This window comes from Saccostrea cucullata, unplaced genomic scaffold, assembly GCF_032062105.1.
Source record: "Saccostrea cucullata isolate Sc308-1 unplaced genomic scaffold, CSIRO_AGI_Scuc_v1 ctg1782, whole genome shotgun sequence".
Classification (NCBI taxonomy): Eukaryota; Metazoa; Mollusca; class Bivalvia; order Ostreida; family Ostreidae; genus Saccostrea; species Saccostrea cuccullata.
In genome coordinates this window covers 2,951-75,039 of record NW_026937894.1, presented here as the reverse complement: position 1 = coordinate 75,039, position 72,089 = coordinate 2,951, and the positions used below count along the sequence as shown (strand labels likewise).

The window sequence follows — 72,089 nt, the reverse complement described above, 5'->3', positions numbered from 1 at the left end:
CAGTGGTTTCAGAGAAGAAGCTGAAAATGTTTAAATGTTAACGCAGGACGCACAACGCACGACGGACGACGACGGACAAAAACGGATAGCAATAGGTGACCTGAGTTTACTCAGGTGACCTAAAAATGTGTTTTAAAATGTACGATTTTGTACCAAATGTCTGATATGGCCAATTTTCAAGTTATTTTTTAGCAAACCAAAGCTCAATTTCGGGAAAATACGAGGGCTGTTCGGAAATTATTGAGACATTGTGTATGTATTTTGCTTTCTAATGAACTAGTATTTTTTGAGATTACAAAGAGTATTGACACCAATTTGTGAAAAATGTGTCTATTTAAAAAAGAGTCAATGACAATGTTGTGAAAATAAGGTAAAATAATTGCAAAAATTATGTGATCTACCGTACATGTATATTTCACAACAACTTTTATATTAAAACAGTCTTTTTTTCAAATTATTAATCAAGAAAATCATCATTCTGAACATTATCTAAAATGTGTATCTATATGTCAAAATATGTATTAAAAATAATAATAATAATAATAAAAAAATCTGTCATATAACAGTTTTGTTGAAACAGCTGGACTTATAATTTACCCTTTTTTTTTACTTCAGACGTTTACTGTTACAGGACTTACTTACTAGTATTCTTCGAACATTTTTTAATCATTCCGTAAGCTGCACCCTTTTAATTCTACCCTATGGCGGGGCCCTTGCTGACTGGTCAGTTTTCTAGTTTAAACAATATTTCATTTCCAGATGTAATCGTGAATAGCTTCGGGCAGCGGACGCAGCCTATTTTAGCCCTCTCCCTACATTTAGGTTAAGGTACAAAATAAATAGTGATAATAAAGGAATATACAAAAGAAGAGAAAAGAAACGCAAAAGAAACATATAGATGTAATTTTTATTTGTTATAAGCACTTCCAAACCGGTACTTAATTGTATTTTGTCTCCCCTCTGTAATTTGCTCGTTTTGTTTTTTGTTCATTCTATTTTTCTCTTTTGTACAATTTTCTTTATATTACCTTTCCTGTTTTTTTTTCTATGTTAGTTTGTTCACTGATTGGTTTTTTTTCTATGTTAGTTTGTTCACTGATTGTCTTTATACATATACATGTAAAATGAATCATAATATTTATAATGGATGTCTCAATGTCGTGAATATACATGTATTCTGAGGTCTTCCAGAGACTTCGGAATCTGTGGTATCACGATCACTCTTAATTTCTGAAGGAGACCCTCTTTAGCGAACTAAGTGATGCTGTCTTCGTCTATGAAACTGTCAGCAGCCAATTTCCGTACTCGGATAAAGTATTTTTCCAAGGTTTCCTCTGCATTAAGCCTTGGCTAATGGGGACTGTCGGGCGGAACCAAAAAAAGAAGGCATCCCTGATGCGGGTTAGTGATGTTTTGGACATTGTGTCTAAGTGTGTAAAAAAATTAAGGCCGATTCCCTTCAAATTAAATGGTAAAAGTTTGATGGCTTTGGCCTCTGTGATGGACTTTAGGGCTATGTAAACCATAAAGGTCGTCCACCATTTCGACATCGGTGTGCTGCCGTCAAAATCATCCATTTGCGGGACAGGAATTCTAGGCGTTGATTCTCAAACTTGTTTGGGTTGCGCCACGGGTTGAGGCTGTTGGTCTATTTGCGCCTCCAATTCCCTTATCCTTCGATACTCGTTGTCCCTAGATGCTTTTAAGGCCTCTTGTTGTTTCTATGTCATTTATCTCTTCATCTGATTGGTTCTGTCTGTCTTTGTTGGGATGAACTTCTCAGCTACATGTTTGATAGACCATGCATGGTAGGTCATATCAGTTCTCGGAAGAACTGCGAACGATAGTATTGTTCTCCCGCCTACCTCAAAGTCAATTTCTAAAAGTTAACATATTTGATGAATTTTTAATATTTTATTATAGATAATTATTTGAATTTTCATAAAACATTACTTTTTTGGGAAATCAAAGAGAAATAACTCTTAAATTTTGGCAAAAATTGTGTTTTCCACTAAAGAAATCAACGGAAAACGGAAAATATTTTTAAAACATCTTTCCACCCCGTGTCACAAAAAATCATTTTAACAGGTACTATGGAATGTTGTTGCACAAATTCATACCAAAGCTTTTTGTGTGACACGGGGTGGAACATATGTTTATTGACAAAAAACGATAAAAATGCTTATTTTCCACCAATTTCAAAACGATATACAACTGAAACATTACATTTAATTGATATATTTATGTTTTATTAATTTGCCCAAAACATAAGAAAAGATATAAGGAACATTTAATCATATCCAAGACTATTTCAAAACACGGTGATGCTTGAAACTCCGGAAAAAATCATCTACCCCCCTTATTTCAAGAGCTGGAATAATGGATAATTTACTAGTTAGCGCTTGTATTAAGACGATTTGTCAATTACCATTGAACTGTTCTTTGCATTAAACAAAGAATTTATGGACAAATTGCCATATACATGTACATTGAATTAAATGGTTCCAAAATGTAGGCGGGAACCGAGAGTTTATAACATGAAAATTAAAACAACCTCTCCATATACATATTTTGCTCCCGATAGCCCCTCTATATTCGGCTGCACTTTGGCAACCTGTGACAACCTCCGAGTCTCTTGCCTGCATGTGAAAGAAAATATCATTATTTTATAGATTCATAATCCCGAGTTGGAAACTTTGGGCATATTTGAATATGATAAAGTTACAAAAGAAAGAACGAAGTTGCAGAATTAGGTATAAATTAATTCCCCCTTCATCCTTTAATAAACAAAAAATCTTGGAAAAAATTCGTTTCCAGCCTTAATTCTCACACTCCTATCAATAAGGTCTGGAATGCAATTAGAAAAATTAAAGGTAAAGGTCCTGAAAAATATCAACATCTCAATGTTCGAAATCAAATTATAACGGATAAAAAAGAGATATCAAATGAAATAGGTAAAACAATTTCTAAAAATTCCTCCACCGAAAATATCTGTTTGGGTGGCTAGGTTCGCTAATTGTCATAGTAATCACGAATTCAAATCAGTATTTCTAGCTTTTTTAGCTTTACTGGTCAGAGATCAAAAGAGCTTATGCGATAGTAAGGTGTCCGTCGTCTGTCTGTCTGTCTGTCTGTAAACATTTTTTTCAAAACGCTACTCTTGCAGTTTTGGTTTGAATTTATTATAATTTCGCACACTAAGATTCATAAAATAGTGCATCGGTTTTTGATTTGGATGAACGGTGTTGCCCTAGTAACTAAAAATAGAAATTTCTGTGGAAAAACATTCAATATGTTACTCCTCCTACAGTTTTGGTCCGATTTCAATATAACTTGGCATACAAGTAGACTTTCTACAAATTCCTTGTTGGTCCCATGGACTCTAAGAAGATGCATCTTCATATCGTATCGTCTACGGCAGGAGATATTGCACTTGGCGACTGGATAGGCATAAGAAACAATCTCCGGCAGATGCTTTTCCGTCCAGTGCCGTTGGAACTTGGCCTGAGTACTGAACGTAAGCGCCGGAGGACATCCGTCAACTGGGCGAGACATGCCAGAAGAGAAGAACTCTTCATTCTTTCCAGAATCTACAGATTGTTAAGAAGATGAAGGACCACATGTAGCATAAGACCTGAAGACGGATGTCTTCTTAAATTTCCATTTCATGCTATATCTATATCATGGTCATCGACGAGTAAACCTAGAGTCAAGTCGTCAAAGTCCATCCCTTTAAAAAAAATTTAAAAAAAAACACTGTAAACATCTATAACACAAATGTACCACCCCCCCCCCCCTTCTTATTTGGATCGCAGTTGGCGCAATGCCCCTGAGATAAATGTCTTTGCCCATAATTAAAATTGTGTTGCTTTTTTCGTCTTTTTTAAAAACAATATTATTATTGTGTCTCCGAGAATTAAGGACTTCTCTTCTAATTCAGTTGTGTATTTTCCTGATTGGAATAGATGTTAGTTCTAATTTCGTTTTATTAATGTATTTTTCTACAGTATTACAAGCCAGTGGGGGTTTGTGACCCGAAGGTTTTCTGAAAGGATGTATAGGGGAGTTTTCTCCCTTATCATAGTGATACTTGCATCTGAGTTTTGCAAAGTCATTCAAAATAACTTTTTTGATACTTCTTTTTTGTGGGGTTGGTATGAATTTTAAGCCTTTGTAAAGTGCAGAGTATTCGTGACTATTGATGTTGTACAAGGATAAATTAAGTATTATTTCTGCGAGCGACTCTCATGTTTTGTACGCATTTTTCATCTGAAGTCAAGAAATTTGAGATCTGTTAGGATTTTTCTAAATTTTCCCGTTTATTAAAACAACCTACCATTTTAAAAGGGAAGTTAATGTTAAACTTCGTGGAGAGTCTAAAAATTCCATATATTAAAGGACTGTTCGTTGTATTCGAGGAAACATGCTGCGACGGGTTGTCCTTGGACAATTTAACTGAAGCCAGGAATACCATGTGGTTTTAGATACGCCTTATTCTTATGAAGAGACCTATGAATATTTATGCCAAATTTTTGAAAGGCATACGAATAAGGTATACAAGTATAAAATTATACTCTAGTCTTAAATTGACGACACAAGTAATATTGGTTATTACTTTAACTTAAGTGTCAATAGTGAAAAAAAGGTTTTAGCACTTACATGTAGTACCTTTAGAGTGAACTAAAGTTCCAATCACTTTAAATTGTAAGCGTAATTGCAACAATTAAATCACTACAGGGTAGACTGATTCAGAGGATTAATACATTGTATTTACACTCCTAGTGTTCATAAGGTCTCCTCCTGAATTGTTTGTGTCCTGTAGTTCTGCTACAAAACAGTCTCCCGCGTCCCAGCCGGGACTGGTCCCGCACATTATGGCTTGTTTGAGTCGTTTGCATGGTGTGCTCCTGAAGGTCTTTTTTTAACTATCGATAAAGATAGTTTAACACAGTTACATACCATGCTCGTAGGGTTTACTTGTTGAATGATTAAGAAAAGGCTACTTATAATCAATGAGATAATTTTGAAACATTCTCAAATAAATGCTTCTTCTGTTACGTAATTTATGGAGTAATTACATTATTTTCTTTATTTGGTATTTTATTTGACATATTTTCATATACATAACGTATTAATTAATATGTTATACATGGGGTACTTCTAATTTAATAGTCATAATTACATAATTGAGCAGTATCAAATGCATGAAGCCAGGTGTTTGACACCCTTTCCCTAATCCTCTGTTTTGTTATAATTTTGTCTGTATCTGACTGCAAGGTATCAATAACTGTAAATTGCTAATCAGCATGATACTTATGGCTAGTGCTGACCATGATTAAGCTGTTTATTAATTTATATTCAGAGATACTACCATAGTACAAAACATTATTTGTACAATTTAAAATGATATTTATTAACAAGGGTAGTATGTTTTGAATACTGGGTACATGTACAGTACCCGCATCGTTATTCTTTACAATTCTATCGTGTTCTATCGTGCGTGTATCCTATCGTATCGTGCGTGTATCCTATCGTATCGTGCGTGTATCCTATCGTATCCTATCGTATCGTGTTTTCCGTTTATCAGGTTTTGCGTTTTCTATCGTGTTTTCCGTTTATCGTGTTTTGCGTTTATCGTGTAGATCGTTTATCAGGTTCTATCGTGTATCGTGTTTTGCGTTTATCGTGTAAATTCGGAAACCCTCGCATTTTATCTTTACTATGTAAAGAAACTACCGAGCTATTCCGAGTTTCTTTTTCGTTTTGTTAATAAAAATAAGATTAATTCAACCGAAAAAGAGAAAATAAAGATTTATCCAGTTTTTTTTTTTTCATCAATATAAGAAATATTAAAGCGTAGAAGGAAAAAATAATTAATAGCGTATTTCATGAATGAATAAATTAATTTATAAATAAATAATTAATTAAATAAATAAAATAATTATATCATGGTAAAGCAGAGAGTAATTGTCAAAATTTAAACAGTAACTCTATTTGTCGGAAATGATATTGGATTGATCAACTTGTTTATTTCTTTAAAAAATAATTTATCGAATTGTATGATTTATTTTGTCAAAATTAAAAACTATTAATATGATTTTCTCAAATGAATCGGAGTTACCGGAGAAAGATTTTTGGTAAGCTACGATGTTCGCGTAGACAAAAAGCAAATAAATAAATAATAAGCAGGATATTTAAATGTATCTTTTTTCATGCAATATTCTGTTTTCCTTGTTTATCGTCTGATAACGTTAGAAATATGTTTACGCGTCTGACCTGCATGTATGCACAATTAATATTTAAAGTCTTGATGTTACAAATATAATATAACATAAGAAAATTTATCCATCGATTTTGGACGTATACGTTCAAATTTAATTTTTTTTAAGCTAATTATAAATTCCTTGACATATGTCTTAATTAATAAAAGAAATCAAAATTATTAAATATAATCAATGAAAATATTCTACCCAATTTATCACACCATGGCTGTAACTATAAAATAGAATATTTTCATTAATTTTATCTAGCATTAGATATTAACATAAAAATAATATATACATGTACAGGGGAAAACATTAAGTTTATTAACAGCTTACCTTTTCGGCGTGGAAATAAACTCAAAATATAATCCATCGGAATGCCAGAAATCAAAATAAATCGAAAGCCTTTCCTTACAAGAAAACTGACAAGTATGTGTAGCTCTCTAATTAGCACACTGTCTTCCCGTGCGGTCAACCGCCCCTTCCCCCTTCTCCCCTAACTGACACATTGGCCCGTGTATGTGTGATCACCGTCAACATACATGTACTGATTTCTCACCCGGGGTCAATTACTAACCTCGAATGCAACCTGGTTCTAATGAAATGCATCTACTTATTTTCGGGATTTTGTTCCTAACTTGTTTGATCAATTTTATCAACGATTTAATTCAAAATACATTAAATAATTGTACGATTTATGGATCAAAAAATCATCTTGAATGTTGAATAAAAATTCAAATAAATCAATTTAATGAAATGAAGTCCCTAAACTCACTCCGTTAATTTTTTTTTTATTTCGTACAATGTTTCCATTATGTTTATGTAAATAAGTCTTTTAATAAACATAAAAAATATATACTGCACTTATAGTAAGTGCACTTTCGGGTCATCGGGTTTTCTACGTAAAACGGACAAAATTAAATCTAAGAAACAATTTCATTGATCGTAGAAACGGATGAAATAGTTCTAACATTCTAAACTATGAAAATTAGCTCGCAATATAACCATATTTTTTAACTGTATCTTACCGTAAAAATAAAACAAAAGGAGTCGTCTGATCGGCCGTGACCATGCAAGAAGAGTAAATGTATTGCACCCAATCAAGTTAAAGTATTAATCGATTTTATTCCATACGTATATTATTTAAGAATTCAATATTTTATTTGGCTATTTGGTTAGATCTTTTTTATCTAATTTTAAATTGGTTGCGGACTTTCAAAATACTGCCCTTCGAATATGCCTAATATGAGATTACCGGGTCAGTGTAAAATTATTTATAAGGGTTGATAATTCATATGCCGAATTAAACCCATTTTTAGTTATTATAACAAACAGTACACACAGAGTTTAATAGCAATGATTTATAATTATTTAGTTGGAAAAGTCGCATTTCACTCTTTTAATATTTGTTAATTAATTTTTCTGTTTTGTATTTTAAAGAAGAAAGTATTTAACCATTCAATGTTCGTTAATAAATACGAGGTTTTAAATATCTGTAAATTAAAATGTTTACATGTACATAAGTCAGAGCTTAGCGTAAATTTACATATGCAGTTGTAGCAGATTCATATTCTCATGTTTATCTCATTATTAATGCAGATCGCCATTATTTTAATAATTATTTAGATTTCTATTCATAAAATTTAATTTTCTTATACTGTTTTGTTCTTGATAGATCTATCATGTTAAATTTATTAATTTTGTTAAAGCCGTTTTCTTTAAACCTTTCTTTCGACCAGTCTTCTACTTGTATTATTTTCTAAGATATTAATATTTAATTGCGATTTTTGGATGCATCGCAGATTGTAAGCTGTAAGCTTTAGACATTAAATACAAATATTTAATTTATTGCGTAAATTTCTTCCGTGAAATAGCTTGGTACTTGTAGATAAATTTATTAGATAAAAAATTAAAATGTATATTTAAAAAAAAAAATAATAATAAATCTGTTCATAGAGTTTCAAAAGTCACACACTCGAGAAGAAATTAAAAAAAATACAGTCTCCATTTAATAAAAATCCATTTAATCACTGTCATTTTTTAATATAACATTTGTAAAATTAATACAGATATCTCAGGTTCTTTTTATGATAATTAAATGTACTTTATAGTTTAGATTTGAAGCTCTGCATGTATTTAAATTAAAATATAATTTAATTAAAATAATCTTTAATCTTTAAATTTAATTCAAAATAATCTTTTCGTCTTGTCAAAAAACGTTCTGCATTTTGAAACAATCCTATCAGGTTTTGCGTTTATCCTATCGTGTAGATCGTTTATCAGGTCTATCGTGTTTTGCGTTTATCGTGTTTTTCGTGTATCGTGTTTTGCGTTTATCGTGTTTTGCGTTTATCCTATCGTGCGTGTATCCTGTCCTATCGTGCGTGTATCCTATCGTATCGTGCGTGTATCCTATCGTATCGTGCGTGTATCCTATCGTATCGTGTATCCTGTAAAGAATAACGATGCGGGTACTGTATACCATCAAACCAAATGAAAAAAAATAAATATTATTTAGTTCATAGAGGCATTGTTATAGTGTTTCTCAAGCAGAGATGTTTTTTTAATGTTTGACAAAAACAAATACAAACTAAATAAGTTTAAACAATTCTTTAATATTGAACGAATGCAAAACGTTATGCATAACCGGCTGTTTAACTAACTAAAAAAATTAAAAAAATATATACACTGAGCCAATCTCCCGACCAGCATGTATATTTAATTACAGTTTGTTCCTCCTGGAGCGGTTGGAATCGTCCCAAGCCACTTTTCAGCCCAATTCCATAAATTTTAATCCTCAATATTGAAAGAGACCATCCCTGTCCTGTCTGTTGTAGCCGAAGAATTAATAAGAATTCCTTAAATATGTAAATGAAATAGAGCATGATATACCAAATTTGAAAGTTTTGAGAACGTCGAGGTTACATAATTAGACAATGAAAGACACTCAAGCTTTTTCATATGTTTACTAATTGCATATACACATTTACTATGTACGAGTGTTGTTTAAGGACAAGTTATATTGTGAGTGAGTCATTTTTATGAAGTCGATTAAGCTAGTCAGTTAAACTTAACCTATTTTCTGATAAATATATAAGAGTTTGTGCTTTCTGCTGATCCTTAAAAATATACAGGTATATTATTTTGATAAAACATATCTCATAAATCATGATACTGTTTTGCAAATGGACAACATTTTCTACGTGCAGATAGTAATCAACAAAAGATAGGTTATAATTAGACATTGAACATTCTTCACACACTGCACAATAGATTTTCCATAAATCAAGAAGATTTCAGTAAATCACTGTTCGCAAACTTTTCTTATAACCCTCAAATAGCGATGCAGGTGTTGCATACTATAACATATAGGGTTTAAAGGTTAATATGATATTCATATTAGCAATTTTAGGATATATATGATTGTGATACATGAAATGATACCTTGCACCTATAGACCAATTGTACTTCCTAACGCTCATCCATAGGTACAGAAGTAAAGCGGCTAATACAATCCAGGTAGCAAGCAGGAGATATAAAAGTTCCTTTATAAGTGCTACAATACATATAAATCACATTCAAAATTAGTCATCTGTGTGAAAGAACAAGGTTCACTTATGGCCTTTATTTGCCCTGTGAATTTCTGAAAAAATGAAACTGCTTAATTTTCTCATTTCAATTAGCATTGCATTAAGTATCATTTAAACCTACCCTGATTGCATATCTATCAGAATTGACACAATTTGCCGGAGTGATTTTATCTCCTCCTGTTTCTTTTTGGTGTCGTTCTGGAAGTCATCGATCACCTTTTTCGATTCCTCGAGGTCTTTTTGTAAAGCAGATATTTTTTTTATGGAGTTCTTTGATATTCTGGTCTTTATCTAAGAGCCGCGCTAGAGACGCTTGCCGCTCATGCAACCATTTGTTTTGGTAATACTGGGCGTCGGATTTGTTAGATGCTGCCTGGTCCCTGAATTTTTTAACTTGGGTCTCCAAAGTTTCCTTATGAATTTCAATAACGCTGACAAATGAAAATGGCATTTCATTCACTGTAGAATTTTCTTTACGATTTTGCGGCATGTCCAAAATTTTATTATTCTTTCGCGGTCTGTGGTTTGCTTCCTCTTTGATTTCCTTGAAGTTCGCACTGTATGTGTTTTGTCAGTCTGCGTTGCAACTGAGCGCGTCGGTACTGAAGAGACAGCACAGATGGTACGGGAATTCCTGGTTTTACACATCCTTGCATAGTGTCCTCTTCTCCCACATGATAAAGTCAGTGCGTTCAGACGGTCCATCCGTGTCTTAGTCCACAGTGTTGCAAGGTGAAGCGCGGTTGGACTGGTTGCATCCATGCATGAACAAATGGAAACATGTCAATGATTAGGGGAATTCTGGTACGAAGGGTAGCGAACTCGCTCAGCTGTATGAGATTACTGGGATCTATATTAACTACTACAAAGTATATGCAGTAGCCTTGGGTAAATTACCCTTAGAATTCTCCACCAAATATAACCGGTAGAAATACACAAGTCGTTGCTTCGTTTAATTATTTATTAACAGTCCAAACTTGGTGTTTACTACACGATCGGTATGTCGGCGTGGACAGTGCAAGGTCCAGTTTCCAACTGAAGATCGTGTACAGAACAACCAACTTATAACAATAATGAAAGAACAATTATAATGAAGAGTTAGTGAAGGCATTAATGCATAATTGACATAATTGGAAAATAATTTACAATCTAACTCAAGAAGGATATGGAAATAACGAACAGTATTCAATCTCAACGTCCATTAAACAAATATACAAAATAAGAGCAGAGCAAACACGGACCTCCGAAACATCAGAGGTGGGATCAGGTGCCATGGAGGAGTGAGCATTCTCTGCCGACCGGTCACACCCGCCGTGTGCTCGTTGTCATAATCAGGAAATAACGGAAAAAATCCGTGGTCAATTCAGTGTATAAATAATGAACTAACAATTGGTATGAAAAACGTCAGTCAGCATTTCATTCAATGATAAACTGTATTTGCTGACAAGGTCATTGTATCGACCATAGAATTTACAAAATGATGACTTTAAACGAGACTGTTGATATTCTTGTTTCATCAACTTGCTTGTCAATAATTTACCTCGTTTAAGAAATTGTTCATACGTAAAGCATGCTCTTGCGTATCGAATCAACTGAGATATAAATACCCCGTATGCAGGTGATGAAGGTATATTGCTGCATAAGTAAGGGAAGTTGACGATAGAAAAGTTAGAGTCATCACGTTTATCATATAGCTTGGTTGTTAGATTACCATTAGTGTCTTTTTCAAGTAAAATATCCAAGTATGAAGCAGAAGTGTCGGACTCTGTGGTATCTTTTATCTCAAGCTCACCAGGATATATCGTGTCGACGTAGGAATGGAAATTATCATTATTAATTGACAATACGTCGTCGATATATCTAAATGTCGAGTTGAAGGCCACAGCAAGTGTTTTCTTCTTTTCACGTAAAAATTTTGCATAAATTCTGCTTCATATGAATATAAAAATAAGTCTGCTAATAACGGAGCGCAATTTGTACCCATAGGAAGATAAAGGTTATGATTCAGAGGAACTGTGTTTGCCAAAGTTGAAATCCTCAAAAGCTCTAAAGGCCAAAAAAAGACTTTATTCAGATGATGAGGATAGCTTGCCAGTTATAACCCTTGCTGAAGCAGCCTCGACTGGACTGCATTCGAGGTTATCGATTGGGCCAGTGGAGATACTTCATGTACGCAATGATTTTTTCAATTGAAATATCACACTGGAATAATTTGAAAATTAATAAATTATTTTTTAAAAAGAAATTCGCAATATGTTAAATCAAAATTTTCTCAACATCCTTGTCATCCTGCACTCTTATCCATTAGTTACAGTACTGTAGCGCAATGGTTTTATATATTAGTCTTTGACCAAGAGGCTACAAATCCCGAAATGCAAAAAGGCACAAGATTTTTAGCGGACATTTGGGGAAAATTTCTTTACTTTCCAGCATTAGTCAATCACTCCCTAACTCAAATCACATTCTGTAATCAGTTTGTATATTTTATCCACCTTGCAACCCTTAAATGTCGTCTCTACAGGCGAAAAACTCGCTCGATTAAAATTATTTGTTGATTTACTGAAATTCACTTCAAGCCATTTTATATTCTGTACAGAAGAATATAAAGAGTTGCAAGGTGAATAAAATATACAAAATGATCACAGAATCATGTGTTTAGTATTAGCGAGTGAAAGGTAGTAGGTTGACTTATGCTGGAAAGTGAAAAAATTCTCCTAAAACTTGCGCCGTAAATTGCACATTTTAGGCATTACGGGATTTGTTCTGTAGCTTTATGGTCAAAGACTGATATAAAAAAGCATAACACTACAGTTCTGCAGCTATCTTTTCCATATGTGATTATAAACTATTATGATGCAATCTCAAAACTAGTTAATTATTTTAAATTATAATTCATATATACGATATTTTAACATTTTTTTTTATAGATCGGGGACATGTCCACCAACCTTACACAGAGGGGGGTTAAGGTCAGTATGGATGGCAGATCTGCCTTGCTGACCCTTTGGGGCAGATCTGCCTTGCTGACACTTTGGGGCAGAAAGGCAGAAGAGCCATCCACATCAACTGGACATCTGTATCAAATACTTGCCATCAAAGCAATCAACGAGTTCAAAGGCCAACAAGCCTATAACTCTTCCCAAAACACCATTTTCAAGGTAGTTAATCAATATATATCATAATGAGAAAATGTTGAATTGCTTAAATTACTTTTCATCTGTACAACTACATTATTTGATAAAATTTGCTTGAAATATAATAATCAAAGTACTGAGACAGTACTGAAAGACGGGGTCAAAATAATCTTCATGCTAGATTTCACAAAATTAATGTGTTTTTTTTACGAGTTTTAATAACAACTTTATTTTTCCATTAACATACTAAAAACAGAACTATGAATAATATACATTCACATTTTTCATTTAATTTGATTTGAAGTAGAAATTTTAATAATTCCTCAGTCTAGAAACCTTTTTGAACTGCTCCGAATTTCATCAGGTACGATCTAATAATTTTTCCGGAAGTAAACACGGGATGATGCGTACACAGTCATAATAATACGCAGGATATACTTTGTTTACTATTGTTATTTACAGTTAATATTTTCAGTTTTAAATTATTAAAATACTTTATTATTGAGTTAGACAAAGGTTCATATCAATCAAAAGTAAAGAGAGTTTCGTCTATAGTATTATTTTAGAAAGGTATGTAGTAAGGCTTCTTTCATAATGATTCCCACTTATGCACAGTCTTCAATTAATCTCTTTATTCTCTTTGGGATTACATGTAGTTTGATGGAATTTTGATTTGAAGACCAGATTATTTAAGTTGTTAGGCTTGTTTACTGCATAAACATGATAAACATTTAATCCAAAACTTGTGAATAATAGTAAGCCTTACTTGATCACCCTGCCATTTTTACATGTAATTGAAATAAAACATATTGTTAATTTTAGTCCTTAAAATGGATGACATTTTTTTTATCATTGTACAATTACTGCTGTTTTAAAAATCATGATCTTTGAGAAATGTGCCTATGCTGTGTTGGAAAATGCCAATAGCTAGTTACATTATATTTTGAGTGTCTGAAAAATTGTAAATTAGCATGTCCAAGAAATTGACACTTGTATGTGATATTTTTATAAGTCAGTCCTTAATGCTTATGATGAGTTCCATGTGCCAACCAGCAACACAAATTGAATGATATAAAAGCTGCAGTCTCTTTCGCTCTTTTTTTTTCCCTCCTCCTACCCAAATATTTTGAAAAAAAATCCGTAAAACTAAAAATCAAATTTCTCTCGCCTTAATTTGTTTATTTAATACCCAGGAGCAGAGAAGAAGATTTTTAAAGACTTACTGCATGTTCACTATATAACCAATAGAGCCCCGCCCTAACACCAGAACCCCTGACCCTGGGGCCATGAATTTCACAATTTTGGTAGAGGACTCAATGCTGATTACGATCATACCAACAGTTTGACTGCTTGATGTTGGGGAGTAAAGAAGAAGATTTTTAAAGATTACACTATTTTTAGTGCTTCTTGCCCAACCCTCCACGCCCCAGGGGGGCGGGGACCACGAAATTCACAATTGTTGTTCCCCTTCACCCATAGATGCTATATGCCAAATTTGGTTAAAAATGGTTCAGTGGTTTCAGAGAAGAAGCTGAAAATGTTTAAATGTTAACGCAGGACGCACAACGCACGACGGACGACGACGGACAAAAACGGATAGCAATAGGTGACCTGAGTTTACTCAGGTGACCTAAAAATGTGTTTTAAAATGTACGATTTTGTACCAAATGTCTGATATGGCCAATTTTCAAGTTATTTTTTAGCAAACCAAAGCTCAATTTCGGGAAAATACGAGGGCTGTTCGGAAATTATTGAGACATTGTGTATGTATTTTGCTTTCTAATGAACTAGTATTTTTTGAGATTACAAGGAGTATTGACACCAATTTGTGAAAAATGTGTCTATTTAAAAAAGAGTCAATGACAATGTTGTGAAAATAAGGTAAAATAATTGCAAAAATTATGTGATCTACCGTACATGTATATTTCACAACAACTTTTATATTAAAACAGTCTTTTTTTCAAATTATTAATCAAGAAAATCATCATTCTGAACATTATCTAAAATGTGTATCTATATGTCAAAATATGTATTAAAAATAATAATAATAATAATAAAAAAATCTGTCATATAACAGTTTTGTTGAAACAGCTGGACTTATAATTTACCCTTTTTTTTTACTTCAGACGTTTACTGTTACAGGACTTACTTACTAGTATTCTTCGAACATTTTTTAATCATTCCGTAAGCTGCACCCTTTTAATTCTACCCTATGGCGGGGCCCTTGCTGACTGGTCAGTTTTCTAGTTTAAACAATATTTCATTTCCAGATGTAATCGTGAATAGCTTCGGGCAGCGGACGCAGCCTATTTTAGCCCTCTCCCTACATTTAGGTTAAGGTACAAAATAAATAGTGATAATAAAGGAATATACAAAAGAAGAGAAAAGAAACGCAAAAGAAACATATAGATGTAATTTTTATTTGTTATAAGCACTTCCAAACCGGTACTTAATTGTATTTTGTCTCCCCTCTGTAATTTGCTCGTTTTGTTTTTTGTTCATTCTATTTTTCTCTTTTGTACAATTTTCTTTATATTACCTTTCCTGTTTTTTTTTCTATGTTAGTTTGTTCACTGATTGGTTTTTTTTCTATGTTAGTTTGTTCACTGATTGTCTTTATACATATACATGTAAAATGAATCATAATATTTATAATGGATGTCTCAATGTCGTGAATATACATGTATTCTGAGGTCTTCCAGAGACTTCGGAATCTGTGGTATCACGATCACTCTTAATTTCTGAAGGAGACCCTCTTTAGCGAACTAAGTGATGCTGTCTTCGTCTATGAAACTGTCAGCAGCCAATTTCCGTACTCGGATAAAGTATTTTTCCAAGGTTTCCTCTGCATTAAGCCTTGGCTAATGGGGACTGTCGGGCGGAACCAAAAAAAGAAGGCATCCCTGATGCGGGTTAGTGATGTTTTGGACATTGTGTCTAAGTGTGTAAAAAAATTAAGGCCGATTCCCTTCAAATTAAATGGTAAAAGTTTGATGGCTTTGGCCTCTGTGATGGACTTTAGGGCTATGTAAACCATAAAGGTCGTCCACCATTTCGACATCGGTGTGCTGCCGTCAAAATCATCCATTTGCGGGACAGGAATTCTAGGCGTTGATTCTCAAACTTGTTTGGGTTGCGCCACGGGTTGAGGCTGTTGGTCTATTTGCGCCTCCAATTCCCTTATCCTTCGATACTCGTTGTCCCTAGATGCTTTTAAGGCCTCTTGTTGTTTCTATGTCATTTATCTCTTCATCTGATTGGTTCTGTCTGTCTTTGTTGGGATGAACTTCTCAGCTACATGTTTGATAGACCATGCATGGTAGGTCATATCAGTTCTCGGAAGAACTGCGAACGATAGTATTGTTCTCCCGCCTACCTCAAAGTCAATTTCTAAAAGTTAACATATTTGATGAATTTTTAATATTTTATTATAGATAATTATTTGAATTTTCATAAAACATTACTTTTTTGGGAAATCAAAGAGAAATAACTCTTAAATTTTGGCAAAAATTGTGTTTTCCACTAAAGAAATCAACGGAAAACGGAAAATATTTTTAAAACATCTTTCCACCCCGTGTCACAAAAAATCATTTTAACAGGTACTATGGAATGTTGTTGCACAAATTCATACCAAAGCTTTTTGTGTGACACGGGGTGGAACATATGTTTATTGACAAAAAACGATAAAAATGCTTATTTTCCACCAATTTCAAAACGATATACAACTGAAACATTACATTTAATTGATATATTTATGTTTTATTAATTTGCCCAAAACATAAGAAAAGATATAAGGAACATTTAATGATATCCAAGACTATTTCAAAACACGGTGATGCTTGAAACTCCGGAAAAAATCATCTACCCCCCTTATTTCAAGAGCTGGAATAATGGATAATTTACTAGTTAGCGCTTGTATTAAGACGATTTGTCAATTACCATTGAACTGTTCTTTGCATTAAACAAAGATTTTATGGCCAAATTGCTATTTATATTGAATTAAATGGTTCCAAAATGTAGGCGGGAATCGAGAGTTTATAACATGAAAATTAAAACAACCTCTCCATATACATATTTTGCTCCCGATAGCCCCTCTATATTCGGCTGCACTTTGGCAACCTGTGACAACCTCCGAGTCTCTTGCCTGCATGTGAAAGAAAATATCATTATTTTATAGATTCATAATCCCGAGTTGGAAACTTTGGGCATATTTGAATATGATAAAGTTACAAAAGAAAGAACGAAGTTGCAGAATTAGGTATAAATTAATTCCCCCTTCATCCTTTAATAAACAAAAAATCTTGGAAAAAATTCGTTTCCAGCCTTAATTCTCACACTCCTATCAATAAGGTCTGGAATGCAATTAGAAAAATTAAAGGTAAAGGTCCTGAAAAATATCAACATCTCAATGTTCGAAATCAAATTATAACGGATAAAAAAGAGATATCAAATGAAATAGGTAAAACAATTTCTAAAAATTCCTCCACCGAAAATATCTGTTTGGGTGGCTAGGTTCGCTAATTGTCATAGTAATCACGAATTCAAATCAGTATTTCTAGCTTTTTTAGCTTTACTGGTCAGAGATCAAAAGAGCTTATGCGATAGTAAGGTGTCCGTCGTCTGTCTGTCTGTCTGTCTGTAAACATTTTTTTCAAAACGCTACTCTTGCAGTTTTGGTTTGAATTTATTATAATTTCGCACACTAAGATTCATAAAATAGTGCATCGGTTTTTGATTTGGATGAACGGTGTTGCCCTAGTAACTAAAAATAGAAATTTCTGTGGAAAAACATTCAATATGTTACTCCTCCTACAGTTTTGGTCCGATTTCAATATAACTTGGCATACAAGTAGACTTTCTACAAATTCCTTGTTGGTCCCATGGACTCTAAGAAGATGCATCTTCATATCGTATCGTCTACGGCAGGAGATATTGCACTTGGCGACTGGATAGGCATAAGAAACAATCTCCGGCAGATGCTTTTCCGTCCAGTGCCGTTGGAACTTGGCCTGAGTACTGAACGTAAGCGCCGGAGGACATCCGTCAACTGGGCGAGACATGCCAGAAGAGAAGAACTCTTCATTCTTTCCAGAATCTACAGATTGTTAAGAAGATGAAGGACCACATGTAGCATAAGACCTGAAGACGGATGTCTTCTTAAATTTCCATTTCATGCTATATCTATATCATGGTCATCGACGAGTAAACCTAGAGTCAAGTCGTCAAAGTCCATCCCTTTAAAAAAATTTAAAAAAAAACACTGTAAACATCTATAACACAAATGTACCACCCCCCCCCCTTCTTATTTGGATCGCAGTTGGCGCAATGCCCCTGAGATAAATGTCTTTGCCCATAATTAAAATTGTGTTGCTTTTTTCGTCTTTTTTAAAAACAATATTATTATTGTGTCTCCGAGAATTAAGGACTTCTCTTCTAATTCAGTTGTGTATTTTCCTGATTGGAATAGATGTTAGTTCTAATTTCGTTTTATTAATGTATTTTTCTACAGTATTACAAGCCAGTGGGGGTTTGTGACCCGAAGGTTTTCTGAAAGGATGTATAGGGGAGTTTTCTCCCTTATCATAGTGATACTTGCATCTGAGTTTGCAAAGTCATTCAAAATAACTTTTTTGATACTTCTTTTTTGTGGGGTTGGTATGAATTTTAAGCCTTTGTAAAGTGCAGAGTATTCGTGACTATTGATGTTGTACAAGGATAAATTAAGTATTATTTCTGCGAGCGACTCTCATGTTTTGTACGCATTTTTCATCTGAAGTCAAGAAATTTGAGATCTGTTAGGATTTTTCTAAATTTTCCCGTTTATTAAAACAACCTACCATTTTAAAAGGGAAGTTAATGTTAAAAACTTCGTGGAGAGTCTAAAAATTCCATATATTAAAGGACTGTTCGTTGTATTCGAGGAAACATGCTGCGACGGGTTGTCCTTGGACAATTTAACTGAAGCCAGGAATACCATGTGGTTTTAGATACGCCTTATTCTTATGAAGAGACCTATGAATATTTATGCCAAATTTTTGAAAGGCATACGAATAAGGTATACAAGTATAAAATTATACTCTAGTCTTAAATTGACGACACAAGTAATATTGGTTATTACTTTAACTTAAGTGTCAATAGTGAAAAAAAGGTTTTAGCACTTACATGTAGTACCTTTAGAGTGAACTAAAGTTCCAATCACTTTAAATTGTAAGCGTAATTGCAACAATTAAATCACTACAGGGTAGACTGATTCAGAGGATTAATACATTGTATTTACACTCCTAGTGTTCATAAGGTCTCCTCCTGAATTGTTTGTGTCCTGTAGTTCTGCTACAAAACAGTCTCCCGCGTCCCAGCCGGGACTGGTCCCGCACATTATGGCTTGTTTGAGTCGTTTGCATGGTGTGCTCCTGAAGGTCTTTTTTTAACTATCGATAAAGATAGTTTAACACAGTTACATACCATGCTCGTAGGGTTTACTTGTTGAATGATTAAGAAAAGGCTACTTATAATCAATGAGATAATTTTGAAACATTCTCAAATAAATGCTTCTTCTGTTACGTAATTTATGGAGTAATTACATTATTTTCTTTATTTGGTATTTTATTTGACATATTTTCATATACATAACGTATTAATTAATATGTTATACATGGGGTACTTCTAATTTAATAGTCATAATTACATAATTGAGCAGTATCAAATGCATGAAGCCAGGTGTTTGACACCCTTTCCCTAATCCTCTGTTTTGTTATAATTTTGTCTGTATCTGACTGCAAGGTATCAATAACTGTAAATTGCTAATCAGCATGATACTTATGGCTAGTGCTGACCATGATTAAGCTGTTTATTAATTTATATTCAGAGATACTACCATAGTACAAAACATTATTTGTACAATTTAAAATGATATTTATTAACAAGGGTAGTATGTTTTGAATACTGGGTACATGTATACCATCAAACCAAATGAAAAAAAATAAATATTATTTAGTTCATAGAGGCATTGTTATAGTGTTTCTCAAGCAGAGATGTTTTTTTAATGTTTGACAAAAACAAATACAAACTAAATAAGTTTAAACAATTCTTTCATATTGAACGAATGCAAAACGTTATGCATAACCGGCTGTTTAACTAACTAAAAAAATTAAAAAAATATATACACTGAGCCAATCTCCCGACCAGCATGTATATTTAATTACAGTTTGTTCCTCCTGGAGCGGTTGGAATCGTCCCAAGCCACTTTTCAGCCCAATTCCATAAATTTTAATCCTCAATATTGAAAGAGACCATCCCTGTCCTGTCTGTTGTAGCTGAAGAATTAATAAGAATTCCTTAAATATGTAAATGAAATAGAGCATGATATACCAAATTTGAAAGTTTTGAGAACGTCGAGGTTACATAATTAGACAATGAAAGACACTCAAGCTTTTTCATATGTTTACTAATTGCATATACACATTTACTATGTACGAGTGTTGTTTAAGGACAAGTTATATTGTGAGTGAGTCATTTTTATGAAGTCGATTAAGCTAGTCAGTTAAACTTAACCTATTTTCTGATAAATATATAAGAGTTTGTGCTTTCTGCTGATCCTTAAAAATATACAGGTATATTATTTTGATAAAACATATCTCATAAATCATGATACTGTTTTGCAAATGGACAACATTTTCTACGTGCAGATAGTAATCAACAAAAGATAGGTTATAATTAGACATTGAACATTCTTCACACACTGCACAATAGATTTTCCATAAATCAAGAAGATTTCAGTAAATCACTGTTCGCAAACTTTTCTTATAACCCTCAAATAGCGATGCAGGTGTTGCATACTATAACATATAGGGTTTAAAGGTTAATATGATATTCATATTAGCAATTTTAGGATATATATGATTGTGATACATGAAATGATACCTTGCACCTATAGACCAATTGTACTTCCTAACGCTCATCCATAGGTACAGAAGTAAAGCGGTTAATACAATCCAGGTAGCAAGCAGGAGATATAAAAGTTCCTTTATAAGTGCTACAATACATATAAATCACATTCAAAATTAGTCATCTGTGTGAAAGAACAAGGTTCACTTATGGCCTTTATTTGCCCTGTGAATTTCTGAAAAAATGAAACTGCTTAATTTTCTCATTTCAATTAGCATTGCATTAAGTATCATTTAAACCTACCCTGATTGCATATCTATCAGAATTGACACAATTTGCCGGAGTGATTTTATCTCCTCCTGTTTCTTTTTGGTGTCGTTCTGGAAGTCATCGATCACCTTTTTCGATTCCTCGAGGTCTTTTTGTAAAGCAGATATTTTTTTTATGGAGTTCTTTGATATTCTGGTCTTTATCTAAGAGCCGCGCTAGAGACGTTTGCCGCTCATGCAACCATTTGTTTTGGTAATACTGGGCGTCGGATTTGTTAGATGCTGCCTGGTCCCTGAATTTTTTAACTTGGGTCTCCAAAGTTTCCTTATGAATTTCAATAACGCTGACAAATGAAAATGGCATTTCATTCACTGTAGAATTTTCTTTACGATTTTGCGGCATGTCCAAAATTTTATTATTCTTTCGCGGTCTGTGGTTTGCTTCCTCTTTGATTTCCTTGAAGTTCGCACTGTATGTGTTTTGTCAGTCTGCGTTGCAACTGAGCGCGTCGGTACTGAAGAGACAGCACAGATGGTACGGGAATTCCTGGTTTTACACATCCTTGCATAGTGTCCTCTTCTCCCACATGATAAAGTCAGTGCGTTCAGACGGTCCATCCGTGTCTTAGTCCACAGTGTTGCAAGGTGAAGCGCGGTTGGACTGGTTGCATCCATGCATGAACAAATGGAAACATGTCAATGATTAGGGGAATTCTGGTACGAAGGGTAGCGAACTCGCTCAGCTGTATGAGATTACTGGGATCTATATTAACTACTACAAAGTATATGCAGTAGCCTTGGGTAAATTACCCTTAGAATTCTCCACCAAATATAACCGGTAGAAATACACAAGTCGTTGCTTCGTTTAATTATTTATTAACAGTCCAAACTTGGTGTTTACTACACGATCGGTATGTCGGCGTGGACAGTGCAAGGTCCAGTTTCCAACTGAAGATCGTGTACAGAACAACCAACTTATAACAATAATGAAAGAACAATTATAATGAAGAGTTAGTGAAGGCATTAATGCATAATTGACATAATTGGAAAATAATTTACAATCTAACTCAAGAAGGATATGGAAATAACGAACAGTATTCAATCTCAACGTCCATTAAACAAATATACAAAATAAGAGCAGAGCAAACACGGACCTCCGAAACATCAGAGGTGGGATCAGGTGCCATGGAGGAGTGAGCATTCTCTGCCGACCGGTCACACCCGCCGTGTGCTCGTTGTCATAATCAGGAAATAACGGAAAAAATCCGTGGTCAATTCAGTGTATAAATAATGAACTAACAATTGGTATGAAAAACGTCAGTCAGCATTTCATTCAATGATAAACTGTATTTGCTGACAAGGTCATTGTATCGACCATAGAATTTACAAAATGATGACTTTAAACGAGACTGTTGATATTCTTGTTTAATCAACTTGCTTGTCAATAATATACCTCGTTTAAGAAATTGTTCATACGTAAAGCATGCTCTTGCGTATCGAATCAACTGAGATATAAATACCCCGTATGCAGGTGATGAAGGTATATTGCTGCATAAGTAAGGGAAGTTGACGATAGAAAAGTTAGAGTCATCACGTTTATCATATAGCTTGGTTGTTAGATTACCATTAGTGTCTTTTTCAAGTAAAATATCCAAGTATGAAGCAGAAGTGTCGGACTCTGTGGTATCTTTTATCTCAAGCTCACCAGGATATATCGTGTCGACGTAGGAATGGAAATTATCATTATTAATTGACAATACGTCGTCGATATATCTAAATGTCGAGTTGAAGGCCACAGCAAGTGTTTTCTTCTTTTCACGTAAAAATTTTGCATAAATTCTGCTTCATATGAATATAAAAATAAGTCTGCTAATAACGGAGCGCAATTTGTACCCATAGGAAGATAAAGGTTATGATTCAGAGGAACTGTGTTTGCCAAAGTTGAAATCCTCAAAAGCTCTAAAGGCCAAAAACAGAGTGTATTCAGATGATGAGGATAGCTTGCCAGTTATAACCCTTGCTGAAGCAGCCTCGACTGGACTGCATTCGAGGTTATCGATTGGGCCAGTGGAGATACTTCATGTACGCAATGATTTTTTCAATTGAAATATCACACTGGAATAATTTGAAAATTAATAAATTATTTTTTAAAAAGAAATTCGCAATATGTTAAATCAAAATTTTCTCAACATCCTTGTCATCCTGCACTCTTATCCATTAGTTACAGTACTGTAGCGCAATGGTTTTATATATTAGTCTTTGACCAAGAGGCTACAAATCCCGAAATGCAAAAAGGCACAAGATTTTTAGCGGACATTTGGGGAAAATTTCTTTACTTTCCAGCATTAGTCAATCACTCCCTAACTCAAATCACATTCTGTAATCAATTTGTATATTTTATCCACCTTGCAACCCTTAAATGTCGTCTCTACAGGCGAAAAACTCGCTCGATTAAAATTATTTGTTGATTTACTGAAATTCACTTCAAGCCATTTTATATTCTGTACAGAAGAATATAAAGAGTTGCAAGGTGAATAAAATATACAAAATGATCACAGAATCATGTGTTTAGTATTAGCGAGTGAAAGGTAGTAGGTTGACTTATGCTGGAAAGTGAAAAAATTCTCCTAAAACTTGCGCCGTAAATTGCACATTTTAGGCATTACGGGATTTGTTCTGTAGCTTTATGGTCAAAGACTGATATAAAAAAGCATAACACTACAGTTCTGCAGCTATCTTTTCCATATGTGATTATAAACTATTATGATGCAATCTCAAAACTAGTTAATTATTTTAAATTATAATTCATATATACGATATTTTAACATTTTTTTTTATAGATCGGGGACATGTCCACCAACCTTACACAGAGGGGGGTTAAGGTCAGTATGGATGGCAGATCTGCCTTGCTGACCCTTTGGGGCAGATCTGCCTTGCTGACACTTTGGGGCAGAAAGGCAGAAGAGCCATCCACATCAACTGGACATCTGTATCAAATACTTGCCATCAAAGCAATCAACGAGTTCAAAGGCCAACAAGCCTATAACTCTTCCCAAAACACCATTTTCAAGGTAGTTAATCAATATATATCATAATGAGAAAATGTTGAATTGCTTAAATTACTTTTCATCTGTACAACTACATTATTTGATAAAATTTGCTTGAAATATAATAATCAAAGTACTGAGACAGTACTGAAAGACGGGGTCAAAATAATCTTCATGCTAGATTTCACAAAATTAATGTGTTTTTTTTACGAGTTTTAATAACAACTTTATTTTTCCATTAACATACTAAAAACAGAACTATGAATAATATACATTCACATTTTTCATTTAATTTGATTTGAAGTAGAAATTTTAATAATTCCTCAGTCTAGAAACCTTTTTGAACTGCTCCGAATTTCATCAGGTACGATCTAATAATTTTTCCGGAAGTAAACACGGGATGATGCGTACACAGTCATAATAATACGCAGGATAGTACTTTGTTTACTATTGTTATTTACAGTTAATATTTTCAGTTTTAAATTATTAAAATACTTTATTATTGAGTTAGACAAAGGTTCATATCAATCAAAAGTAAAGAGAGTTTCGTCTATAGTATTATTTTAGAAAGGTATGTATTAAGGCTTCTTTCATAATGATTCCCACTTATGCACAGTCTTCAATTAATCTCTTTATTCTCTTTGGGATTACATGTAGTTTGATGGAATTTTGATTTGAAGACCAGATTATTTAAGTTGTTAGGCTTGTTTACTGCATAAACATGATAAACATTTAATCCAAAACTTGTGAATAATAGTAAGCCTTACTTGATCACCCTGCCATTTTTACATGTAATTGAAATAAAACATATTGTTAATTTTAGTCCTTAAAATGGATGACATTTTTTTTATCATTGTACAATTACTGCTGTTTTAAAAATCATGATCTTTGAGAAATGTGCCTATGCTGTGTTGGAAAATGCCAATAGCTAGTTACATTATATTTTGAGTGTCTGAAAAATTGTAAATTAGCATGTCCAAGAAATTGACACTTGTATGTGATATTTTTATAAGTCAGTCCTTAATGCTTATGATGAGTTCCATGTGCCAACCAGCAACACAAATTGAATGATATAAAACTTGCAGTCTCTTTCGCTCTTTTTTTTTCCCTCCTCCTACCCAAATATTTTGAAAAAAAATCCGTAAAACTAAAAATCAAATTTCTCTCGCCTTAATTTGTTTATTTAATACCCAGGAGCAGAGAAGAAGATTTTTAAAGACTTACTGCATGTTCACTATATAACAAATAGAGCCCCGCCCTAACACCAGAACCCCTGACCCTGGGGCCATGAATTTCACAATTTTGGTAGAGGACTCAATGCTGATTACGATCATACCAACAGTTTGACTGCTTGATGTTGGGGAGTAAAGAAGAAGATTTTTAAAGATTACACTATTTTTAGTGCTTCTTGCCCAACCCTCCACGCCCCAGGGGGGCGGGGACCACGAAATTCACAATTTTTGTTCCCCTTCACCCATAGATGCTATATGCCAAATTTGGTTAAAAATGGTTCAGTGGTTTCAGAGAAGAAGCTGAAAATGTTTAAATGTTAACGCAGGACGCACAACGCACGACGGACGACGACGGACAAAAACGGATAGCAATAGGTGACCTGAGTTTACTCAGGTGACCTAAAAATGTGTTTTAAAATGTACGATTTTGTACCAAATGTCTGATATGGCCAATTTTCAAGTTATTTTTTAGCAAACCAAAGCTCAATTTCGGGAAAATACGAGGGCTGTTCGGAAATTATTGAGACATTGTGTATGTATTTTGCTTTCTAATGAACTAGTATTTTTTGAGATTACAAAGAGTATTGACACCAATTTGTGAAAAATGTGTCTATTTAAAAAAGAGTCAATGACAATGTTGTGAAAATAAGGTAAAATAATTGCAAAAATTATGTGATCTACCGTACATGTATATTTCACAACAACTTTTATATTAAAACAGTCTTTTTTTCAAATTATTAATCAAGAAAATCATCATTCTGAACATTATCTAAAATGTGTATCTATATGTCAAAATATGTATTAAAAATAATAATAATAATAATAATAAAAAAATCTGTCATATAACAGTTTTGTTGAAACAGCTGGACTTATAATTTACCCTTTTTTTTTACTTCAGACGTTTACTGTTACAGGACTTACTTACTAGTATTCTTCGAACATTTTTTAATCATTCCGTAAGCTGCACCCTTTTAATTCTACCCTATGGCGGGGCCCTTGCTGACTGGTCAGTTTTCTAGTTTAAACAATATTTCATTTCCAGATGTAATCGTGAATAGCTTCGGGCAGCGGACGCAGCCTATTTTAGCCCTCTCCCTACATTTAGGTTAAGGTACAAAACAAATAGTGATAATAAAGGAATATACAAAAGAAGAGAAAAGAAACGCAAAAGAAACATATAGATGTAATTTTTATTTGTTATAAGCACTTCCAAACCGGTACTTAATTGTATTTTGTCTCCCCTCTGTAATTTGCTCGTTTTGTTTTTTGTTCATTCTATTTTTCTCTTTTGTACAATTTTCTTTATATTACCTTTCCTGTTTTTTTTTCTATGTTAGTTTGTTCACTGATTGGTTTTTTTTCTATGTTAGTTTGTTCACTGATTGTCTTTATACATATACATGTAAAATGAATCATAATATTTATAATGGATGTCTCAATGTCGTGAATATACATGTATTCTGAGGTCTTCCAGAGACTTCGGAATCTGTGGTATCACGATCACTCTTAATTTCTGAAGGAGACCCTCTTTAGCGAACTAAGTGATGCTGTCTTCGTCTATGAAACTGTCAGCAGCCAATTTCCGTACTCGGATAAAGTATTTTTCCAAGGTTTCCTCTGCATTAAGCCTTGGCTAATGGGGACTGTCGGGCGGAACCAAAAAAAGAAGGCATCCCTGATGCGGGTTAGTGATGTTTTGGACATTGTGTCTAAGTGTGTAAAAAAATTAAGGCCGATTCCCTTCAAATTAAATGGTAAAAGTTTGATGGCTTTGGCCTCTGTGATGGACTTTAGGGCTATGTAAACCATAAAGGTCGTCCACCATTTCGACATCGGTGTGCTGCCGTCAAAATCATCCATTTGCGGGACAGGAATTCTAGGCGTTGATTCTCAAACTTGTTTGGGTTGCGCCACGGGTTGAGGCTGTTGGTCTATTTGCGCCTCCAATTCCCTTATCCTTCGATACTCGTTGTCCCTAGATGCTTTAAGGCCTCTTGTTGTTTCTATGTCATTTATCTCTTCATCTGATTGGTTCTGTCTGTCTTTGTTGGGATGAACTTCTCAGCTACATGTTTGATAGACCATGCATGGTAGTTCATATCAGTTCTCGGAAGAACTGCGAACGATAGTATTGTTCTCCCGCCTACCTCAAAGTCAATTTCTAAAAGTTAACATATTTGATGAATTTTTAATATTTTATTATAGATAATTATTTGAATTTTCATAAAACATTACTTTTTTGGGAAAACAAAGAGAAATAACTCTTAAATTTTGGCAAAAATTGTGTTTTTCACTAAAGAAATCAACGGAAAACGGAAAATATTTTTAAAACATCTTTCCACCCCGTGTCACAAAAAATCATTTTAACAGGTACTATGGAATGTTGTTTCACAAATTCATACCAAAGCTTTTTGTGTGACACGGGGTGGAACATATGTTTATTGACAAAAAACGATAAAAATGCTTATTTTCCACCAATTTCAAAACGATATACAACTGAAACATTACATTTAATTGATATATTTATGTTTTATTAATTTGCCCAAAACATAAGAAAAGATATAAGGAACATTTAATCATATCCAAGACTATTTCAAAACACGGTGATGCTTGAAACTCCGGAAAAAATCATCTACCCCCCTTAGTTCAAGAGCTGGAATAATGGATAATTTACTAGTTAGCGCTTGTATTAAGACGATTTGTCAATTACCATTGAACTGTTCTTTGCATTAAACAAAGATTTTATGGCCAAATTGCTATTTATATTGAATTAAATGGTTCCAAAATGTAGGCGGGAATCGAGAGTTAATAACATGAAAATTAAAACAACCTCTCCATATACATATTTTGCTCCCGATAGCCCCTCTATATTCGGCTGCACTTTGGCAACCTGTGACAACCTCCGAGTCTCTTGCCTGCATGTGAAAGAAAATATCATTATTTTATAGATTCATAATCCCGAGTTGGAAACTTTGGGCATATTTGAATATGATAAAGTTACAAAAGAAAGAACGAAGTTGCAGAATTAGGTATAAATTAATTCCCCCTTCATCCTTTAATAAACAAAAAATCTTGGAAAAAATTCGTTTCCAGCCTTAATTCTCACACTCCTATCAATAAGGTCTGGAATGCAATTAGAAAAATTAAAGGTAAAGGTCCTGAAAAATATCAACATCTCAATGTTCGAAATCAAATTATAACGGATAAAAAAGAGATATCAAATGAAATAGGTAAAACAATTTCTAAAAATTCCTCCACCGAAAATATCTGTTTGGGTGGCTAGGTTCGCTAATTGTCATAGTAATCACGAATTCAAATCAGTATTTCTAGCTTTTTTAGCTTTACTGGTCAGAGATCAAAAGAGCTTATGCGATAGTAAGGTGTCCGTCGTCTGTCTGTCTGTCTGTAAACATTTTTTTCAAAACGCTACTCTTGCAGTTTTGGTTTGAATTTATTATAATTTCGCACACTAAGATTCATAAAATAGTGCATCGGTTTTTGATTTGGATGAACGGTGTTGCCCTAGTAACTAAAAATAGAAATTTCTGTGGAAAAACATTCAATATGTTACTCCTCCTACAGTTTTGGTCCGATTTCAATATAACTTGGCATACAAGTAGACTTTCTACAAATTCCTTGTTGGTCCCATGGACTCTAAGAAGATGCATCTTCATATCGTATCGTCTACGGCTGGAGATATTGCACTTGGCGACTGGATAGGCATAAGAAACAATCTCCGGCAGATGCTTTTCCGTCCAGTGCCGTTGGAACTTGGCCTGAGTACTGAACGTAAGCGCCGGAGGACATCCGTCAACTGGGCGAGACATGCCAGAAGAGAAGAACTCTTCATTCTTTCCAGAATCTACAGATTGTTAAGAAGATGAAGGACCACATGTAGCATAAGACCTGAAGACGGATGTCTTCTTAAATTTCCATTTCATGCTATATCTATATCATGGTCATCGACGAGTAAACCTAGAGTCAAGTCGTCAAAGTCCATCCCTTTAAAAAAAATTTTTAAAAAACACTGTAAACATCTATAACACAAATGTACCACCCCCCCTTCTTATTTGGATCGCAGTTGGCGCAATGCCCCTGAGATAAATGTCTTTGCCCATAATTAAAATTGTGTTGCTTTTTTCGTCTTTTTTAAAAACAATATTATTATTGTGTCTCCGAGAATTAAGGACTTCTCTTCTAATTCAGTTGTGTATTTTCCTGATTGGAATAGATGTTAGTTCTAATTTCGTTTTATTAATGTATTTTTCTACAGTATTACAAGCCAGTGGGGGTTTGTGACCCGAAGGTTTTCTGAAAGGATGTATAGGGGAGTTTTCTCCCTTATCATAGTGATACTTGCATCTGAGTTTGCAAAGTCATTCAAAATAACTTTTTTGATACTTCTTTTTTGTGGGGTTGGTATGAATTTTAAGCCTTTGTAAAGTGCAGAGTATTCGTGACTATTGATGTTGTACAAGGATAAATTAAGTATTATTTCTGCGAGCGACTCTCATGTTTTGTACGCATTTTTCATCTGAAGTCAAGAAATTTGAGATCTGTTAGGATTTTTCTAAATTTTCCCGTTTATTAAAACAACCTACCATTTTAAAAGGGAAGTTAATGTTAAAAACTTCGTGGAGAGTCTAAAAATTCCATATATTAAAGGACTGTTCGTTGTATTCGAGGAAACATGCTGCGACGGGTTGTCCTTGGACAATTTAACTGAAGCCAGGAATACCATGTGGTTTTAGATAAGCCTTATTCTTATGAAGAGACCTATGAATATTTATGCCAAATTTTTGAAAGGCATACGAATAAGGTATACAAGTATAAAATTATACTCTAGTCTTAAATTGACGACACAAGTAATATTGGTTATTACTTTAACTTAAGTGTCAATAGTGAAAAAAAGGTTTTAGCACTTACATGTAGTACCTTTAGAGTGAACTAAAGTTCCAATCACTTTAAATTGTAAGCGTAATTGCAACAATTAAATCACTACAGGGTAGACTGATTCAGAGGATTAATACATTGTATTTACACTCCTAGTGTTCATAAGGTCTCCTCCTGAATTGTTTGTGTCCTGTAGTTCTGCTACAAAACAGTCTCCCGCGTCCCAGCCGGGACTGGTCCCGCACATTATGGCTTGTTTGAGTCGTTTGCATGGTGTGCTCCTGAAGGTCTTTTTTTAACTATCGATAAAGATAGTTTAACACAGTTACATACCATGCTCGTAGGGTTTACTTGTTGAATGATTAAGAAAAGGCTACTTATAATCAATGAGATAATTTTGAAACATTCTCAAATAAATGCTTCTTCTGTTACGTAATTTATGGAGTAATTACATTATTTTCTTTATTTGGTATTTTATTTGACATATTTTCATATACATAACGTATTAATTAATATGTTATACATGGGGTACTTCTAATTTAATAGTCATAATTACATAATTGAGCAGTATCAAATGCATGAAGCCAGGTGTTTGGCACCTTTTCCCTAATCCTCTGTTTTGTTATAATTTTGTCTGTATCTGACTGCAAGGTATCAATAACTGTAAATTGCTAATCAGCATGATACTTATGGCTAGTGCTGACCATGATTAAGCTGTTTATTAATTTATATTCAGAGATACTACCATAGTACAAAACAAGGGTAGTATGTTTTGAATACTGGGTACATGTATACCATCAAACCAAATGAAAAAAAATAAATATTATTTAGTTCATAGAGGCATTGTTATAGTGTTTCTCAAGCAGAGATGTTTTTTTAATGTTTGACAAAAACAAATACAAACTAAATAAGTTTAAACAATTCTTTCATATTGAACGAATGCAAAACGTTATGCATAACCGGCTGTTTAACTAACTAAAAAAATTAAAAAAATATATACACTGAGCCAATCTCCCGACCAGCATGTATATTTAATTACAGTTTGTTCCTCCTGGAGCGGTTGAAATCGTCCCAAGCCACTTTTCAGCCCAATTCCATAAATTTTAATCCTCAATATTGAAAGAGACCATCCCTGTCCTGTCTGTTGTAGCTGAAGAATTAATAAGAATTTCTTAAATATGTAAATGAAATAGAGCATGATATACCAAATTTGAAAGTTTTGAGAACGTCGAGGTTACATAATTAGACAATGAAAGACACTCAAGCTTTTTCATATGTTTACTAATTGCATATACACATTTACTATGTACGAGTGTTGTTTAAGGACAAGTTATATTGTGAGTGAGTCATTTTTATGAAGTCGATTAAGCTAGTCAGTTAAACTTAACCTATTTTCTGATAAATATATAAGAGTTTGTGCTTTCTGCTGATCCTTAAAAATATACAGGTATATTATTTTGATAAAACATATCTCATAAATCATGATACTTTTTTGCAAATGGACATTTTCTACGTGCAGATAGTAATCAACAAAAGATAGGTTATAATTAGACATTGAACATTCTTCACACACTGCACAATAGATTTTCCATAAATCAAGAAGATTTCAGTAAATCACTGTTCGCAAACTTTTCTTATAACCCTCAAATAGCGATGCAGGTGTTGCATACTATAACATATAGGGTTTAAAGGTTAATATGATATTCATATTAGCAATTTTAGGATATATATGATTGTGATACATGAAATGATACCTTGCACCTATAGACCACTTGTACTTCCTAACGCTCATCCATAGGTACAGAAGTAAAGCGGTTAATACAATCCAGGTAGCAAGCAGGAGATATAAAAGTTCCTTTATAAGTGCTACAATACATATAAATCACATTCAAAATTAGTCATCTGTGTGAAAGAACAAGGTTCACTTATGGCCTTTATTTGCCCTGTGAATTTCTGAAAAAATGAAACTGCTTAATTTTCTCATTTCAATTAGCATTGCATTAAGTATCATTTAAACCTACCCTGATTGCATATCTATCAGAATTGACACAATTTGCCGGAGTGATTTTATCTCCTCCTGTTTCTTTTTGGTGTCGTTCTGGAAGTCATCGATCACCTTTTTCGATTCCTCGAGGTCTTTTTGTAAAGCAGATATTTTTTTTATGGAGTTCTTTGATATTCTGGTCTTTATCTAAGAGCCGCGCTAGAGACGCTTGCCGCTCATGCAACCATTTGTTTTGGTAATACTGGGCGTCGGATTTGTTAGATGCTGCCTGGTCCCTGAATTTTTTAACTTGGGTCTCCAAAGTTTCCTTATGAATTTCAATAACGCTGACAAATGAAAATGGCATTTCATTCACTGTAGAATTTTCTTTACGATTTTGCGGCATGTCCAAAATTTTATTATTCTTTCGCGGTCTGTGGTTTGCTTCCTCTTTGATTTCCTTGAAGTTCGCACTGTATGTGTTTTGTCAGTCTGCGTTGCAACTGAGCGCGTCGGTACTGAAGAGACAGCACAGATGGTACGGGAATTCCTGGTTTTACACATCCTTGCATAGTGTCCTCTTCTCCCACATGATAAAGTCAGTGCGTTCAGACGGTCCATCCGTGTCTTAGTCCACAGTGTTGCAAGGTGAAGCGCAGTTGGACTGGTTGCATCCATGCATGAACAAATGGAAACATGTCAATGATTAGGGGAATTCTGGTACGAAGGGTAGCGAACTCGCTCAGCTGTATGAGATTACTGGGATCTATATTAACTACTACAAAGTATATGCAGTAGCCTTGGGTAGATTACCCTTAGAATTCTCCACCAAATATAACCGGTAGAAATACACAAGTCGTTGCTTCGTTAAATTATTTATTAACAGTCCAAACTTGGTGTTTACTACACGATCGGTATGTCGGCGTGGACAGTGCAAGGTCCAGTTTCCAACTGAAGATCGTGTACAGAACAACCAACTTATAACAATAATGAAAGAACAATTATAATGAAGAGTTAGTGAAGGCATTAATGCATAATTGACATAATTGGAAAATAATTTACAATCTAACTCAAGAAGGATATGGAAATAACGAACAGTATTCAATCTCAACGTCCATTAAACAAATATACAAAATAAGAGCAGAGCAAACACGGACCTCCGAAACATCAGAGGTGGGATCAGGTGCCATGGAGGAGTGAGCATCCCCTGCCGACCGGTCACACCCGCCGTGTGCTCGTTGTCATAATCAGGAAATAATGGAAAAAATCCGTGGTCAATTCAGTGTATAAATAATGGACTAACAATTGGTATGAAAAACGTCAGTCAGCATTTCATTCAATGATAAATTGTATTTGCTGACAAGGTCATTGTATCGACCATAGAATTTACGAAATGATGACTTTAAACGAGACTGTCAAGTACAGGTGGCATCAAATGTCTAGCGGTCAAGGTCTATAATTATGTTATTTTAAGCACTGGATCAGAAAATATAATTATCACTCAAAATATGTTCATTTCACACGGTCACACTTAAATAAAAACATTTGCCTCCCAACACACTAATAATGCACCCAGGCTAAACATTTACGTTCATTTTTGAGATATTCTTTTAATTAACATGATTATGTTCTTCAACATTTATCCAAATTTTTGAGATATTTGAACTATTTATTCTCTTCTTCTCATTGTTAAAAATCAACACATCAATGACGAAAAATAATGTTGCTGAGCTTTATTCGATTCACCATGTTCACTGCTAAAGAAAATCCATCTACCGGTAGTTTGTTCATGTTGTTATGCTTCCAAAATCTATTAGATATTTAAGATGTATAAAAAAATAATAATAAAATTTGATAAGCATGAAAAGGCTGTAGACACGAGAAGAGAAATCGTTAACATGCTTTAGAAAAATATTACTCTTTACATGTGTAATATAACAAATAAAAAACATTTTCAGACACTGCACTTTCTGACAAACTTAAATTAAAGTAATATGATTTTTCTAATGCAGTCACATCTTCCATCGCATTATGGACCTCATATTCCTCTCCTAATAGACTGTGAACTAGTGTCTGTTGTTTGTAGTTAGGAAGCTGGACATCTTTCAGTTATTTCTTGGAAATCTTTAGAATGTCTAAAAATCCAGTTACATTTTTACGAAATCTTTCAAGAAGATCACAATCTCCCAAATGGTGTCGCAAATTTGGTAGGTCAAAGTTTTGAATGTTATGCCCCACTTAAACTGGATGGTCAAAAGACTCCAAAGATATCAGAAACTTGGTAAGTGCTTCGGCTGGAGTAACTGCAGCCACTGCGTCTCCCTTATAGCAAAGGTTATTTCCATCAAAGGTCAAACAGGTTGCTTCAGATGCTTCCTTGCTGATGGATCGAGTCGGCAAAACATAAACTGAGAGCTTCTTTTCTTGGCACTTTGCTGCAATTTGGAGTATATCAGATGTTCGTCCTATAGTAAAAATCAAAATGTGTGATATTATGATATTGGAATATTCAATGTAAGGATAACAAGAGGATTTTGATGATATATTGTATGATTAACAAACATCTATAAATTTTACATGGACTGAAATTCAAAAAATAAACAAATCTAATCCCCCCGTTTCCAAATCAAAGAACACCAACGGTCGTGTATGGATATTGTCAACAGGGGCATCCAGCTCAATATCATCTATGTCTATGTTCTCTTCAGCCTCTAAACAGATGTTTGGCTTATATGTATCTCCTTGAAAAACAATTTTTTTTTTAGATTGTATCAATATACATGTACGAGTAAAATATATTAAAGATAATGAAACCGCTAAAAATTAATTAGCCAATATTAAATAGATGTACATGCACATGTACCTTCAAGAACAGACTGCGATGCATTCTTATATTGCCTTTCAGCTTTCAGTTCCAGTCTTTTTCTTTTCACGCTTGCCTGTGCATTTCTCAGGCGCTTTCGTTTCAGCTTAGCATCCTTGCGTCTCATGTGTCTCTAGGTATATGTACCGGGTGACAAAGAACGAGATTTATTCAGCTACAAATGAAAGCTACCAAATTACTAAACATTGAAACACATAACTACTCATTTTATTGTGGGGAAACAATCATAATTATTGTTGAAGTTAAAAAGTAAATTCTTATCTTTAAGTGCTAATACATATCACTGGTTTAAAACTTGTTGATTTATATTTTCTTTATACATGCAGTGTATATTAAAAAGAAATAATGTTATAAATATCACAGTCCTATTATTTTTTTTGAAAGTAAAAGTCAGGTGTACATAAAGAAAATGTAAACAGACATACCATATATACTCGTATATTAGTCGGTTTGCCTTTATATTTAACAGCATTTAAGCAAATGACAATGAAAAACTCACAATCTAACTAACGCATTTTCTTGCAACAAAATCAACAAAAAAAATTACAGTCAAAAATGTATAAAAACACCTTAAGACATTTTTAATGAAAAAGAATTTAACATCATGTAAGCAAATGAAAATGGAAAACTCACAATCTAACTAAGACATTTTCTTTCAACAAAATCAATCAACAAAATTTACAGACAAAAATGTTTAAAAACACCTTAAGACATTTTATGAAAAAAATTAACAGCATGTGAGTAGATGACAATGAAAAACTCAAAATCTAACTAAGACATTTTCTATCACCAAAAAAATAAAACTACAAAAATACCTAAAGACATTTTTTGTCAAAAAACCCCCAAAAAAATCCTCAAAAATATCTGAGAACATTTTATGGTAAAAAAAATCTATTAAATTGTTTGCAGACATTTTTATGCCAAAAAGAGCAACAAAATTATGTTGTGACCTTTTTACGTTGAAAACAACAGCAAATTACCTCTAAACATTTTGGTAAAAAATATACATTAAAATCCTTTCAAATCAAGAAAGACAACTCACTTAATCTCTACCCATTCTGAAATAAAACAACTGGACGGTTATTTAAAAAATTGAATCTCAATGTTGTAAATAGATAATGACATAATCTCAATATTGTAAAAGTCAAATATTAAAAACAACTGAAATTTTAATGCATCAAAGGGTTATTTGACTTTCAATTTGTAAAAAAGATTATTAATAAGAGGCCCATGGGCCACATCGCTCACCTGAGAAGCTTTGAACACCGTTTTTTACCAGATTTCCCTCTTGTAATAAAAATTGTACCCCACCTTACCCCACTGATCATAATTTAAACGATTTGAAATCTATACTACCATAGGATGCTTTGATTCAACATTGTTAAACTTTGATTCCCCACTGTGGCCCCGTCCTACCCCTGGGGGCCATGATGAGAACAATTTAGAATCTACACTACCCCGGGATTCTTCCACATAAGTTTCAGTTTTTCTGGCTCAGTGGTACTTGAGAAGAAGATTTTCAAAGATTTTTCCTATATATTTCTATGTAAAAATTTGATTCCCCATTATGGCCCCGCCCAACCCCGGGGGGTCATGACTTTAAATATTTAGACTCTACACAACCTAAGGTTGCTATCACATAAGTTTCAGCTTTTCTGGCTCAGTGGTTCTTGAGAAGAAGATTTTTAAAGATTTTTCATATATATTTCTATGTAAAATTTTAGATTCCTCATTATGGCCCCGCCCTATCCCCGGGGGTCATGCTTTTTACAATTTACAATCCGCACTACCTAAGGATGCTTCCACATCAGTTTCAGCTTTTCTGGCCCAGTGGTTCTTGAGAAGAAGATTTTTAAAGATTTTTCCTACATATTTCTATGAAAAAATTTGATTCCCCATTGTGGCCCCGCCCTACCCCCGGGGGTCATGATTTGAACAATTTAGAATCTACAATACTCCAGAATGCTTCCACATAAGTTTCAGCTTTACAGTGGTTCTTGAGAAGATTTTTTAATGACCCCACCCTATATTTGTCTTTTCTTTATTATCTCCCCTTGTGAGGGGACTTGGCCCTTCTTTTTCACAATTTATATTCCCCTTAACCCAAGGATGATTCGTACCATGTTTGGTCAAAATTGGCCCAGTGGTTCTTTAGAAGTCGAAAATGTGAAAAGTTTACAGACGGACGGACGACCGACAACATGTGACAAGAAAGGCTCACTTAAGCCTTCGGCTTAGGTGAGCCAAAAACCGATTCTCAGGGTAGTTGGGGTGGAGGGGTGAATGGTAGATAGGTCAGGATCCTGGGATGTTGAGGAGGAGGAAGAGTGATCATCATCAGTGGATTGGGGGGGGGGGGGGGTTGTAGGCACATCATCATCCTCTCTCACACAGTTCTCACACTTTTTCGTAATCCACCTTTTTAACAGCAGAATTGCAACCGCAAAGGTGGTTGCAACCGCCCATGCTAAGAGCCCTATAAAAAATCAACTGAAGTTTTATTATTGTACCTCGCTTGAAAAGTGGGGGATATTAATTTGGGTCTGTCCGTCCGTCTTTCTGTCTGTCTGTAACGCTTTCGTTTCCACACGATATCTCAAGAACCCTTTGAGCTTTTGCAATGAAATTTAGCATAGCAACTCCCTGTGGCCTAAGGAAGACCCCTATTGATTTTTAGGTCAAAAGGTCAAGGTCATAAATAAGCAAATTTTGTCTATTATAACACTTTCGTTTCCACAGGATATATCTAGAACCATTTAAGCTATTGCAATGAAATTAAATATAACAACTCCCTGTGGTCTAAGGAAGACCCCTATTGATTTTGAGGTCAAAAGGTCAAAGTTCAAGGTCGTAAAATTATACGTCCTGTTTGTGTGTAACACTATCATTTCCGGGCGATATTTCAAGAAGATTTTGAGCTTATGTAATGTAATTTTATACCAAAACCCCATAGGACCTCTCTCACCCCTCTCAAAGTGCCCCGCCCCGTTTGTTTTACTAGTATTTATCGTATTACCTGTCGCTATTTTTAGCACAGGGGCATGCGGAGAGTAATTGCGTATAAACCAGGTTCTCGGTGGACTTTATGTTCTTATTACATCTATTAGAACTGTTTAATAAAGGATAAATAAATCAAACACCATGAATTGTGTGAAATTGTGATAATACCGAACATGAATATATACATGTATATATGTGACTTCACTTCTGAATATACTTGACTTCATTTAAAAACGATTCCGTGGTCCAGTGGTATGTCTCCCGCTTCACAAGTGGGATCGAATCTCGGACGGATCCTTTTTTTTGTTTTGTTTTTTAACTTTTTTTATGATAGTATTCAGCAAATGAAAAGAATAATTTATGAGGTTATAAAATCATCATAACAGTTTGATAAATATTCAATATAAAAAGAATCTTCTATGTATACACATAATAAAGAATAAGCAATCAAATCATTATACGCATATTGATATACATGTATTTTATTTGCTTCAGTATACATGTATACATTTAATAATTCTACAAATTCAGTAAGGGGGATCCGACTTTTGCCCTGAGCGGGGGACACGAATTCTCTGAATTAGCTTGTTAATTTTCTTATCAATTTTTAGGTAGTCTTTATATTATATCTTCTTTTCGTTTTCCAAATCAAACTGGAAAGATTGCCTGTAATTATTTGCCTTATTAATATGATTAACTTTTTTATTAGACTTTTACGCTTAAAATGACATTTGTTTTCTACTGAATAAAAAATACAAATTAATATCAAAATACATACCCAATGTAATACAATTGACCACATTATTACCCGGAGCTTTATCTGAGAGTGTCTCCTCATCTTCCAACGGTTCATTCAACTTCGCAAACAGTTCATTTAGAATTCCCCGTCCTGATTCTAAAAAAAATTTAAATGTAAGATTTCAATATGGCAACGTTGCTCAATAATTACTATTGTTCTTCAAAGTAAAATCTAAAGGATTTATAATCCATAATTACTTTCAATGGTTACTTTTACCTCTTAGAGATTCACATATCATCTCATTTTGTGGATAATCAGTATCTAAAATCAGTTAATTCATTTAAAAGTATTTACCTGTTTAAACAGTGATTCCTGCTATTGTTAGGATTGATGTTGTTTCTAAAAAATTTAAGGATCATGAACAGTTTATTATAATAACACTTTTACTACAACTTTTACTACAAAATGTCACGCGACGTAGCATAAGTCAAGCTGACCTCCTAAATCATGAGGCTTACTTTCATTTTTCATACCTGCTTCATTAGCTGTCGACACAGGTCGAGTGATTATTGACATGGCTGATGATGATGTCTCTATGGAAAAAAAACAACTATAATATTATTACTACAATCTACATGTCTTTCAATTAATTTACATTTTAAAAAATAAATAAAAAGATAGTTAACATTACCACAAGTCTTCTACAGATAGGACAAAAGTCAAGTAATTGATGATATTAATTCTAACGTATAAATCTGTTTGTCCGGACTTGGCCAGCATAGTTGTCTGTATAAAAACGATTACTCATTAAATCTTACCATTGTAAAACAACATGTTATTGGCCATATACAATTATTTTATTTATTTGTTTATTTTTGTATTTCTTTAAAAACCGAAATCAAAGGAATGTTTACAGTACATTACTACTGAGGGGGTATATCAATAATGTCAAGTGGTGTAGCATAAGTCACGCCTCTGGGAAAAAGCTGAACTCCTAGATCACGTGGCTTTACATTCAGACCTGATTGACTAGTTGTAGACAGAAATGTAGGTTTACGCTCTCTCCTCCCTTCTCAGCTTGTTTTTTTATTTAAACATGTTTGATAACAGAGAATATCTAGGTCATTCTTCGGTTGATATTTTTTTCACCGATGAATTGATTATACTAAATCAACAACTGTAGTAAAATTAAGTTAATTGTTCGTTAATCTTCATATAGTTTCTTCTTAAAGAAAAATCGTTCTGGGTGTGTAGTATATACATGTATATAAATGACGGACTAATTTTCAATCCCTGTGCAGATTCCTGGACGTGTGTAGACACAATACACATAAGGAGAGTACCTATAAAATGTGAAACGAAACCCGAACTCGGCCGGGGATTTCTAAACTGACAATCGTTTAATTTTTTTTAATCAGAATTTGTATTCATGTGATCTAATTATGAAAAAAGTATCGTCTGCTATCGTTACTTCTCTGTTCGCTGGAGTCCGTTTGACAACTCCATCACACGGTTGTAGACCAAGGCTTTATAAGTGGTCTTGAGGACATGGTTAGGAGACTGGGTGACATTGATGCTACGGACTCACGAAATTTGCACAAGTTCTATAACTACACAGTGCAGTTTTATTTTTATAAAAGTCATTCAACACTCTTAAACATTTTAAGTATAAAAGTCGAATATCTTTGGATATGGGGTAACCCATATCTATTCTTGTTAATTAACGTACTGTACCTTCATTTTATTTAGCCAAATTAGAATTTGAGTTCTGATGCAAGTGCCTTGCTTATTTAAATGGATTAAAGCAGGTAATTGAAATTTGTATAAAGCTGAGAAAATTACGAATCTGCACCATGTTTGCAGTAAAATGTACATAACTCTTTATTTATTTCAAATTTGATATACTTATCTTTTTTCGAAAGGGGGGTGGAAGGGATGGTGATGAAACAGGAATATAGAAAACAATTTTTAAAATTGAAAAATCTTAAAAGTCAAATACTTATAATGAAATTCAAAAGGTATAAGGAATAATTATTTAATGAAGTATATAAGAGATAAAAGAAAAATGCATTTTCGATGCGAGTTTCAATTCAACAGAGATTGACTGAAACATTAAAGTAATCCAAGTGTTCCTTATTTCTTATTTTTAAATGTCAGCTTTACCAGCACTACCAACTTCCAGCACACAGTACAGTTTTGATACAAAGGAAGCAGATTTATTATTAGAGAATGAGACATTTCCTTTATCAAGAGGTATTCAACAGTATAAAATATAAAATAGCTTTAAGTCAGACATATATTTTGCGAGCATAGTTCAGTCCATATTTTTATGGTCATAGTTTCAGAAGAAAAAGTTGTGGTTCTAAGCTGTCCTTCCTAATGGACTTCCTCCATCAGACAAGGTTGGCCTTCCGGACCTCTCCTTAAAGTTGGCTCTACAATATGGAGAAAAAAGTGCCCGAGTATTCAACCAAACCTTAAAAGAGTGCGAAATATTCTACACAACCAAAATACCCAACTATAGATGACTCCTACTATCAAGCAATTGGGAGGAATATGATTGCAAAATATCCGGCAAAATATATATGCTGATTGGACAAATCCATCGGTAAAATTTTAATGGACCATTGTTTTTATACTTAAAACTTTTTGACAAAACATTAATGACACATAATGTTCTCAAATTTATTTTAACTTTTTTTGGTTTACATACATTTGTTTAATATTGTTGAGATATATTTATTCAGTCATTGATTCTCTTTATTATAGAGCTTCTTCGTCTCCAAACTTGGCCAAAGTGCGCACGCAATGATAGAGAGAAAACAGAAAATCGGAGAGACCAGTGGATGATGCTAATCAGGAAATTGCTAAATTTAGTACAGCAAATTCAAAACAATTTCGGCTTGGATCCAAAGCTAGAAAAGTCAGTCGAGGAGTTATTCCCTTTGAGAACTGGGGAGTTATTCCCTTTGAGAACTGGGATAAGCACGTTATTGAAATTAAAAAGGAATAGGAAGGGAAAAGATCTGTTGTGCATCTCTGCACGCTTCTGGGCTAGACAAGGCATGGGAGGGGGAATGGAAGACAACTCAAAAGGCTGGAAAAATTTCTCCAATTCTAAAAAAATTTAGCTTTGAGGAAGGAGATTTTGTAAGTACATAGTTAAGCATCTCGTCATCTTGTTGATACGCTTTCCACTCTGCTACATAGCTCATCTTTGATGATGGGCATTTCATTTTTGTGATATGACCCTTGACTTCATGGACTTAAAGTAATTCTGCAAATGTTATACCATAAAAATGTACTTTTAAGGTAGAGTGGGTCTTCACTCCATATTTTTGTAAACCAATAAATGTAAATTTAATTGCAAACTTTTATCTTTCAAAAAGATCTAGCTTAGACCCAGTCATATTTAAAAAAATTGTTAAAGTATGAAAACATGGATGTTTTTGTTCTTTTAGAGTGTGTATGCTCTTTCATAGGCAAATATTTTCTGTCTTAGTGGGACTTTTGTAAATTGTAGAGATTTTACATTCAGTATACTTTAAGTAGTATTAGATGATATATGAATCAAACTTCGGAGAATCACCCATCTTCTTTGAATATAAACAATCTGAGGATGAGTAGAAGGACATGGAAACAACGAACAGTATTCAATCTCAACGTCCATTAAACAACATACAAAATAAGAGCAGAGCAAACACGGACCTCCGAAACATCAGAGGTGGGATCAGGTACCATGGAGGAGTGAGCATCCCCTGCCGACCGGTCACATCCGCTTTGTGCTCGTTGTCATAATCAGGAAATAACGGAAAAAATCCGTCGTAAATTCAGTGTATAAATAATGGACTAACAATTGGTATGAAAAACGTCAGTCAGCATTTCATTCAATGATAAATTAAATTTGCTGACAAGGTCATTGTATCGACCATAGAAATTACAAAATGATTAATTGAAACGAGACTGTTGATATTCTTGTTTCATCTACTTGTTTTTCACTAATTTACCTCGTTTAAGAAATTGTTTGTACTTGGAGCATGCTCTTGCGTATTGCATCAACTGAGTTATGAAAATTCCGTGTGCAGGTGATGACAGTATACATCTGCATAAGAAAGGGGAATGGACGATAGAAAAGTTAATGTCATCACGTTTATTGTATAGCTAGGCTGTTAGATTATCGTTATGGTATTTTTCATGTAAAATATCCAAGTATGAAAAGATGTGTCCGACACTGTGGTATGTTTTTTCTCAAGCTCACCAGGATATATCGTGTCGACGTAGGAATGGAAATTATCATTATTGACAATAAGTCGTCGATATATCTAAATGTCGAGTTGAAGGCCACAGCGAGTGTTTTCTTTTTTTCACGCATAAGATTTTGCATAAATTCTGCTTCATATGAATATAAAAATAAGTCTGCTTATAACGGAGCGCAATTTGTGCCCATGGAAATTCCAATAGATTGTTGGAATACCTGAACTCCAAAAACCACATAGATATTGTCAATCAGGAACTCAAGCATCTTCTTGCTGTCAGCTTCAGAGTACTTATGTGTATAATTTTTATAATGATTAATAAATGCTTGTCATACCTTTTCCAATACCCTTCTTTTTTCAGATATCCCCGTTTGACTATTTTCTTTTTTTGGAGGGAAGAGAGACCAGAAAGTTTGTTCCTCATACTGGGGCAGAATTTTCGAGAACTCTCACATCGATACTAAATATAAACACAGGTCGTGTCACCGTGGTATCCCCTGATGGCACCATTTCAAGGAAGAGGGTTGAAATCTTCAAGGTGCCTTCACGATCAAGATCATGGATTAATTAAATTGAAAATAAAACAAAACGAAGAGAAAAAGTAAATACATGCACAGTAGATGAAAATTTCTATTTAAAATTTTGAATATTTATTCAGCTATTTTCTATTGATTTTTAGAGAAGTGAGAATTTTTTTCCAGGAAGTCTACAAGATTTAAACTGCTTTGAAAGCATAATCTGAAAACATTCACTGTGCTGACGCCTCGAACATATTGTAGAGTTATGCACGTGTGGCATCGCCATATTTTGTGAGTATAAGTTTGATTGAATTTGAATTCACATAATGAATAATTTCTCTTTTGTATCTTCCTCTACTTTGATATCTTTGTGTTCTATTGGTAATTTGTTTGTAATGTGTGCAATATAGTTTTTTCAAGCACATTACTACTTTGATATCAATGTGAGAGTTAAAATAAAGATTAATGCCACAACCAGGCCAATTAATTTGATTAGACTTTCCAAGAAACATGAAAAGACACCTGCAAAAATGCTCTTACTGGCTTAGAACAGAACCTCATGTAAATAAAATTAATGAATCAAAAATAAACTCCTCCCACAGCTATGTCATTACTACATGTTTACAAATCGAGCACGAAACCTCATTACGCATGTTTTATTAATATTTATTAGAAAACAGGTCAGTGTGCTTCAGATGCTTGAAACAATTAAGAGTTATCGTTCGTACAGTAGCAAGAACGACAACTCTTAGAACGTGAATAGAGCATTACATGTGAATACAACATATTAAATTTTAAATAAATTTACACAATTTAATTAAAATCCAGGTTTTAAAAATCAATATTGTTTTTTTTTTATTTTTCACCAACTTTAAAAAATAAAAAAAATAAAAAATTAAAAGACCCAAATGAAAGCAAATTTTGCGATTAATGTATAACTGATAGATATACTAGTATTAGAATTAAAATACTTTACTTTAATTTACTTTAATGCAATTTGCTTTTATATTTTTTTTATCTACTTATTGATGATGCACTGCCTTTATCTACTAATTTATCTTTCATGCTTCTCGGGGGGCCTTGTTTAGAAATAAAAAATTGTTTAATTTTCTATAAAAGAGACATGTCAAACTGTTTTCTGCGATCGCCCATTGCGCGCACCTACGAAGTGAACAAGAATGCATATGACAGGTATCATGCAGATGCCCGCTCCTGCTGGTTCTTCAAGGAAATACAACTGTACACATCGATGTTAGCAATTAAACAAATTTATAATACCCCTTTATTAATCACAAAGAATGGGACTGATAGCCTTTGAAACAATCTGTTGGTCACATGGGTCGATGCTGATGAGGCACTCAAGTCAGTGTTTTGAATGCATTCAACGGATACCAACGGATGCAAATGGACGAAGCCAGAGAAATCATAAGCGAAATTTTGAATGAAGACGTGATGTCAACATTAGCCTCAAGGCTAGTTAGTCAAAGAACGACGACAACAGTCGCTTCAACAACGACAGCATCGTCATCTCAAACGTCGCTGGCAACCGATGCACAGAGCTTGACAAACCAGCCAACTTCTCGAAAATTTGCCTTTCACAAAAGCAAATCTCCACGAAGATTCTCTCTGAAACCTTCAACAATAAGGTATTTATCTAGTTTTGGTTAATACTACTTAAAATTAAAAACTTGACATTGATATAAAGAAAGTAGCTACTTTATGATATTCACTATTTGATAATAAGCATTCATTTACGGCCAAGAAAACATTTTATGGGATTGTTTCACAACACCAAACATTAAATACCGGGTACATAAATAGAAAATAACCCATAGAAAACACCTTGATTCCTTCAATTTTACTTTCACATTATTTGTAGTATGACATGAGTGATTATAAATGCATTGCCTCTTCCAAGAGGTCTGTGAATAAAGCATAACAGCACATACTGTATGCGGAGAGGTTTTCACCCCATTTTCTCCCTCTTTCCCCTACCCTTATTTGGATGAATTATAAATAGGCCTACGAAGTAACTAGAGCAAAGCCCATCATCTCTCTCTCTCTCTCTCTCTGTCTCATTTAGGAAGTGATTATAAATCACAAGTGTTCTGTAAATTTCTAAAAAGATTTCCTCATTTTTAAATATTGAGAACGATTTAGTAAATATGGACAGGTGCAACTGATTCAATCTATAAAAATAATAATAACCACCCCCTCCTTTTGTCATCTCAAACTTCTTATGTACTAAGGCCATCTTTAAAAATTATTTTGTAGCTAAATGTCTTGCATTTTTCTTCTTTCAGGCATGATCAATTCTGGCATGGGACCAAGCCACTTCAATGAATTTTTAACAACCTGCGATATTCCACCCACCAACCAGAAAACCATTGCAAAAAAGGATAATATTATAGGCGATATTATAGAAAAGGAGGCCCAGAAATGAAATCCTGCATAAGATCCCTCCAGAAGGAAGTACAGATGTCTGACATAATGGAGTGCAGCTATGATGCTGGTTCAGTTTGATATCATAACGGTTATCAGATATGATAAAAAAAATTAAAGGTTACATAACAATAGGCCTAAGGGTCACATTGCTCACTTGAGCAACCTTGGCCATGCTGTTCTTCACAAGATTCTACCTCTGTAATATCTAAAGTGATCCCGCCATACCTCGAGGGTCATGATTTCAAGAATTTACACTATCCCAAGATGCTTCTTTATGTGTTGCAATTTCTCTGGCTCAATGGTTGTTGAAAAGAAGATTTTCAAAGATTTTCCTTAGATACATAAATGTAATATTTGGATTCCTTATAACTCCGTTTTACCCAATAACGCTTTGTACCAAGTTAAGTAAAAATTGGCCAAGTAGTTCTTGAGAAGATGTTGTCAATGTAAAAGTTTACAGACGGACAGGCGACGAACAAAAGGTGATAAGAAAAGCACATTTTAGCTTTCAGCTAAGGTGAATCTGAAAAGGTTTAATAAAGGTATAGGTGTAAAATTATCAACAAAATTGCTTAATTGCAAACAAAATTGCTTAATTGCAAACAAAAATATCAGCTGCATGCAACTTTAATTTATAGTTATGTTTTCAAGTAAATCAATTGGCTTTTTTTTTGTTAGATTTTCGAAATTTGTAAGTAAATCATGTCCCGTGTGACAGATGACATAATAACCACTTACCTCAATCTGTTAGCAGCTCAGCCTGACTTTTCTTCAATATGAACAAAAAAATTTTCATGATACAGGGCATGGGACACTGATTGGGAAGCAGACAGGTAAAATCCTGCAGTACGAGATCCGAAGCAAAAGCTGCAGTGTTTGTGACCACCATGGAGAGGACGTGATACCAGTCCATCAGTGTTCAAAAAACTGGGATGGATCAATCAAGGCGACGGAGCCAGATATGGCAGTGTCCATGCTACATAGAACGAGAGATTTCGGCCATCCAGTACAAATTATCCATGCTGACAATGACTCACCCTATCTACTTTAAAGTTGGACTTCCCTGGACTACAGAAGAAAGATGAAAAAAGTCATATATAAAAAAGGGGTATATCTAAAAAGATTTAAGCATTAGCTGTAAATGGAAGGAACTAAAATCGCAATCATTAGTAATTTCATTCCTGTTCAGATGCTTAATGTATACCCTGTCCAGGGCTAGAACAGGCGATGATGTTCAAGAAGGCCTATCACAGATTGTACCTCACCTTTTGGTGACCATGCGAAGTGCAGTGACTGGTGTACTTTTAAAATAGATCCAAATTTCAGGTATATATTGTAGAACGAAATTTATATTAAATTCATAAAAAATATTAAACTACCGGTATTTATGGTAATTTCTTGGTATTTAATTGAATCCATGGATTTCAATCTTTTATTAACAAGATTTCTGATCAATGTGAATACATCATACATAATTCATCTGATTTGTTTCAACACAAATGTATGACATAAATTTACATTTGCAATTTTATTTATATATATATAATGCTATATTAAGCAATACATACCTACAACCATATAAATAGGATCCCTCATGTCATTAGATGTTTGACAGGATTTCTCAATGATGTCATTAAAGGTTGATGCGAAATCAATTTATTCAACACTTGCTGTTAAGTGGGGAAAAAGATTCACACATTAAACTCCCTTAATCCGAAACAGGCACAATAAAAGTGCGTCATTACATAAAGAATATATAACAAGGGGCCCATAAGCACCTGGGTATCATGTAACAACTTTCCAACAATTGAGTTTGGTTTTAAACCAGAGGCCATGAAATTCAAATTTTGAAAGAAACAGCTTGCTTATTACAAATATTTACTTAGCATGCTTACTCTAGTTACGTAATACTGTACCAAGAGGTAGATCAGGGTAACAAAATGCACTTCCACTTTATAACCAGTTATGTACCCCATCCAACAGGAACCACCGACTCGGGGGCCAAAAATTTAAAAAAATCTTGGCAATTTTATCATAAATTGGAAATGTTTACAAAGACGCCAATGACAACAACGACGACAGACAACAGACAAATTTTGATCAGGAAAGCTCACTTGAGCAGAAGACTAAAGTGAGCTAAATATGATACCTGAATTCTTTAAAATATGTTCAAGTTAAAATGTGTACTAGTTTTACATGTATGCGTATTTTTATCATAACAAAAACATAATAAGAACCAAAAAAAGATGGTCTACGACATACCCTTGAGGGAAATATAGTTAACAGAGCAATATTAAGAATTTTTATTTCCATCAAAAAATTATGAGGTAGGAATTACTTTTCTTTAAGATTTTAAATATGAACTACCAAATTTTAATTGCAACTTTTGGGTATTGCGCCGCCTTCCTACACCAGACAATGAAATATGTCTTTTAAATTGGAATAATTTGAGTAGTTACTCCATGATCCTCCATAAATTTATTAGTGAGTGCTTAATCTATATTCGAGGTTTCATTAATGTATGACATAAGGTTCTTACAAAACAACGTTTGTCTACGGAGTTTTTGGACAACCCTCGTATATGTAGAGTTGGAGTTAGTTAATTAATAGATTGAAGCTAATGTTTCAGATAATCATCTATTGGAGCTAAGATTCGTTTACAATAAGTGTGACATTTTCAGAAGTCGAGAGTGCTTTACTAGGATTTAGACAGTACATATGCTAGCATAAATATAAAAACTTTTGTTTGTACTGTGCATCATCAATGTATACATGTATATGTAAATAAATCAGTGCATTGTTTACTGTCTTTTTATTGATTTACGAGAATTACAAGGATTTATTTATCAGGGATTTATACCAACAATTGGATAAGTATATTGAAATCACCTCTAACTGACTTACTAGTAGAATGATACGGTTGTTTCAGTAAGTATTTATACATGTACGATAAACCGTTTATTTTTTTAAAGGGGATCAACTGAGGAGCCCACAAAAATCTTGAAAACCTACAGAGACAAATTTTTGATGGGAAGAAAATTGGACATAAGCGAGGTGGATGAAATTATTGAAGGTGACACGTCTTCGATATTTGTTGGACGTAACAACCTATGGGAAGACACAAACTCGGAGGTTAAATTGCTTTCCAATATTCGATTTCCGCTAGAAGTGAACTTTCACGGGGAGCAAAGTGAGGACTTAGGTGGTCCTAGAAAGGAATTTTTACGACTGGTTCTGGCCTACTTAAAGTCCTCCATTTTGGAACCAGGAGTACCAGTCAAACTCCGACGAAACGGTGCTCTCATTGAAAATCAAAGCTATGACACTGCAGGAGTAATTGTAGGTAATGACATGAATATTTTCCTTAACTAAATTAACACTAGCAATTATTCAATAGTAACTCTTTCGATAAGTACATGTATAAAATTCGTTGATTGGACTTAAACCATCCATCACTGAAAGAAATTGGAATACAAATACGATAATTTATAATTTTAGGTCTCAGTGCCCTTCAAAATGGGCCATGCGCAAATTTCCTGGGATCTCTTATGGACAACTGGCCACAGTCGGAGCCATAAGAGTATGCCCTGCTCAGGAAAGGACTCGAAAGAGTAGGAGTATGGCAGGTTCGGATTTTGTAACTAATGCTAGTACTGATCTAACGACAGATTTCAATATGGCTGTTAAATATTTTAAATTTAGTTTAAACTAATGATAAATATTGAGGCCTTAACTTTTTTTTATTTGTATTAAAGCTCATCAGACAGAAACCGTCCTTGTTATATCTCTTCCGAGAGCAAGGTGTAAGACTTAGTGTTTCTAAGTTTGTAAACACTTTAAAGCCACGCTTCAGCGAGGATTGAACCAACAAAAGGTCCAAAGAGGAGAGAGTATACTCTTTCTTCATTAGATTCATAAGAAATGTTGCAGGTAATTGCAATTAAATTCAGTTTGATCTGACAATAGAGTAAAAGATATTTGGTATTTGAGATTAATAATAGTAACAATGAACTAATTAATTTCTTTTACATGCATATTTTAACTGTATTCAAATATCTGTTTATTAAGCTTATACATTCCTAAAGCCAGAGTGTATATTTTTTCAGCTGGAAGACAAGGAAGCTTAACGCTTGGCCAGATTTTGGCTTTTGCAACAGGTTCTGAAGATTAACCAGTTCTTGGTTTTGAAATTGAACCAACTATCCTCTTCAGTGAACTCTCAGGCGACCTGCCAACTGCATCAACCTGTATCAATCAACTAATTCTTCCGTTGTCAGATAAAAGTGAGGAATACATGATAGACAGATTCATGTGGGCATTCTCAAATACCTATTTGGACTCCAATAACATTGATTGGAAAAAAAAGTTCTTTTGTCACTGACAGTGTATTTCTGTATTATTTTCCAGTTTTCCTTGGTTGATTAATGGATTTTTCGTTTGTACAGACACGTTTTATGGAAAACGTAGCATTTTTGTCAAATATCTTATTTTTTTTCTCAATTGACTTAGAATTTTGGACTACAATGTAAACCTTTTCTAATAAGATAGAGAAAAATTCAAAATTGATATGGATAAGATTTTCAGTAGTATATGTAATATAAGCAAAATATAAGCAAAAGTTAACAATTTTTTTGTATTTGAACACAATCAAAAGTCGCATACTCAGTGATTGCGAGATATGTAATCGTAGGTTGTTTCTTTCGTTTGTTATTGAGCCTTCTTTATAGTTTTACTTTGATTAAATAAAGAAGAAAATGGTAAATGTCAACATAATCATTCTTTTAATTGACAATATTGATGCAAGGCTTCTTTCCATTCCACGGCGTCTGTCCAATTATTTGACAGAAACATTTGATGAGCAAATATATCAAATTCATCAGGTCCACTTCTGCTGATAGGGTGTTGAAAAGTCTGTAGCCATGCCTCATCTTCTTCTGTCGTTTTGGTCAGACAATCAGTGCTACCTAGAACAGTAACAATATCAAGGAGTGGGTTGATTGAAAAAAGAAATTAAAACAAACTAGAGCCGAGCTCGTTGCAAAGCAACGAGTAGGTCTTCCGTCCTGTTTGACCGGAAGTAACTTTCTTTTATGAAAAAAAGACAAATGAAGTCCAAAAATGATTTAATCCTCTAAATTTATGTTAATTATTGCAAAATTAAGCCATTTTTGGCAACTTCGAGGGACGGAAAATTAAAATTTAAGCTTCCAGTGACATATGATATCCAAAAACCTGTCAAGAACAGGAAAAATATGCAATTTTTTACTACTTCCGGTTTGGCCGGAAGTGACATCACCGGACGTATTTCGACGACCCAATTAGATAAAACTTGACATTTTGTAAAACTTTGCTTCTTTGACGTATTACAAATTCTCAATACTTTTTGAGATATAAAGGAAAAACTTTCGGCCCCTCTAGGCCCTTCATTTTAGGGACCAGCCCTTTTTTCGAGATATCATTTGAAAGATCGTGTGATTCTACACTTCTTTTGTTCTACATGTCTTTACAAAATATTTCTAGGTAAAAATTTATCTTTGAAAAAGTGTCAAAAATTTTGAAATTCTTGATAGGACTATTTTCGCGCCATATCGAGCGTCGGCGTTTCGTACTTCCGGTAAAAATGATATACTGAATTCACTTCTCCAAAGGTTGCTCTATCATCACTGAAAATTTCATACCTCTATCTTCAACGATTTTTGAGAACATTGCCGGACAAAGTGACCCTCTAAAAATGACAAAATCGCGAAAATCTCCGAACCGGAAGTGACGTCATCAAAATAAAAAAAAATTATTACTAGATTTTTAGATGTTTTATCAGACCTGAAAGTTTCATGAAAATCCATTGAGCCGTTTCCGAGAACTCGCGTGCACAAAATCGGTAAGAAAAAATAAGAAGAAGACAAAGCAACGAGTAGGTCTTCCGTCCCGTTTGACCGGATGTAGCTTTCATTTTTAACAAAAATGAAAAATAACACCCAAAAATGGTTTGAATCCTCTAAAGCTATGTTAATTAATGCAAAAATAATCCATTTTTTGCTACTTCCGGTTTGACCAGAAGTGACGATGACTGACGGAAAATTAATTTTAATGCTCCCAGAAAAACTTGTCAAAAACGGCAAAAATACGTGTTTTCGGACTACTTCCGGTTTGACCGGAAGTGACGTCACCGGACGTATTTTGACGACTCCAATAGATTAAACTTAACATTATGAACAACTTTGCTTCTTTGACGTAATACAATTTGACAATACTTTTTGAGATATAAAGAAAAACGTTGGCCCCTGTGGGCCCTTCATTTAAGGGGCCAGCCCTTTTTTGGAGATATCAGATGAAAGATCTTGTAATTCTACACTTCTTTTGTTCTACATGTTTTAACAAAATATTTCTGGTAAAAAGTTATCGTAGAAAAGGTGTTAAAATTTTGAAATTCTTGATAAGACTATTTTCGTGGAAAAGAAACCTAAGAATAACAATAAGGTTTTCCGCTGAAGACGGAAGACCTTAAATAGTGGGAAAGAAACCTAAGAAAAACAATATGGTCTTCCGCTGAAGACAGAAGACCTTAATAAAAACACTGAATTAGTAGGATGAAAGTATTTAGTACCATTTTCTGATAACTGATGTATAATATTAGGCCTTCCAGCTGGGCATGATGCCTGTCTGCTTTGAGATACATAATGGTCATTCCATTGTTCGAGTAAATCATCAAGCTCTTTTTGAATAACAGGCATAAAGCAATAACGAAGACTATACCTGTAAGGATTTAAAAGGTCTGATATATTCTTCAGAGCAAACAAAATGTGTAATGTTTGAACTCTCTGAAGTTTTCAGATAACAGTGTCTCATGCATTAAAATAATACACGAATTTGTAAGCAGCATATTATCAAATGCTATAATAACTCACAAATTTGTCACATTCCCTCTATGAAATAATCCAAACAGCTCCAAGTCGTGAAAGAAACGTATCCACCACTCACTTTTTAGCCTTCTAAACATGCTCCACCATGCCTCTATCCTCTGCAAAAATATATCAAAACAAGTTTAAAACCAATATTACGTCTCCATATGAGTGAAAAATTCTCAAGAGGGACGTTAAACAATATACAATCAATCACACTTGATTAAATGTTGACTTTACAACTCTAAAACTATGCTGTCTCGCAAAGCAGTCGCCAGCTTCATGTCGAAGTGTGCATTGAATTGCACCCATATCTGAATTTTCCGTTCCAGGATCAGCTTGTAGTATGAGAGGAAATCCTAAATATTGAAAGCATTTAGTTTGATGCAAAATTAAAACAGAAAATGAAACTCATAATTATGAACACGCTAACATACTAACCGTTTACAGCTCGTATACATCCTATGAAATACTGTAAAACAACTGCAGGGTCACTGTTGGTTGAACCCGCAGTTAATCACATCAAACGAGGAGAAAATCTGCAATGATGTCGTTAATGAGCATTTACATGTACAATATAAACTATATTCTTTATATATTGTTCAATAGTCAATTTTTTAAACATTTTTACCTTCAACATGGAAGACAATTTAAATGTTGCAGAGGAGGGTCTGATACAAATTTCCAGTCGTTCTATTTATGACAGTCAAGAAAGGTTACTTGTTGGTTTTTTTTTCAGTGAAAAAATTTTATTGTTTAAAACACAAAAGGATTAGAAACAAGTTCTTGCAACTTACAAGTTCTTAACACCATTCTAGGAAGGGGAATTTTGTTGTTGTAACATATATTTTACAACATCTTCAAGGACACATTATATACTATTAACCTTAAAATCTGCCAGGTCTCTTGAAAAAAGATACCTACCCGTCAATGCAACCATGGATTGAAATCCCGTATGGCTTTAGTTTGTCGTAACTATAAAAGAACATTGTTTAAAATTTAGTTTAAAACAATCTATCAAAAGCACAAACTGGTTAATGCATATATATTTAGAAACATTGCATATGTTTCTAAAACACACCCATCGACATGCCACACATAGTTAGGTCCTAGGCTTGAGTACAATCTCCTGTTAATTCTACGACGACGACGATTCTCTACTCCAAGTGGATCAACTTCTCTCAAAACAGTCATTACAGTGTCTCTGCACAGACACAAAAGAAGTGATTTAGCATGATACTCATTGGTTAAGAGATATACACTTCCACCCCCTTAATACTTTATATACATATTATATTGTTTCACTGTGGTGTTTTCTGGTAATTCGGGCCAGATTCCACAAGATTTCTATACACTGTAGTTATCATTTTGTTCATCATAGATTGAAATGAAGTAATATGTATCCCAATAGTGATATTCATTCAACATAATTAATTTTAAATTGAAAATTTCAACAAATATCTTCAAAATACTCTAAAGTAGTCTGTTTTCTAGTATTTAAGACTTAAAATAATGAAATAAATATCTGCGGACATGTATTCCTTCGCGATGTAAAACACCAGTTAAAAATCGGTAGCCAACGGTTTTTGGATAATCTTGCGAAGTGGACTACAAAAAAATATTTTGGTATAGAGTAATTTTTATTTTTAAACATTTACTAGTATATATTATTAACATATACTTCAAAAAGTAAAAATATTTTATTGCAAACATTATGACGAAGGAGTCATAGCACATTGCTTTAACTCTCATGTGCCGGGTTGTTACTCAGAAAATTCAATAAAAAATTCTGTTGACAATTCCTTGCAGGGTCAGACTAGATATGCTGATAAGCATCCAACTTAATAGGAATCATTAAACAATGTATATGCTGTGGAAATGTATGTAATTATCACGTTTAAAAAAATAACCGTCTTACTTTTTATACCTTTTTTAAACACAATATGATAAACTATATATAAACACACTTATGAAAATAAATTTAAAAAAAAAGCAACACTACTAATAAAACGTTAGCTCTTTCATTATCATCTTAGGACTTTTACATTCAGTTTAAAATAGTGACGTTGTAACGTTACCCCCCCCCCCCCCCACACACATACATACATGTATATATACCTTTACAATGTTTTTCACGTCCGAAACTAAATGGGCAGTTGGACCTCTTCTTCTGGGCTCGCCCAGTCTTTTAAGCCTTTTCCTAATTGCATTTTCGCTATAGTAAATAATTTTTCTTTGTAAAACTTTGACTTAGTATAAAATATATATAAATATATAATTATGTATAAAATACATGTTAATTTTATGCTTATAGCTCGATCTGTTTAACCATATTCAATATAACCAAATAACCAACTGAACTTTTCATAAAAGCGTAATTTTGTACTATATGTACATGCATGCAAGACATTAAATTTCATACCTTAATTTGATATCTTATTTTTTAGTAAACTGCTCATTTCGCGGTAGGTATACATTCGTTTGGAATATTCGGTTAGAATTTCATTTACTGCAAAAAGATAATAAATCATTATATATAAAATCAGCGGATCTAAAAATCAAAATACAGTTATAATGCTTTGTGCTAATTGATTTTAACTTACCAAGTCTCGTACGTTTGAAGAGGCATCTTGTTGGGGCACAAAGAAATCACGTGATCTTGTATTTCAAGACACTGGGAAACAAGGATGATTTACGAACCAATTAAAATAGGAGAAGGGTACCAGTGAGGGGGGAAAATTAAAAAAAAAATTAGATATTTTCTTTCCATTTTGTTACTTGATACCACCTTTAGATGTAGAGTGTACATGAAACTTTTCCTGACACTTTACACAAATTACGTTGGTGTAGAGTGTACATGGAATTTTGCAATGAGCTGTACACTTTGTGGATGCGCTGCGTTGGACGTGTCCAAGGTTATTTCCCTTTTTTTAAAATACTTGAAAAAAGCAACAAATCTAAATTAATAAAAATAAGGAATTGTTAGAAACATTTTCCCTGAGAAAATCGCATTTTTGGGCAATGACAGAAAAAGAAGACACAGTTTGCAGCATTGCATTCTATGTCAATTGACTCATTTAAAAGAGTCTTAATGCCATTCCTCAGCAACAACAGTGAACAAAGATCTTATAGAAAAGGTAAAGACCAAATCATCAACTACAATAGTCCATTTTCGAGATAACATGTTCCAGCAGGATTCCAACATTTACTTTGTACGTACGCCAGTCACGTGATTTTTATTAAAATCTGGGGCGCATCACTTCCGGTGATATTGATGACATTAGAAACAATTTGTCTGTTTCGATATGCCTCACTACTAGATAGAATGTTCTATCGTTAAAATGATATTGTCCTACGGACCCGGTTTAACGATAGAATTCGTTCCGTGTATTCGTAATGTAGCAAAAAGAAACACGGGCGATAACTCGCATAGTGCATTTACTAGGAACAATCTAGAGAGCTCCGAATGTAAACATGGAGGTAATTTGAATCGAGAGAAAAACGTTGAGAAAATTAATTGGATTTTCTTATTTATATGGATTATTTTTTTGGATAAAAGGCATAAGCAATCTCAAAAAGGTTTGTTTTGATTATTTTGGTAGTTATTCCCAGTGCAAATCATTTTATATTCTTCAAAATCGTTTCGGAGAGGATCCGCTCCGATTCGCTACATTGCAAGCATATGGGACGTATTCTAACTGTGGTGAGGGCTTGTACCAAGACACAGTTAGATTATTCTGACTACCTCACTACTACTGCGTTGTTGAAGGCTGTAAACCTGATTCTCGGAAAAGCGGTAGATATGGCTTTATGGCCGATGTCGAATTCTTCGCATTTCCCTCTTCAAACCACCCAAAATCCGTAAGAAATGGTTGGACTTAGACGCTGCGAGTTTTATTAAACCATCTCGTCCCGACAGAATATACTCTAAATATTTTGTTGAAGGCAGGCCTAGTGAGGCCCACCCTGAACTGTATCGATATAACAACGGTTGTATAAATTTCCTATTGGGACCCGTGATACTGCTTCAATTGAGAAAAAATCCACATGTACTAGTACAACGATGGAAGCCACGCTCACTAGTGAGTCTCCTCACGCACCAAGGCCTACACCAACGGAGTTTCTCGTACATCTTTGTATTATAAGACATTGTAGGCCTTCTTTTCATTTTTTTAAACAATCTTACTGAGTCAATTTATTCCCAATAATTTTATTATTGTTCAAATGATTTAAAATAAATTTAATTTACGGTCTTATAATTGTACATGTAGGATGAACAAGAACAGCCTTTCCAATTCCCAGTACAGAGAAAAATTACTGTTCAATCAGTAATGGCAGTAGAACAAATAGCAGGTATGTTGACTTATGCACAGCTTTTAATTTGTAATATACTTTTTATTTTTATACAATTACTCATAAAATGGAGTCCAACAACTGCATAAGCTGTGGTAAATTATTTTCATCTTTAAAAAACCCTGGAAATAAGAGAAGCCTCTCTTCTAAATTGGTTAGAATTGACAGAACTGTCAAAGATGTTTTGCAAAAAGACTTGGGTGTGAATTTTACCCCAGAGCAGAAGAAAAAGAGATTTTTGTGTCCACAATGTAGTTGGATCATTTCTTCATTTGCCAAATCCCAAGAAGCTAGTGCACAGGCCCTCAAAAAGATCAAAGAGACAGCTCATGCCAGTCATGGACCAACCTATCTGGCAAAGAAACTTAGGAGTCCTATGATCACACCAAGGAAAATTAAAAAGTTGCGAACTGTGTCTCCACAAAAGGTAAAATTTTGTGAAATTAACATAATTTAAGATTATTTTTTGTTGGTATATATAATATAGTTCAAGGTCAGGGGTGGGGTCCCAGCTACAGTACAATAAAATCTAATGCTTCTTTGCTTGTCAAGGAATTTTACGGGAATCTTTTTCTTTAATTTACATATTTCAAAATTTATAATGTCACACGTTCCTCTTAATTAAACAATTCACACTAGATTAATTGTTAAAGAAGCAAATATAATTTTTTTGTAGCCCCAACAAGCACCATCAGAAACTGGCGAGAGCACATCCCATACACTGGATGTACAGACTAAGAAGAAGAAGAAGGTACATGTATATTTATGCTTGTACATGTATTTAAACTTTTTAGATGTCACCAATTGTAATTTATTGAAATATCAATTTCAGAAGTTATGACTGAATGAGCTATGTTCAGTACTAAGTTAATATTGTAAGAGTGTTTTATTTTTTATATACAATTTATTTAATATAGTTAACTAAGGCTGAAGTAGATGTCAATAGGGCATTAACTTACCTGAGACTAAGGCAGTATAGAAGGGGATTAAAACTGTTAATGAGTACCAGATCAGGAGCCCTGAAAGCTTTCTCCACTCTACTTAAAGAAACTGTTCAGGAGGAGATGGGAATTTTTTTGAGACAGAGTGAATCAAAGTTTGGGGCACGTAAAGGTATTGAAGAGTGGAGAGAGTTTCAATGGAATGATTTCCTTGATGAGATGAAGGTGCATTGTCCTCTACTCACTTCATGTTTACTTGGGGCACAGAAGAGACAGTGACACTGCTACACCTACCATAGGAACAGTCATGTCCATTTTGGCATATCAAAACAAACCTAAGAAAATGGCAAACTTGCAGGAGTTGAATGCTTGGAAGTTGTAAACGACAGGTATGTATTAATTATTAGTATTTAATCACCGACTTAAAACTGGTTTTCCATGCTAATAAATTTTCAGGTTTGTCATCAAAGTTCACTAGTTTGTTAATCTTTAGTTCTTTCTTAAGAAAATTTGTAAACTCGCTGTGTTTTGATGCAAAATTTGGGGAAAGCATCCTCGTCATCTGTTTATGATTAGGCTTTTTATACCACTTGTTACACACACACCCTCCCTCTTTCTCTCATACATTCTTAAACTACATTCTTCAACTATAAGTTTATAAAAGGCTGATATATTATATTAACACTGAAACATTCCCAAAAACTGTCTTTGACTTCTTAATTTGAGTCAATCTGCCACAGACATAGGTAAGAAGTTAATGGTCCACCATTGATTTGTCATCAATAGCTTGAAGTTTCAAATGTGTTTGAAATATTTCCCCCAAAGTTGTAAAAGGAAGTTTATTTTTCTTGCTGATGCCGAATTGAGATTTATGCCCCCAATGTTGAAAGCTGCTATAAGAGCTGTCGTTGTTTTCTACTGTTCTAGAGAGAATTATGTTTGTTTGTGATAGCAAGATGTGATTTTCCTGTTTCAACACCCAAAGTTTTTAAATACAAGGAGAGGTTCGGGATGGTGATTCTATGAGGCTTTTAAAACCCATTCTCTATCTTTAAAAGAATTTTTTTTTTGCATTTCATTCATTTTTCTGAGAGATTTTTGGCCTGATAATGCCTTTTAGTCATACTTTTCTCTTTGTCTGAAGATGCAAAAAATCAATATCTGACATGTTCGATGTTGGCCTCGATTTCTTACTGGTAAGTATTCAGTTCCTCTTAACATAATTGATTGATGATGTTGGAATAGTTCTCCTTGCCAGTTGCTTGTTACTCTGTCAGTCCGAAAAAAAAAATCAAATTGTATTTTTTGTTTCTTGCCTGCAACTATGTATACCCCCACACCGAAGGAGAGGAGTATACCGTTCTAACCATGTGTGTCTGTCCGTAACAAATTTTCGTCGCACTTTTCTCAGCAACCCATATATCGAGGATGCTTGAAATTTTAACACAATCTTCTCTTAGGCATGCCATACTTTGGGATACTTTTTTGGTCAAATCAAATGTCAACTTCCTGTTTGTCTGTCCGTTTCATACATAATAAAATGTTCGTCGCATTTTTCCGTGTATCATAATTGAACGTGTGTATATTAACATGATAATGTTTATTCACATCCGAGCGGGGATATTCTTAGTGAGTATTGGCTCACAGATTCTTGTTTTACCTTGTTCATTCACTTCATTTCTGTAGAAACCTTTTTTTATAATTATATTTTATTTATTCAGTCATACATGTAATCATAATTTAGTCATATCAAAAAAAAGTACTTCAAGCCAACTAGAAGAATTGTATTGCGTGTGAAAGCATTCTGTTACTCTTTAGATTTTTCAAGGTTGTCCCTTTGAGCAAAAGTTGCTGCCAGCAAATCATTGATGTTTCGCGGGATATAAGGAATTTTAAAAGCAAATTCTTATCCTCTTATTTTCAAAGAGGTCTCTTGCTTTTTCACCTTGAAAAGGAATGTAGGGCATTGTTTTGAATAACTAGGACATTGTTCATCGCCCGGGGAGTTTCCCGGCTGAAGAAGACTTTAGAGTCGTTGTGTATTCATAAGTGTATGAAAACAAGACACATTATAAGATGCATAGAAAACAAAATAAATGCTACCACAACATCACACTGTATTTAATATAGGGATTCCAAACTTTAATCCAATATTAAATAATTTTATTTGGTCCATTCCATATTTTAGAATTATTTTATACATAAATTGAATATAAACATTTATCATACATACATATATAAATGAATATCAAATAACTATCCGTACCTCAGTGTCAGCTATTTCTAAATACGTTGTATTTCCATTAGTAAACTCTTCAGAATTAGAGGCGCGTTTGGTCGTCTCACTGGGACAGCATGGCGTTGCGGATAAAACAAATGATGCCAGTCTCAATCCAATTTTAAATGTTTCAATGAGTGCATTTGACATTCTAACTAAAGACTAGAAGAACTAAAAGACGTGAAAAACAGCGAAAATCCTAATGTTATCGTCCATTAATAAACAAAACGGCATTTCCGATGTATCTGTATTTTCTTTAAATGTACCTTACGACAAATAGATACATACGATCACAAAAAATGTAAATTAATATCCTTGTCATCTCTACTCTTGATTTAAATCATGTCCACAACAATAAAATATTTCATATTTATTTTATTGGACTATGTTCATCGACATTCAACACATTGTGTACATGTCAGTGTTACGTTTGTCCCTGAAATCCCCCTAGATTTGTACATTCTGCGACTTTCACAAAAGAGCGCACTAAGAACTTTAACTCTTCAATAGTGGAAATAGAACGTATTATCTGTTCGTATGTCATTGCTAATTCTAGCAAAGCCTATCAATGCTTTCAGCTGTCCAGCCCTTATTCTTTTCATAGCGGGAACCAACCTCACGCCTTTCAAAGAGTGGTGCCTCTTTAAGAACTGTCGGCAACATTTTTCCGTGTATCGTTTTCTCTGTTTATCAGATTTTCTTTTCGTTTTCGGAATCATTCAGAACAATGGCGCCGAAGTAGAAAGAAGGAAGAATATCAACTGCAGGGTATAAAATGTGTAACAAACAAGAACCGGGTCGGATATTTTGTTCGTGTTGAGGTTCAGCATATCATTTTATATAGAACTTGAACTGTATAAGTAATTTATGCGACGAATACATTAGTATATTTCAGTAATTTTCAAAACAAAAAAGGTTTTCCGTTTAGAATTTTCCGGCCCGGCCCTGATTTTCCTTACCCTGCCATTTTCAACACATTTTGTTGAAGATGCAAATGTTAGATTAAAATATGGTTCAACAGGGATTGTATAATTTTTATTAATCAGAATTCGTATTCATATGATGAAATTAAGAAAAGAAAAGTTTTGCCTGCCATCGTAACTTCTCGGCAAAACAAAACGTGCTTCTCCGAGCTCGCTAGATCTATGCGTTTGACAACTCCATCGCACGTGTGTAGACCAAGGCTAATGTTGGTCTTGCGGACATAGGTATGTGTACTGTTTGTTAGGAGACTGGGTGACCTTAATGCTACGGACTCACAAAACATCCGTTCCACAATTAGACAGTGCAATTTTTTTTCATGAAAGTCATTATAAACACTATTAAACATATTAAATCTAAAAGTAGAATATCTTTGGATATGGGATAACCCATATCTATTCTTATTTATTTTTGCAGTCTTCCCTACTATTTTCACGCACAGTGACCACAGCAGGCTTTTACGCGGGGTTTTGTGCACGTGAACTGGTACTCATTCACTTGATATTTGATTTGGCAAGATAACACTGCGATATTTCTGAGAGTTTATACACACAGATTATTTCCTGCATTTTTCGTGTTATCTTTATGATCTACGAGGATGGATTGCACGGAGGACAGTTTTGTACAGCAGCCGACGAGAGGATTGAGGTAAAAAAAAACAAACAGAAATGCTGGAATATCTCCATTTTTAAAATGGCCAAGTCACAGAAGCAATGCATGCCTTGTAAACATTTATCAAATTTCAATGTAGGTAGCACAATAAACTGATATATATAATACATCATCCTTAAGATTCTTGCGGGTATCTGGGCGGGGGTGGGGTGTCGAGTTGGGAGATTGGTGGCAGACACCCCCCCCCCCAAAAAAAAACGAACAAGTCTGAAAAGGAGTTTACTTTATTTATTAGCTTACTTTAGCCAAAGGCTCAAGAGAGCTTTTCTGTTCACATTTTTTCCGACATCTTTCTAGTTGTCCGTCTGTCTGTAAACTTTTAATTTACATTTTAAACTGAAACTCAAGATCCACAAAGTGAGACTTGGCCATTTTCAACCAAATTTGGAACAATTAAGTATCCATTGTTATTCAACTTTGTCTATATGAACAAGGATGAAGGGTCAAACCTTTTTCCAAGGGAAAAAATTTAAAAATTTTATGGAAAATTATTTGCATCTTTCAAAATATCTAAAAACCATATGTGCAGTGCTCCAAGTCACACTTGCTTTTAAGTTGCTAAATGGTGACCTAAAAAATTTTTTGGTTGCGATTTCAGAATTTCTTGTCGCCATTATCAAATATTTCAATTGCAATAAAAAAGTAAATTTTGTGAATAAAACTAGTAAATTTACACAAGGGTATGTATTATGTCTTTTTTAAATCAAAGATATTACTTATTACTGTGACTTACGTCTCCATATCAGTGAAATATTCTGGTGAGGGACGTTAAACAGTGTACAATCAATCAATCAATCATATTACTGTGACTTAAGATACAATTTGCTAGGTTGAAAGAAATATTTTTAATAAATACAGTTGTACAGTACATAGAAGAACACAAGTAGTTTGATCATTTATATAAATAAAATTTTATCAAATGAAAATAGAAACATGACAAATTTGACAGTTTTTGAGACAGTACTTTACCAGCTGTTTGTCATATCTACTTACCACTACTACGTAGTACGTACCTAAACCATTACACAGTCTCGCCGATATATGGCTGAAATATTGCCGATTCGGAGTAAAACATTAATCAATCAATCAATCATTACACAGTCATTATAAATATTGCCAAAACACTTTTTATTAACATGCTTCATTGTGTTATGTAAGCAATTGACTAAATGCTTCAATAACAAGGTCAGGTCCTATAAAGTGTACGAAGTTTGGATGCCATTCAATCAGGGACATTATGTAAACATGTCTCTGGTTCTATAAAACTTTATGTAAGTCATTATAACAGCATACTGTCATAACATTACATGATCCAAATCCATGCAACGCTTTAATAGTGTATTAAAGTAAATGTCCTCAAACATTTTTCTTGATTGAGAATCTTGATAAACGTAAATCTCGATCCCGATCTTAAAAATGGACGTTACCAGCCTAACTTTTCACAATCGCGAAAATGCGCGTTTGTTTTTATTTCTAGTCGCAAAATCAATTTTTTGGTCGCAAATGCGACCATTTTAGTCCCAACTTGGAGCACTGAATTGTGGGTCTTTAAAAATCTTCTGATGAAGAATAATATATTTGGTCATATTTATATAAAGGCATCTTATGGCAGTGTAAATTCGAGTTGAGAAGATTCAAGTTCTGGGAAGGGTTTACGATCAAACTCATATATATATATATATATATATATATATATATATATATATATATATATATATATATATATATATATATATATATTTGGATACATTTTTAAGATGACCTCAAGCAATAAGAACTTGAACGAACATGATTTATTGTACTCAATATTCATTTCTCCCCCTTCATTCTACATTTCTTACTCCCCTTGCAGCTGTTCATTCTACATTTCTTACTCCTAGTTCAGCTGTTCATTCTACATTTCTTACTCCCATTTCAGCTGTTCATTCTACATTTCTTACTCCCCTTTTACCTGTTCATTCTATATTAATTTTCATACTCTCCTTTCAGCTGTTCATTCTACATTTCATACTCTCCTTTCAGCTGTTCATCAGAGATGATGGAGGCTGACACATCCATGGATGACCTGGATAGGACGATCCGGATTGATATGATGTGGAGGGATGCACTTTGGTAAGTCATATTTTTACTGTAGATAAATTTTTGCGAGTTCATTGAAGTAACCAAAATATTTTTCTTTAAAAAAATTGACTGCAAAAATGTAAACATAAGTGGTGCTCATCTTAAGAAAGTTAAACTTAATTTTATACTAGTCTACAAGCTAATTACAAGATATAATTACTGTCTAGTGAGTGCCTAAACTAAATTTAAGGTCATATGCAACATACATACATGTATGTAGTTTGAACTTTATTGGGTTCTTCCCTGGAGTTGAAGAGTTATCCACTAAATGAAGGACTTGTGTGCAATACTATAAATGTCTACGAGGGGTGATCAAAAAGTTTGCGAATTATCTTTATATCACAAAACCGCAATTTAGATAATAGAATATAATTAGAGACATACATAGCCATTAACAAGATCTCTGAATTTGACATCAGAGATGCTTACGTTTCTGATTGACAATATCTATGTGGTTTTTGGAGACAAGGTATTCTAACAATCTATTGGAATTCCATTGGTTCCATTTGCGCTCGCCTCCATTATTAGCAAACCGATTTTTATATTCATATGAAACATAATTTGTGCAAAATCGTATGCGTGAAAAGAAAACACTTGATGTGGCCTTCAACATTTAGATAAATCGACTATTGTCAACTAGGTTTAATTGTAACGGGGATCGTTACAGATGTTCCCCAAACGCTCCCCAACTCCCCTCTTGTTCCATTTTCCTACAAGACTTTTTTAAAAAGTATGCTCAGTATCAAAAAAATTCATCAAGAATTATCAAAACTACAATGATATCAACTAGGTCCCATTTAACGTATTGCACGCGCACGCACTTGCATGGTGACATGGTCAAAATAGCAAGATCTCACGCGCATGCACGTGCACTTTGCTCTGATTGGCTGAAACATCTTTCTTGTTTTTCGACAATATCCTTTGAAATTTTGAACATATTCATACACTATAAAGATAAACAGCATGATATATAAGAATTATCACGAAAACATGCGCATGCACGTGTGTTGCAATCTGATTGGCTGAAACTTTAAATGTCTGTAACTTTCTCTGTTCTCAACGAAACGGGATGAAATTCAGAATATGAATCCGTATTTCAACATTTTACTGTAACTGTAAGAGTATTTTTACTTCTTATAATAATTATTATCATGAACAATATAGTTTGTATAATGAATAACTGTTTTCGAGAAATGAAAAAATCTGATTTTATATAAATTCATATAATTTTATTAATATTGATTATTATTATTATTTTTTTATTTTCAGCATATTGATAGCAAACTCCAACAGCCAACATGAATGTAGTCAATCTAATTCAGCGGTCAATGATCACTGGTAAGAGAACCTTTATTTCACCAAGAAAATTATATTTGTCCCGCTTTGTTCTGAAAACACTGAAAGATGTAAAGCATCAAGATGAAGACAGACGTTCCTTGTTTGTGGACAGTACAAATATATTTTGTTTTCAATATATCCTTATGATCATTGGTAATGATATATATAAAATTGTGTGTTTTTCTGTACCTGCTCCAGAGATTGAATCAAGTTCATGTTACATTGTTACATGAGTCCAAAAGACACTTGCTGGAAAACTTTTCGGATTACAGTTTTGGCCAAATTGAAAGGAATTATGCCAATGGAATGGATGGAAAAATTAATGGTGATAACTTAGACTTGTATGTTAAAACAAACGACATCAAAATGAATAGAACCAAGACTTGCACTATATTTTCTTTTTGTGTACAGAACAAAGACCAATGAAGACACACCCATATTACTGTCAAGTGAGCCAATCAGACACCGTTGAATTTTTCAGAAATAGAAGAATTCTTCACCATGAAGAATCAATTCTTCGAGAGAAATGGAAGCATTTGAGCGGCTGAATAAGTAGGTTATGTTCTAAGTCCAGTTCTATACTTTTAATTCAAGACTTCAAATAATTTGATCAATACATTGGGCACAGAACTTTAATTAGGGCTTTTCGACTTTTGTCGAAAAGACCTATTGTTTTCGTCTTGTTTATTAGGGCTTTTCGACTTTTGTCGAAAAGACCTATTGTTTTCGTCTTGTTTATTATTATTATTATTATACTTAGCAATTCTTCTGCTCAGATTTTCAGGAATACCTTTTAATATAGGTATATTATTTTATGACTATTAAATAGATTATATCAAATTATGTTGTCATTAAAGTTTTAGATTTCCGGTCTTATCACTTCCGGTTTCTACGAAAGGAAAACTAAAATTTCTAAAGAGGCCAAAAACATTTTTATTTTCAGTAACTAGACTCCCAAGTTTTAGATATGAATTCTACAGACTTAACCCTATGAAAAAGTGCGCGTAGCTGATTTTTGACTACAGATACTTTTCGAGATATAAAACTTCAAACATTGAAGAAGGGGGGATGAAATTTTTAAAAGTCACAATAACGTTAGAAAAAATATTTTGAGCATAGATGTATGTTAGGACTAATTAGTAGAACATATCTTGTAAGTTTCATATCAATCAGAGCAGAACTTCCGGTTTTATTGGTCTTGAAATTTGTATATAGGAGTTTCTATGTTAAAATGAAAACAGTCATGGCACATTATCTCTTAAAGTAATCAATATTTTCTTGTATTATTTTGAATACAGAATAACTCTAATACTATTCTGACTTCATTGGACTATGAAACAAAAATTTGAGAAAATAAAGGATTTCTAGGGGCCAACATTGAAAACAGACCTTCGCCTATAACGTTTTTATTTCTCAATAAATTTTCAAACAGTTTACAGATTTGAGTTTAGCATAAAGAGAACAATTTAAAAATTATGGTCCGTGGGGTCACTTTTTGACCCCTTAAAGGACTTTTAGAGACCTGAAATTTTGTTTTTTAAGTATTTTCAAAAATAATTGTGCAAGAGTTATCTCCCTTTGTCAAACTGTTTGGAGTCTAATATGCCATCTATGTTTCAATTTTGGTATGGATATGAAGAGTACTTCCGGTTTTATAAGTATCTTAAAATTGCCTATGGAGATTTCTATGTTAAATTTGAAATCATACGATGTCCATTATTTTCAAAGGGAAGCTAGCAAGTCTCATAATATTTTACATGAAAAACTACTTTAGCATTGCCTTTCGGAGATTAGGTCATGAAAATAAAATTTCTTAAAATAAAAGGGATTTTAGGGGTCAGAACAGAAAATAGTGTTTTGCCTGTAACTTTTTTATTTGGCCATACATCTTCAAACTGATTTCGGTTTCGAGTTAAGCATAAAAAGAACAATTTGAAAATTATGGACCGTGGGGTCACTTTTTAACCCCTTAAAGGACTTTCACAGACCTGAAATTTTGTATTTTCAAGTATTTTCAAAAATAATTGTGCAAGCGTTATCTCCCTTTGTCAAACTGTTTGGAGTCTAATATGCTCTCTATGTTTCAATTTTGGTATGGATATGTAGAGTACTTCCGGTTTTATAAGTACCTTAAATTTGCCTATGGAGATTTCAATGTTAAATTTGAAATCATGATTGTTCCATTATCTCAAAAGGTAGGCAGGCAATTCTCGCGAAATTTCATATGAATATTGACTCCAGCGTTGTCTCCAGGGGCTTATGTCATCAAAATAAAAAAACCCTTAAATAGAAAGGATTTTAGGGGTCAGTACAGAAAACGGCTTTTTCCCTGTAACATTTTTAATTCTCAACTAATCTTCAAACTATTTTGACATTACATGAAGTATAAAGAGTACATTTTAAAAATTATGCGCCGTGGGGTCACTTTTTGACCCCTTATAGGAGTTTTAGTGGATTGAAAAACAGTACATTTTCGAATTTGTTTAATAACCACGAACGAGTTATGTCTCTTTGAGTAGACACTGCTGTACAAAGAGAATTGTTATGTTTCCGATCAAATATTGATCTCAAAAGAACTTTTGCAATATTGCGTTATAAGACTTTTTTTATTGTAAAATATTGTTTTTTTTCTTTTAAGATTATTTATTTTAAGGGGTCGAAAAGCCCTCCGTTTTTGTTGAACGACAAAAAGATCTAGTTATTATTATTATAATACTTAGCAATTCTTTTGCTCAGATTTTCAGGAGTACCTTTAAAAGTAGGTATTTTATTTTATACCTATTAGATAGCATATATAAAAATGTCCTGTCTGTAATGTTTTATACTTCCGGTCTTGTCACTTCCGGTTTCTACAAAGGGAAAACTGAAATTTCTAAAGAAGCCAAAAACATTTTTTATTTCAGTGTCTAGACTCCCAAATTTAAGATATGAATTCTAGAGACCTTATCCAATAAAAAAGTGCGCGTATGTGATTTTTGACCACAAATACTTTTCGAGATATTAGACTTCAAACATTGAAGTAGGGGGGATGAAATTTTTGAAAGTCAAAATAACGTTACAAAAATTATTTTGAGGATACAAATATGTTTAAACTAATTAGTAGGACATATCCTGTAAGTTTCATATCAATCAGACCTGAACTTCCGGTTTTATGGGTCTTTTAATCTTTATGTTAAAATGAAATCAGTTATGTAACAGTATCTCTAAAAGTAATTATGATTTTCTTGTAATATTTTGTATACTGAATGACTCTGATACTGTTCCGACTTCATTACATTATGAAATCAAAATTTCGGAAAATAAGGGATTTCTAGGGGCCAACATTTAAAACAGACCTTTGCCTGTAACTTTTTTATTTCTCAATGAATTTTCTAACAGTGTTCGGATTTGAGTTAAACATAAAGAGTACAATCTTAAAAATATGGTCCGTGGGGTCACTTTTTGACCCCTTATAGGAGTTTTAGAGACCTGAAATATTGCATTTTTAAGTCTTTTCAAAAATGATGATGTAAGAGTTATCTCTCTTTGTTGACCTGTTTGAAGTCTAATATGCTCTCTACGTTTTAATTTTGGTATGCACATAAAGAGTACTTCCGGTTTTATTAGTGCCTTCAAATTGCCTATGGAGATTTCTATGTTAAATTCGAAATCATGATTGTTCCATTATCTCAAAAGGTAGGCAAGCAATTCTCTTGAAATTTCATATGAATATTGACTCCAGCATTGTCTCCAGGTGCTAAGGTCATAAAAATAAAAATCCCTAAAATAGAAAGGATTTTAGGGGTCAGTACAGAAAACGGCTTTTTCTCTGTAACATTTTTAATTCTCAACCAATCTTTAAACTAATTTTGGTATTACAACAAGCATAAAGATTGCAGTTTAAAAATTATGGGCCGTGGGGTCACTTTTTGACCTATTATAGGAGTTTTAGTGGATTGAAAAACAGTACATTTTCGTATGTGTTTAAAAACCACGAAAGAGTTATGTCTCTTTGTGTAGACACTGATGTACAAACAGAATTGTTATGTTTCCCATTAAATATTGATCTCAAAAGAACTTTTGCAATGTTGTATTCTATGATTTTTTTTTATTGTAAAATATTGATTTTCTTTTAAGATTCTTTATTTTAAGGGTTCGAAAAGCCCTCCGTTTTTGTTGAACGACAAAAAGATCTAGTTATTATTATTATTATTATTATACTTAGCAATTCTTTTGCTCAGATTTTCCGGAGTACCTTTAAAAGTAGGTATTTTATTTTATAACTATTAGATAGCTTATATAAAAATGTCCTGTCTGTAATGTTTTATACTTCCGGTCTTGTCACTTCCGGTTTCTACAAAGGGAAAACTGAAATTTCTAAAGAAGCGAAAAACATTTTCAATTTCAGTGTCTAGACTCCCAAATTTAAGATATGAATTCTAGAGACTTAATCCTATAAAAAAAGTGCGCGTATGTGATTTTTGACCACAAATCCTTTTCGAGATGTAAGACTTCAAACATTGAAGAAGGGGGGAGGAAATTTTTGAAAGTCAAAATAACGTTACAAAAATTATTTTGAGGATGAAAATATGTTAGAACTAATTAGTAAAACATATCCTGTAAGTTTCATATCAATCAGACCTGAACTTCCGGTTTTATGGGTCTTTTAATTTTTATGTTAAAATGAAATCAGTTATGTAACAGTATCTCTAAAAAGTAATTATGATTTTCTTGTAATATTTTGTATACAGAATGACTCTGATACTGTTCCGACTTCATTACATTATGAAATCAAAATTTGGAAAAATAAGGGATTTATAGGGGCCAACATTTAAAGCAGACCTTTGCCTGTAACTTTTTTTATTTCTCAATGAATTTTCTAACAGTTTTCGGAATTGAGTTCAGCATAAAGAGAACAATCTGAAAAATATGGTCCGTGGGGTCACTTTTTGACCCCTTATAGGAGTTTTAGAGGCTGAAATATTGTATTTTTAAGTCTTTTCAAAAATGATGATGTAAGAGTTATCTCTCTTTAATGCCCTATTTGGAGTCTTATATGCTCTCTACGTTTTAATTTTGGTATGCACATAAAGAGTACTTCCGGTTTTATGAGTGCCTTAAAATTGCCTATGGAGATTTCTATGTTAAATTCGAAATCATGATTGTTCCATTATCTCAAAAGGTAGGCAAGCAATTCTCTTGGAATATGAATATTGACTCCAGCATTGTCTCCAGGTGCTTGGGTCATGAAAATAACAAGAGGCCCACGGGCCTTATAGGTCACCTGAGTTTCAAGTAACAACTTTCCAACAACTGAATTTGGTTTGTGTTTTAAACCAGAGGCCATGAAATTCACAATTTTGCAAAGAGGCACTACTGCTTATCATAATTATACACTTAGCAATGCTTACTAGATAGTCACTTAACACCCATAAATAGATCAGAGTAACTAAGAGAAAAATGCACTTCCATTCTAAACCATGCAATTGTGCACCCCATCCAACAGAAACCACAGACCCTGGGGCCACATATTTTTTAAAAATTTTATCATCATAAATGTTATTTCATCAAATATGGTTGATTAATACTAATGAGTAAATTTCAAAGCATTCATTTATTTTCAGACTATGTAACCCCCCCCACACACACACACACACACACCGATACCCCTGACCCAGGGGGCATGAAATTAACCATTTTGCTAGATGCACCTTTCCTCATCATATATATATATATATATATATATATATATATATATATATATATATATATATATATATATATATGTATACTTATTATTGGCATAATACCCAAGAGCAAAGAAAAAGATTTTCAAAGAATTTATGTAATGTAGAGCCTCCCTCTCCTTACACCAAATAGCTAAACCCCTGACATAGGGGCCATGAAATTAACATATTTGGAAGAGGCACTCTTGCTCATTATAACTATGTACTTAGTTTGTTTATTTAATACTCCGGATCAGAGGAGAAATTTTTTTAAAAAATAATGCATTTTCACTGAATAATCTATATAGCCCCACCCTAGCACTAGAACCCCTGACCCTGGGGCCAAGAAATTCACAAATTTGGAAGAGGCACCTCTTGCTCATCATAACTATGTACATAGTTAGTTTATTTAATATCCAGGAGCAGAGAAGAAGATTTTCAGAGATTTAATGCACTTTCACTATATGATCAATAGAGCTCTGCCCTAACACCAGGACCCCTGAACCTGGGGCCATGAAATTCACAAATTTGAAAGAGGCACTCTTGTTCATCATAACTATGTACTTAGTTAGTTTATTTAATACCGCAGAGCAGAGAAGAAGATTTTCAGAGATTCAATGCATTTTCACTATATAATCAATAGAGCCCCGCCCTAACACCAGA

General features: G+C 33.7%; 2 protein-coding genes, 3 long non-coding RNA genes and 1 pseudogene across 5 annotated transcripts; 3 read left to right on the top strand and 3 right to left on the bottom strand.

Annotated features, from left to right (window-relative positions):
- Positions 1–34,534: 34,534 nt before the first annotated feature.
- On the bottom strand, positions 34,535–35,286 carry LOC134249024 (uncharacterized). Its single transcript, XM_062731394.1, has 3 exons — positions 35,160–35,286; positions 34,908–35,037; positions 34,535–34,766 (listed from the first exon to the last, which is right to left on the bottom strand). The coding sequence occupies exons 1-3, from the start codon at positions 35,284–35,286 to the stop codon at positions 34,535–34,537; spliced, it is 489 nt and encodes a 162-aa protein (XP_062587378.1).
- A 10,685-nt stretch (positions 35,287–45,971) lies between these two features.
- On the top strand, positions 45,972–49,510 carry LOC134249023 (uncharacterized; annotated as a pseudogene).
- A 125-nt stretch (positions 49,511–49,635) lies between these two features.
- LOC134249021 (uncharacterized) lies at positions 49,636–50,675 on the top strand. The gene is made up of 3 exons (XR_009988194.1): positions 49,636–49,764; positions 49,894–50,068; positions 50,245–50,675. It is a non-coding gene; the product is annotated as an uncharacterized LOC134249021 (long non-coding RNA).
- A 2,084-nt stretch (positions 50,676–52,759) lies between these two features.
- LOC134249026 (uncharacterized) lies at positions 52,760–53,566 on the bottom strand. Its single transcript, XR_009988196.1, has 4 exons — positions 53,479–53,566; positions 53,257–53,396; positions 53,044–53,156; positions 52,760–52,891 (listed from the first exon to the last, which is right to left on the bottom strand). It is a non-coding gene; the product is annotated as an uncharacterized LOC134249026 (long non-coding RNA).
- Positions 53,567–54,373: 807 nt separating this feature from the next.
- LOC134249025 (uncharacterized) lies at positions 54,374–55,901 on the bottom strand. Its single transcript, XR_009988195.1, has 3 exons — positions 55,460–55,901; positions 55,156–55,252; positions 54,374–54,645 (listed from the first exon to the last, which is right to left on the bottom strand). It is a non-coding gene; the product is annotated as an uncharacterized LOC134249025 (long non-coding RNA).
- A 1,556-nt stretch (positions 55,902–57,457) lies between these two features.
- LOC134249022 (uncharacterized) lies at positions 57,458–58,610 on the top strand. The gene is made up of 3 exons (XM_062731393.1): positions 57,458–57,817; positions 58,067–58,141; positions 58,308–58,610. Exons 1-3 carry the CDS (start codon positions 57,458–57,460, stop codon positions 58,608–58,610), a joined length of 738 nt encoding a protein of 245 aa, XP_062587377.1.
- The last annotated feature ends 13,479 nt before the right edge of the window (positions 58,611–72,089 follow it).

Excerpts from the sequence above, each read along its gene's own strand:
- LOC134249022 (XM_062731393.1), top strand. The coding sequence starts at position 57,458 with ATGGAGTCCAACAACTGCATAAGCTGTGGTAAATTATTTTCATCTTTA. Across the intron at positions 57,818-58,066 it reads GAACTGTGTCTCCACAAAAG|CCCCAACAAGCACCATCAGA; the intron begins GTAAAATTTTGT and ends ATTTTTTTGTAG. Across the intron at positions 58,142-58,307 it reads AGACTAAGAAGAAGAAGAAG|TTAACTAAGGCTGAAGTAGA; the intron begins GTACATGTATAT and ends TATTTAATATAG.
- LOC134249024 (XM_062731394.1), bottom strand. The coding sequence starts at position 35,286 with ATGAGACGCAAGGATGCTAAGCTGAAACGAAAGCGCCTGAGAAATGCA. Across the intron at positions 35,038-35,159 it reads ATCGCAGTCTGTTCTTGAAG|GAGATACATATAAGCCAAAC; the intron begins GTACATGTGCAT and ends TTGTTTTTCAAG. Across the intron at positions 34,767-34,907 it reads TTTGATTTGGAAACGGGGGG|TATAGGACGAACATCTGATA; the intron begins ATTAGATTTGTT and ends TTTGATTTTTAC.